The sequence below is a fragment of the Tyto alba genome, unplaced genomic scaffold, assembly GCF_018691265.1.
Source record: "Tyto alba isolate M040663 unplaced genomic scaffold, T.alba_DEE_v4.0 Super-Scaffold_14, whole genome shotgun sequence".
Lineage (NCBI taxonomy): Eukaryota > Metazoa > Chordata > Aves > Strigiformes > Tytonidae > Tyto > Tyto alba.
In genome coordinates, this window is record NW_024881276.1 from 32,316,842 (window position 1) to 32,388,930 (window position 72,089).

The 72,089-nt window shown below is 41.3% G+C and overlaps 2 protein-coding genes across 2 annotated transcripts; one reads left to right on the forward strand and one right to left on the reverse strand.

Annotated features, from left to right (window-relative positions):
• Positions 1–4,221: 4,221 nt before the first annotated feature.
• Positions 4,222–5,215, reverse strand: LOC122152919. Its single transcript, XM_042788276.1, has 3 exons — positions 5,073–5,215; positions 4,540–4,994; positions 4,222–4,406 (listed from the first exon to the last, which is right to left on the reverse strand). Exons 1-3 carry the CDS (start codon positions 5,213–5,215, stop codon positions 4,231–4,233), a joined length of 774 nt encoding a protein of 257 aa, XP_042644210.1. The 3' UTR covers positions 4,222–4,230.
• On the forward strand, positions 5,078–51,812 carry ADAMTS5 (ADAM metallopeptidase with thrombospondin type 1 motif 5). Its single transcript, XM_033011378.2, has 8 exons — positions 5,078–6,194; positions 17,681–17,813; positions 31,803–31,970; positions 37,988–38,271; positions 39,521–39,704; positions 40,171–40,346; positions 41,178–41,353; positions 44,879–51,812. Exons 1-8 carry the CDS (start codon positions 5,214–5,216, stop codon positions 45,453–45,455), a joined length of 2,679 nt encoding a protein of 892 aa, XP_032867269.2. The 5' UTR covers positions 5,078–5,213; the 3' UTR covers positions 45,456–51,812.
• The last annotated feature ends 20,277 nt before the right edge of the window (positions 51,813–72,089 follow it).

Below are 72,089 nucleotides of genomic sequence, written 5' to 3' on the forward strand. Positions count from 1 at the left end.
CCACAGCAAGCTTCCCGCTACTGCCTTTGCCACATGCAATATGAGAAGGATGAAGGAGTTAGGTCAGTCTCCAGAAGCGCTCAGTTCCCAACACATCTGGTAAGACTGGCAGGAAGGATACACCAATAATGGCGATGTTGGCTTATTTATCAACCACAAACTCATTTCAGTATCAACAAGCAAGTTAGAGTCAGTCAAAACAACTGCCAGGAGGTCTCCATCTGAAAGGGTTTTCATAGCATTCAAGCCATGTAAAGACACATAGTCTAAATAAGGGGCAATGTTGATGAGGCTGCTGTACGAGGGTGGGGGTCAAAGCCTGTATAACTTATTCCAAATGCCGGTATACCTAGTCCTTTCCAGAACGCTAACCAAAAATATTAATCTTTAAGACATCTTTGCAGAATTACTTACAATGAGAAATAAATGTCTTCAGTGGTTTTAATGCATCATCATAGGAAAGCTTTAAAATGAATAGACTTGACATTATAATCATGTTTGTATTGTTAAAACTGCTGACAAGACCAATAAACCAAGGTGGACTAGAAAGGCAGCAAAGTATCACTGATAGATTTCTGGGGGATAAAGATTCGAACAGCCTCCTGCTGTGGACAAGCTTGATTTTGCTGATATGCATATTAAAAATGTCCCATAAAGTTAACAGAGGCTTTCAATTCTCAGGAAGGACAAAGCTGTCCCGTGTTAAAACACAGGTTGCTACTGGTAGATTCTTGAATAGGAACTCACCCAAACCTGGGTCTAGTCCCCAGCTATAGCCCTGTGTTGATCACAAGTCTATCAAATGCTGATTGGTTGATATTACTTTAGAATGTGTTGAGCAGGCAGTTTTCTTGGCTTTGAATGGCTCTTCTTACAATTTTACAGAAAACACTAGTACCTCCCATAGTAATTGCTGTCTCCCCCGTGCAATTACATAGAAATATCAGACACTCCTAACACCAGAACAATCAAAGCTGAACAGAATTTTATTTCCAAGGAGGAAGAATTAAGCTAATGGTGACAGACAGACGGTGTTGGTAGGATGTCTCTGCTAGGCCTTGACAGGGGGCTGTAGGCAGGCACAGGACTAATTTGTTGACACCTTGGATTCATGGATTTCTACTCCTAGTAATGTGACTGGGAACTGAGGAAGAGGTGATGTAAAACGGGGCCCTTCTGTAAGACGGTTTGAAGGACACATGGATAAAATGATTGGCGACTTTGTCAGTATGTCCATGTCTCTCAAGTTATTCCTTCATATGAGTGTTTATGATGCTTAGAACAATATTTCTTATGTGGCTAAAGTACTATATAATCAGGAATCCCCAGCTACCAAGGCTGTTGCATGAAGGATCCTAAAGGGTTTCGTGGACAAACCCAGGGGGTGAAACACAGCCTTAATGAAAGCAGCTTGCAGCTCCCAGAGACTCGGGAGAACTGTGTCTTTTTACATCAGGATTGAATTTGGTCCAAAGTGTAGAAAACTTGTGTTGTGCCTCAGAGCTAACTGGGGATTTGTGGCTCTCTATCTCTCAGTTGGGAAAGGTCAGCTTTGAGATTTCCAGGTCAGAACTGCTTGACAAGGATTTAGTGTAAACTACATCTTGGGACATGCTAACAGGCTTTCTTGTTTAAAGGCAATGCTGTAACTGTAAAGAGAGGTTAAGAGGGCAAAACTGGGAGGAAAAAGAAGATGATTCGTTTAAGTGATTTATCCTTACACTTCAAGACTCCCAAGATTTAGAAGAGGGTTCCTCTTGCTGCATGAGGCATGACTGACCTATCTTTCCATTATTGCACTGCTGAGTTATTACAGTTTTGAAATGTAAATAGGAAAGACTTCATAATCTATGGGGTAATCCGCACAGGCTAATTTGTACCTTCCTGGAAAGTCTAAATCCTTGCTCGGTTAAACAGGGCATTGTGGAAGCTTGGCCAACTTTTTCTGTCATTTGGGAAATCAAAGGCAACACGAGAGATGAGCAGTAAGACGCACCATTTAATTACTGCTAACCCTTCTAAGCATTCCTGTTTTTCCTAGGCTATATGGCTGGACAATTGGAATTATGCTGTAGCATGGGAGAGCATTACACTGGCCTCTTGTGCACCATATGCCTTTTCATTGATGAACTAACACTTTTTTAATGAGGGTTTCTAAGGTTGTTATCCAAACTACAATCCTTATCTCAGATCTCATCTTTAGCACCTCTCCCAGAGGTATCTGGGAGTTTGGACCCAGACCTATATGTGAATCCAGGGCTTGACCAGATCCCAGTGAAGTCAATAAAAATATTGTTGGTGATGAACAGATATCTACAAGGCTCAAATGAAAAGTAAAAGCCATCCAAGAAAATGTGGGAGACAAATTACAGGTTTTTATTTTTAATCAAAATATGCCTTCTTCTTCTCTCTTAAATACTCTCCTCCCTTTAATTTTTTTTTTTTTTTACTATCTTAACTTTATAACTAAAGTAACTGAGAAAATGCTTAAATTTTAAAATGTTGAATAGTCCTGGACCAATGTCCCATTAAAATGTCATGTGACCTTCTTGATATATAACTTTTCATTTTGGAGCTTACTTAATCCAGTTGAGAATTTTTGGTGATGATAAAATACTGAAATCTAGAGACAGAAATACCAGGAGCTTGAGAAGTGAACTTTTGCTCGCAGGTGTCAACATTTCTGGAAAAATGGAAAAAGAAGAACACCTGAAAAACTTTGGTGCGCTAAATATTTCATAAGCATCACCTCGGGGTCATGTTAATATAATCATTTATGCAGGAATATCAATTTTTGAAACGTTTGTTGCGTTAGTTAACCTGTTCTTTACAGAAGCATCAGGCTCTCGAAGCGGGCTCGGGGAGGTACCGAGGCGGGTGCTGGTCTGCCATCCCCTGCACGTCCCACCACCACGGTCCTGCTTCTGCCAAGTGCCAGGGGTGCGCACGCCGTTCCCTTGCGGGCAGCGTGGCCGGGCCCAGGTGCTGCTCGCGGGCTGGGACGAGGCTGGAGAAGAGCTGCATCCCCTCCGGAGCCCTGGAGCTAGGGAGCACCTGTTCCCGGCACCCGTCTGGGGACACGGAGAGGCAGCGGGAGATGTAATAAGCACTCTCATCTCCCACGCGTCCGTGTTCGACTCAGGGCAAGACGAGGCTCCTGGTGATGCTGGGTCACGCACCTCGGCAGGAGGGCAGCCAGCCGGGGTCCCGCTCCTCTCACCTTCCCGGAGCCCAGGCTGCCTTCCAGCCCTTGGTCTCGGCAGCGAGCGAGCCCTCTGCCAACCTCCTCTCGCTCTCCGGGCAGCGTGAAAGGTGGGAAGGGCAGATGAAAAAGCAAATGCAGACATCTGCCCTTTGCGGTGTCCCTGCCCGAGCACCGAGCGGGGGAAGAAAGGCAAGGGGATAGGGCGAGTGGATGTGTGTGTCAGTCGTCGGGGGGATGATCTAAGTATCTGGAGTCATGCAAAAAGGTCAAAGCAAGCATTAACTCTTCCCCGCCCTCCCTCCTCCTCGGGGGCTCGGGGGAAATCGCAGTCCGCCCAAACTAGATGACAGCTTGCCGGGACTTAATGACAGGCTGGGTGCAGACGAGCCGCGGCCGCCCAGACAAAGGGAGGAAGTTTGGTGCTGCCGCCGACCCGAGAGAGGGGCAGGGGCCGGGGCCGAGCCGGGACACGGGGGGCAGCGGTGGGGCGCGTCCCACCCCCCCACCCCCCCACCCCCCCCGCCGGCCCGGCGCAGCCGCTCCGCTCCCCCCGGCCGGTTCCCTCCCCCCCGGGAGAGCGCCGGGAGCAAACCTGCCTCCGCGCCGGCACACAAACCTGCCCCCCTCCGCGCCGGCACACAAACCTGCCCCCCTCCGCGCCGGCACACAAACCTGCCCCCCTCCGCGCCGGCACACGGCGAACCGAGCGGCAGCGGCCGGCGGGGGAGCGGGGGAAGCGGGCAGGACGGGAGGTAAGCGCCGCTCCACCGGCCCCGGCCCGCGGTCACATCGCAAACCCCCGGGTGACTCTGTGGCTTTAAGCGGTTCGAGGGAAATCTTGCGTTTTTCACACACAAACTTTTTTTTTTTTTTTTTTTTTTTTTTTTTCTCCCGGTCTCGCTCCCCTCCCCGGTTTCCTCCCGCTCTTCCCCTCTCCTGCCTCCCTCTCCCCCTCTCCCTTTCTCCTCCCCCCGCGGCTCCCCCTCTCCCTTTCCCCCTCCCCTCAAGTTTCTCCCTCTGTCTGATTAAATGAGAAGGAAGTGTGGGAGTGGTGGTTTTGAAGCTCTCCCTTTAAGAGGCAGCCTGCAGTGACGAATTGTTGAAATTGCCATTGCAGGATGGCATTCCGCTATAAATTCATTGTTCCACCTCCTCTCATCTTCACATTTCTCTCCCTTCTCCTCTTGTTCACATCGACAGACTGGGGATAACAACAACAACAACAGAAAAGATACAGGGAGGGGGCTTTTACAAAAATCCGGGACGTTTTCCGCTTCTTTGGCATTTTTTTTCTTGCGGTTTTTTTTTTTTTTTTTTCTTTTTAACCATCTCACCGGAGACGATCGAGGCGGTTTTTGGTGCCTGAATTTCTTCTTTCCCCTTTTCCTCCTTCTCTTCAAAACAAAAGGGGGCAAAAGAAGGAAAGGGAGCCCACCGGAGCCCGAGAAAGTGGTGCGGAGTCGCAGCAGACCTGCCCCTTGCCCCTGCCGCTGCTGCTGGTGATGATCCGGTGACTACAGCAGAGAAGTAGAAGAGGAGTGGGAAGTGCTCAAACTTCTCTACTTGCCGGGTCCGAGCCTCCTCTCCTCCTTTTTCTCCCTCCCCCCCACCTTCGCCTCCCCAGCAGCAGTGATTTGGGATTTTTTTTTTTTTTGCCTCTCTCTCCTTCCATGTGCTCCCGGCTCTCCCCTGCAGAGAAACACAAAGTTCACACGCGAGCGGCTTTTGTTGACATTTTTTTCTCTCCCACTCACACTTGACTCGAGTTTGGGAGGGAAAACTTTCTTTTCTTTTTTTTTTTTTTTTTTTTTTTTTTTTTTTCCTATTTTACCCCTTCCTTCCCCCTCCTCCCCTTCCCTTTAACCACGTCGCTGCACTCCGCCGACCGGCTCTTTCCACCCCCCCCACTCCCCAACTCTCGTTGTTATTATTGTTATTATTATTATTACTACTACTACTCCTGTTAATTACCACCACGGCTGCGGCCGCCCCTGAAGGCGAGGCCAGCATGCTGCTCCGGCTGCTCTCCCTGCTGCTGGCCGCCGCGCTGCACCTCGCCCTGGCCCAGCCGCCGGCACCTGCCGCCGCCCGAGCGCCGCCGCCCCCCGCTGCCGCCGCCCCGGCCCCGGCCCCGGCCCCGCCGCCGCCCCGGCCCCGGCCCCGGCCCCGGCCCGGCCCCCCCCCCGGGCCGCCCCGCGGGGCCAGCGGCGTCGTGCGGCGCCTCGACCCGACCTACGCGGGGGACGGCAAGGCGGGCTACGTCCTCTACGCCGGGGGCCAGCGCTTCCTCCTCGACCTGGAGCGGGACGCGGCGGTGGGGCCGCGGGCGCCGCGGGCCGGCGGGCCGCCGCGCTGCTACTACCGCGGCACGGTGGACGGCAGCCCGCGCTCCCTGGCCGTCTTCAACCTCTGCGGCGGCCTCGACGGCTTCTTCGCCGTGGGCCGCTCCCGCTACACCGTCCGGCCGGCGCGGCGCGGCGGGGAGGCGGCCGGCCCGCGGATCTACGGGGAGGGCCCGGCCCGCGCCCCGCACCTCTTCCGCAGGGACCGCTTCAGCTTCGAGACGGTGCCGGCCCGCACCAGCTGCGAGACCCGCGACCCGGCGGCGGCGGCGGCGGCGGCGGCGGCGGGGGGGAACGGCCGGCGGCGGCGGCGGCGGCGGCGTCGCTCCGTCTCCCGGGCCCGGCAGGTGGAGCTGCTGCTGGTGGCCGACGCCTCCATGGTCCGCAAGTACGGGAAGGGGCTGCAGCACTACCTGCTCACCTTGGCCTCCATCGCCTCCCGGCTCTACGCCCACGCCAGCCTGGAGAACCACGTCCGGCTGGCCGTGGTGAAGGTGGTGGCCCTGGGAGAGAAGGAGAAGGGGCTGGAGGTCAACAGGAACGCCGCCACCACCCTCAAGAACTTCTGCAAGTGGCAGCACCAGCACAACCGCCTCGACGACGACCACGACGAGCACTATGATGCCGCCATCCTCTTCACCCGCGAGGTAGGCATCACCCCGGCCGGCAGCGACCTGGTCTCCCTTTCGAGCGATGTGTCTGTGGGGTGGTGGGGCTGCAGCGAGGCCCGGCGGCCTTCCCGCCGCGTTTGCCTCCCCGCTTCGCCCGGTGGGAGCTGCCTCCCCGCTCACGCCTTTGGCTTCGCCTTTGGGTTGCAGCACATCTCGGGGACCGGCACCCACGCGCGCGGCAGTCGGGGATGGCAGGGGGGTTGAAAACCCAACAACTGGTGTGCGCCCCCCTCCCCTGCGAGGTCACCCCCACTGCGGGTACACAAGTCGTTCCTGCCAGTGCGGTGCTGGGACTCCTGCCGCGGTGCAGAGGTGGTCGTTTGCCTGGTCAGGGGACTCAGCTGAGGCCACCCAACTTATCCCTGCTTAAGAGGTGACATTGTTCCGTCTTCCACTGCTAGATGTTTCACACACAGCCCCTCTCTCTCCGTGGAGGTGGTCCAAGCAAAAAGGGCTGATAGCGTTCCTTAGCCCCTAGACAAACCTGCTAGTGGAAATGGTGAACACCTTAAAAGTACACGCAACTTCCTTGTTGAGTGCGTTGAGATGCTATTTCCAGCAAGAATAGCTCCACCGCACTGGAAGCTGTCAGCGCTTGTGGTTCAAGGGTAGGACGTAAATGCAAACCGCAGGTAAACAGAGCTGCAGAAGTTGAGTGAGTTGGGCTGGTGGTAAGGGGGATGCAGTCTCTTTCTCGTTCCCAAAGTGAAAAATAGGTGTCCTCATCAACTGTGGGTTGGATCCGGCCGGTATTACCCATGCAGAGCTGTGCCTTGCTCCCTGCCTGGTTGTTAATTAATTGCATTGCCAGAGGTCGTTAAGGGACATTGCTCTAGTAGACATGTGGCCGAGTTTATGCAATGAAGTTCTTCTGTAAGAATATCCCTTTGGCGGTTTGGGTTTGGTGTTTTCTTTTTCTCCCTTCCCCAAGTATGAAAAAAATAACTGCATGACTTTCCGTTCGTTTGAGTTCTCCTGCTTTTCTACATCATAGGAGCCTGCCAAAAAGGATGCTTTGGATGGTTTGTGGAAGGACTTGCTCCAGAAGGGGGAAAAAAAGTGCCTGGCTTGCTTTTCTAGCTGTAAATAGTTGAAACATTAGGTTCTGTGTCAGTCAGGCATCACTTGTACAGCAGGAGCCTTTTTTTAGCATTTTAAAGCCCATCAGTCTGATTTGCAAGCTTTCATTTTTTTTATCATTATAACCTGAATGAAAGCAGGCTACCTCGGCTGGGTCAGAATGCTCTTTCCTTTTGCTATAAACATCCTTTCTAATGGTTTATTAATTAAGCCTTGGCCAGAATCCGTCACTTTTCACTGAAGAGTGTTTTTCTCTGCCAGTATTCCCATTTATTTCCCTGGGATTTATTACAGTTCAGAAACTCTTAGGGTGGCAGACTGTGAATCTTAACATCAATTATTAAGTTAATTTGGATTGTGAGAGGATGTGAATTTAAAGTGCACTTACTTTACAGATGCTTATCTGTAATTCTTTTCATGGATGCCCTCCTGCCAGAATAAGAGCATGCTGCTAATCAGTAATCTGTTTTCAAAGACTCCTGAGCAATGCATCTTCCATGTGTAGAGTTACTTCTTTTGGACGTAAGTAGTACCTAAAGTAAACAAAATGTCACAGTTCCTGTGGTCTCCATCCACTCTTAAGATGCAAATATTGCTCGCACTGTTACTTAGGGTTGTAAATGCTTTGCAAGAAAAAAAGAACAGGCTTCTGTTTTCTTGGTATTACATTTTGACACTTTTAACTATGGGATTAGCTCCTCGGTGCAGTTCAGTATAACTTAATCTGCCTTAATGATTTGCTGCATGCACACGCACATTGTTTGGCATTACATTCCAGTATTTGACTCAATGAGAGCAAGACTGTAGTTTCTTGCTACATGTGTTCATGATGTTCTCTTTAGGGAGGATGTGTGAGTCCACACGTTTTTTTATATGCTTACACTTGAAATGTCAACATGAATCTATTTGCTCCTCTTGGAATGTAAACACAAAAAGGGTTAAAGGATGAAAAAGCAGTAGAGATGTTTCCCAGCGAAAACAGCCCCACTTTGAACTAAAGAGAGATTTTTTCCAGTTTAGCTTTTCAATGAGAGTGGCAGCAATTGGCAGGAGGATCCAAGTTTTACAACTGTGTTTTGAATGTATGAAGTACGTTGCTTAGCTACTAGACGCCGAGCCATGGCTGCATGTTTTGATGGGCTCTGAATACCGTCATGCTAATTTTTGAACATCCAGATGTCTTCTTCTAAATGGCTTGTTTTTAGGCATGGGGCAAATGTGTGAGGTACATTTTCCATCTTTGTTTACTAACTGAGGCCACCTTGAACTTTGTGCCTCTGCGTCAACAGAATAATATTTGCAAATCGTTTGTCAGCTGAACGCATGTCCTCAGCTGTATGTAACTGTTTATGTGTAGTTAGAATCTAAATTCTGCATGCCTGTTGCCATACAAGTCTCTAATATAATAATAACAATCTTCGTTCTGGAGTGACATTTACTTGGATGTTATTTTTAACACTGAGAGAGGCTCTCTGAAAAGATAGTAGCTTTACTTGAGTTCCTTATAAAGGAAGAATCCCTTCAGAACTCAGCACTGTTGCTTCCTCCTCTTCTGTTGTCATTACTTGTTTAAAGATAAATTAGTAACCATTGATAGACTAAGAGTGTGCTGGCAGCTCTACCTTATTATAAAATTAGTACTGGCAGTTCAAATTATGATCATCATCATCATTCCTACTAGGAAGTACTTCCCATTCACAAATAGTTTTAGAAGATATATTGACTCTGCATTAAAACATCCATTCACTTTCAGTCATAATCTGTATTTAAGTTGATAAGGTCTTTAAAGCAATCATGCTGCAGAGCACAGCAAATAGTGAATAAATAGGAACATGAACTCAGTTTTGGGCGATACAGGCAACATGTTAGAGCTATTTAAAGGCTCTATATTGCTTATCGGTGAGGGCAAGGGCCACGTAACTATCCGCTAGCTTCAGTGAGTCCTACATTTACTCTGTAACTGCAAAGAAAACTACAGTAACGTGTCTGGTCATTATTATCACCTGTGTAGGAGAGTGTGAAAACCTTCAGTGGCCACAGAAATTATCTGTCACTAAATACTGCAGAAACTGAGTTGGGTCCCACAGTGATTATTTAAATTCCCAAAATCTAATAAGGAGAAGTATATCTTCCCAGTGGTCTCAGTCTCTCATTTTGACCCACAAAGATTGGTATCAAGCCTGACAGAGGTCTGACTTGTCAGTACCAAGAGGTGATAATTTCCTAATAAATCCTGTGAGAGTTCTCATTAAGGCGGCTTGGCTTCAGCAACCTTACAGAATACATGTGTCCCCTGCTGTTCAACTACTTTGTGGTGGAGCCCTCAACAGCAGCTGCAGATTTTTGGGCCGCATGCATCGTCAGGGCATCCACCATGAAATATGGTGATGCAAGGATTCAATCATCTGGCGGCCAGGTGAGTCCTCCCACCCTGTGCGGGCGGTAGAGAAGCGGCTGTGTGCTGGGAAGGAGGAAGAGTTTGTGAAGCCCTCTTGCCCTGGAGATTGGCTCACTTTGTTCTCCGTGGCAGTGGAGTCAACAGCAAATTTAGAATTTAGTCCGTTTCAGGCTTTTGTATTGTGAAAGAATTCTTTGAAGCTGGAAACAGGTTATCTTCGGGTTTTTATGGGTGCAAAAAAATACTTGCCAGATTATTTGCCACAGTAGAAAAACATGCTAGACGTGACTTGCAACCTTCACTTGAACTCAGGCTGTTCTTTTCCAAAGTCTAGCCAGCTCTGCAATTATCCTCTCATATTCATCCAATCTATTTCATTAGTGACCTTTAGTTAAATTTCAAGTGAACTATTGAATGCATTTGGACAAAATCCAGTTGTCTTCCTTTCCCCCCAATTCTGAATCATGTGAAAATTAAAATAGATATTTCTCACAGTAGATACAGGCAACAAGAGAAAAGAAAAAATACTTTCCTAAGTGCTTGTTAGCATCATCCGTGATAGTACCATCATGCCTGGCTCTAACAAAAAGTTCATATTAGAGCCAAAGGCCGCTGTCCTGTCTTTTTCCTCACAGTAATTATATGGGCCTTGTGTGTGTGATTTAGTTTAACTGTCAGTCTGACAGTGCTGTTGAAATTTAACAGCAAGCTTTGGATTATCTCAACTCTGTGGATGATAATTTCATTGCATGGGGCACATGCTTTCTTTGGCTCTAGTTCCTTCTTTTTTTCTTTTCTATATTATCATTTTTGCACAATTATTATCCCATATTAATAGAACAAGGCATTGTACCAATGGTCAATAGAATATATTTCACTAATGTTTATTATTATTACTCTGAAGAAATGATAATGTGATGTGTATGCCAGTTTTGTAGTGTTTTTACTAATTTTGTTGGAAATCTAATACATTTATATAGCGCCCCTCGGGAAAATAAAGTGGGACATAATTTGTGCAGGAGAAGTAGCACAATTCACGCTGATCTATGGAGATAAAATGGAGTTTCCACACAGAGGAACTATGGGTTAAGGAAGTTAAATCACACGTTCTTCCTTGTTCATTGGTCACCAGTTTCATGACAGAAACTTTGCCCTTCCCATCCCCATGCAGAGTCCAAAAGCTTTATGTGCATGTTGTCGATGCTTTTTTATAATCTGTGGTTTGCATAATGCTGCATTTTCTTTATATGCTTTAGGAAAGGAAGAAGTTTTGTTTGTATGCACACTGAGAGCATAGAAGCTTAATCCAGTTTAAGTTCTATGTCTAATAGTTTGTTGCAGAGTGTCCTGGTGTGAGGTGTGCCTTGGGTCCCTGGACTGTGTAAGGGGAGAGTAAAACCATGCCTAAATATCCAGGCTCATGAGGCGGTAGTTTCTGAAGCCAGCAAATGTAGCATGTATGTGCTAAAGTTAGCTCAACAGGACATCACCCATACATTGTGTTTTCTTGAATTTCACCTTACCTAGAATTCAGAAAGACAGCTCTGCACATTTGAGTTTCCAATGCTGAAAACTCAGCCCTGAATTCAACCTAAAAGGAAGATTACCTCAATTTTTAAGTTAAACTACTGGAGGAAAATATGTGACTTACATTTTGATCAGCATGATAGGTATCACCACTCTTGTTTTCCCAGAAAGGTAACCAAACTTTGGTCTTTTCTCTCAAAACATGGCCATAGGAGGACAAAGCAGTAACCCAGTGAGTCTGATGGGAGTCCTTCCTCACTTCAGAGCGATGGCCAGGCCCTCTCCCTGGTGCCCTAACCTGGACATCCCTGTGAGCGAGACCCACCACTGTCTCAGGAAGGGGACTTTTCACATCAGTCTTCCTCCAGGCCATTTTGGCTTCTAAAGTCTCTCTTTTTAAGTGTCATAGTGTCAGTTGAGGGGTAAAATAGACAACTCCCTAATTACTTTGTTCACCAGCTAGCCCTTATTTTCAATACCTTTTGTTGTCTTTTGTCTTAAGTCTTGTGCTGCTTCTGACTTCCAGACACCAGGCGCTCCTTGGGTGAGACCTGTAATACTCACTGTTTGGGTGAACCTTACTTTCCTTCACACGGGCCGTTCTGCATTGCTGTGACATTAATAAACCTCCATCCACTTTGCAGAGCGGGGCGCGGGAGGGTGGATGTGTGGGTCCCAAATACTGCCTGACCCCACCCTCCCTTCACAGGGTTGCGGTGAGAACGCTGCTGCTGGAAGTCGGAAAGTCATATTTAATTCCTTCCTCTGCTGGAGGGATTTTAGGTCTGTATCGCCCACCTCCCAGGAGAGGTCCTTAACTGGTAGGTTGTAAGCTGTTCCAGGTGTTAAGGAAACTTTCCACCCCTCTGACCAAAGCTATGTCACTGTTTAGCAAGTAATTTAAGATTCATATGGTGAGAAGGAGAGAAATCGTGACCTGAAGCCGCTGACTGGAGCGCACTGCTTCAAGCAAGGCAGCCTGGGTTCCCAAAGCACGGAGAGAAGACTGTTTCTGTAATTTACTGAAGGACTGTTCAGTATAAAATACAGAAGCAAGCTGAGGAATAGAGACCAAAAATTGAGTCCCTTCACCAGGCATCATAAGCACTAGCTGCAGCCTGGGCTGGGGAGGCCTCTGGCATATGGTCTGCAACAGGAGGAGGCACAACTCCCTGCACGCACGGACACGTGCAGGCCTTCGTTGTAGACCACAGTCTGGTGTAGGCCATAGGGCGCTCTCTTAATAAACATGCTTCTAAGTATCCTCATCCCTGAAGGGAATTTGAAGCTGGATCACCCTCTTATTGGGCAAAGGCTTTAACTGATGAGCTGTTGTAAAGAAACTAGAAAAGCAAGCAAACAAACGCACAGAGAGGTAAAAGCTGTTAGCTGTGCTTTGAAAGGCGGCGATGTGCAGCTGTGCCTGATAGAAAGCCTAATCCTGGTGCTTTCATGTGCATCTGATCTGAGAACATCTGTAGGCTTAGCTTCTCTCAGGGGCCAAGATGGAGGAACATTAAGCATCTCAACCCAGAACAAGCTTTAGTATAAGCTAAGTGCTAAGCTGCTCAGGACTGTAAAACTGTGGCACTTTGGGGACAGTAAGGTCACAAACTGCAAGGCCTGTGGAGGTTAGATAACTCAAAGACCAAGAGGACATGTGAGCCAGTTTTGTTCTTCTGCCCTTACACTCCACCAAACTGTCTGCGTTGGTGCTTAAATCCTGTTTTGGATCTGGTCCACAGTCTGTGTCCTAATATCGGGTTTCACTAAACAGTTTATTATTCTTTTTAAGCCTACTGTACAAATCAAAGAATTTCAGGTAATATAAACTAGCTGCTCCAGCAGGGTGCTATGACAGTTATCTTCATTCACAACAATGCCACGTATACATGGCAAACAGCCAGCTACTCCTGATGTACTTATGAATGCCAAGAAAACTTGGCCTTTAATAAGCTGTCTAATTAACTACTAGTCTTATGATGTACAGCTCAGTTTTCCTAAGTCATTCCTTTGCCAAAGCTTAAGGCTTAACATCTATTGCCTCCTGTGTAGCAAATGCATTTCCTAGTCATTCTTCTATTTTGAAACTACCGTAATGCAGATCAAAGGCCAGACACCACATTCCCTCTTTAGAAATATCAAGAAACACTTACTCTTTGGAGTTTTTGCTGCTATATGGAGGCAATTACATGAGTATACAGATGTGAGTAAGCGATTAACTTTTTAAATAGAAGCCACACACCAGAGAGAAATAATCATTGGAAACTGATTTTAACTATCACATGAGTCCCCAATTTCTTATTACATTAGCTGGAGTATAAAAAGCTGAGAAGACCCACACAGATTTTTCAGATTGCATCATTGCATCGGGGTCTGTTTTTAACCCCAAAAAATTATTTTCAAGGGAAATAAAAACTTTTCATGCACTTCCAGAAACTTTACTTCATAAAAGTCTGAGACTGCTTTCCAAGACTGCCTAGGAAAACTAAAAATGTGGCTGTTGATGCTGGTAACAAATAATCCATGTCCAGCACAGCTCCAGGAGGTTTAAGTAAAAAGAAATTTTGTCATAGAGATTTAAATCAGCAGAAGTGTGAACAGGTGCGATTTTCAATAACGTCACTTGAAATCATGCTATTGGGAAGGACCGTGGCTAGGGAATGGTTAGTCGACCCGATAGCAAACTTTTCAAAATATTTGTCTCAGAGATGCCACTTGATAGGCTTCAATTATGTACGTAATGTATACTATGTGATGCTATGAGTAGAAATACATTAAAGTTCAAATCATGCAGAGGCAAGAGAAATAAAGAATAAATGAGACTATGAGTTGAGAACATAATGGAGCTGAGTCCTCAGTAATCTGCCAAAGTGATTATTGACAATGTCAGCATTAACTTAAAAAAAGCATCCTCATGCAGTCACTGAGAACTGAAGTCTGCAACAAAAACCAGAGGACTCAGCACACGCTCTCTTTTCAAGGTGTAGCCAACGTATGCCTTGCTCTAGCAGCAGAGGGGCAACCCATAGACATCCATCCCCAATAACAGCTTCCTACAAAGAACCTAATGCCATAAGATACTTCCCTCCTTGTTTCCAAGATCCTTTACGAGCCTCCACCGCTGCCCGGCTGCTGGGCTCCCCGAACAGCCTTGCTCAGGCTGCTGGGGAGGCAGCGCGGCTGCGGGGAGGGGGCTGGCCAGGGGGAATGGGGCTTTACTCTCTGCCTGGCCACTGCTTTCTGATCACAGTGCGGTCACTCTCCTCTCTTCTCCTTGACACAGGGATTGTTGGTCCCACACCATCTGAGGACAGCTGTTTTCCAGCTGTCTGTGGGGTGTTGGAGGAGCTAGGTAATTTTACAGATGAGCAATTTTCAGAATCACTTATTTTCTGCTGTGGGATTTCCTAGGAGCAATCTTTAACTAATACAGCCCTTCAAGAAATTAATTTTACCTGACGCAAAGTTAAAGTGTTTCATAAAGCATAAAGCCTGCTTTGTTTTCTCTAGACAACTGTTTTGCAAAGGAGCACTGCCTTGAGAGTTACTGGTGGGATGCTGAGATGTGTGGATAAGTGTCATACCCTGGGAAATTGTGCAAATGGAGGAACAGTGGTTTGATTTGACTGGATTTCTGAGGAAAACCCAGGCATGTAGTGTGGTGTGATGTCAGTAGCACATAACATATGAAAAGTAACCAAACATTGCGATGTCCATTAGTGCTTGCATGTGTACATAGCTATTTTTTTTGATGTTTAATGAAGATGGCATAACGCAATCCTGTGCATAGCTTTTGAAATTTTGAGGGTGGGATTACTAACCAGACAAGAGTCAGCAGGGCTGTTTACAGTTAACATCCCTGTCGTAATTTTCCATACTCCACACATCCTATCAGAAGTAACTCTAAGGAAGTTTATGAGATTGTCTGTTTCGAAAGATTGTATTCTTTTAATTATACTTGTGTCATCAAATCTGGAGAAGCAGTGAGAGGTCTGGTTGCATCTGCAGTTGTAGCTTCACAGCCATATCACCGGCATAGCTTCTTCATTTATGTGAATGGAAATAAATCATGCACTGGCATAAAATCTCTGTGTGCTGATAGAATTGCGCCCACACTGGGAGCAGTACTGATGTAAGTATCTGTGTAATAGTGACACCTAAATACAAGAAGAGACCAAATGACACAGAATCTTCATGCAGAGACAAGGCCTGAATTAATGCATTTTATACTATTATTGGCATTGTCAACCCGAGAGTGGTTTAGACCTCCTCCAGTAATCTGCTTTCTGTCTGATTTATGTGCTTTCTGGTACTTGTGTCAGAATTTCAGTTCAACTGGTTGTGTGGATTCAGTTCAGATTGCACTAGTATAAAGGTATCTTACTTCCTATACATCTTACATTCATTTATTTAGACCAATTATATCACCAGTAAAAGGTATTTTTTTGGTACTAGGCACATGCATTTTTTCTGAGTTTTGTTACTCCTGCTGCTGTGGGTAAACCACTTACAGTTACATTTACGTAGTGTTTGCTCTATGTAAAATGTACCCTTAGACTGAAAGGGCTAGATTCAGAAGTGAAACATAAAGGACTAAACGGATATGAACCCAAACAAAAGTAACAGGAGTTTAAGAATTGTACCTTCCTTGTTGAATATACCCCAGATGTTTGATGCTATAATAACATGACCTCACTTAGGGCCTCTTCCAACATTGGTCCAGAGATACTGAAAATGATATGAAGTTTATTTGCCTAAATAAAACTGGAAAAAAATTGCATTTCTTTTAAAGTACTTGAAAAAGGACATGCTTATTCCATACCTTTGCATAACCCATGCAGAGCCAGAAGCAAAGTCTGGGGAGCTAATTGGATGTCAAGGGTGGGAACCAGTGGGGTTAGAGAGAAATTTGTCTGTATATTATCTGCATTGCTACAGAATGGAAGTTTTTCTTAAACCATGGATTATACCTGTGAAAATTTGGGAATTGAAATACTTTTGAACTTTATTCCTTCTCTTCTTGTGAGGCTGTTTTGTTACTTGGTACTGTCATTTAAATCTTGACATTAAGTAGCACCAAGAGTGCACTTACCGAAAAGAGTTCCCAGACACCTGGAAGCCAGAACTTATCCCATAATTCTTGTTCCATATATGTAGTAATGCTGTGTAATTTTAGCTTGAAAAATTCTTTATTTCATCTTGGGGAAAAAAAATGTGAAGAGATGCTCTGTCACAGTATCTGAGAACTTAGTGTGTTTTTCTTTGACTTTAGTGGAATTTGTATCCTGTGCATTTTCGATTTTGCCTAAATTTGAAACTATCATAATCAGTGAACATTGTTGACCTGAAGCCTCATACAGGATATCTGTTACTCAGATGGATTAATTATGAAAGACTTCGTAAAAGAAAGTCATTCTAAAAGGAGATCTGAAAGGAAGAAGGGAGTCTTAAAAATTAAGGGTAAAAAGGTACTCTTTGATCATTTTGATAATAACATTTGATAATACTGTCATGCCTTGAAAATGGTAATTTCATTCCACCACAATGAAATGTTGATGTGTTCCAAATAGCATGGTACCTACTTTTCCTTCTCAAACAAAAAAGCATGTATATATATATTCAGACTAGTATTCTTCCCTCTGCTTCAGCAGAAACACTGAACAGTTACTGCTTATGATTAAAACACTGTATCTAACCAAAGCTGCCTTTAGCATTAGCATTAGCATCCTGGAACAGAAAGGAAAAACCTAATGCTACCTGCATGGTTTTTGAAGACACCCCATATCTACAGGTAGGAAACATGATCAAGTTGTAGTGATAGTAAGACTAGGAATCAGGGGATTTTACACTCTGTTGTATCACTGACTTTTTAAGCAACCTCTGAGAATTGCTCAAATACTTGTTATATTGGGTAATACATTATTAATCATTGTACTACTTGACAGATGTGACATGAGGTTTAGTATATAACAATCTAATTAAGTGCAAGTATGGGACTTGCATTTGGAGAAGAAAGGTGAACTCTGGTTCAGGGACTGATCAGGAGTCTGAAGCTTTCTCTCTGCACCTTGGTTCACCTTCTGTAAATAAAGAGAATATTCTATTTTTATTGTCAGTGTAGAAATGCTTCTACAGCATGTATTTTGAGTACCTAACTCAATACAAGTTTGAGCCTCTGTATGCATTGCAGAAATACAAATATAACTAACAATAATTAATTACAGAATTTATCCAAATCCTATTAAAGTCAATGAAAATACTCCCACTGACTTTACTAGGGGTGGGATTGGGTCACTGTGCTTTTAAACTGCACTGACATCTTTAGATGGGAGCTTATATTGATGTTTTTATCCAGGTTCTGCAGTTTGCAGAGGGCTGGTGACTTTAACCTGTTGTTACCTATGGGTGTAAAAATTTATTTTAATGATTTTTATTTTTTTTCCTTCCTGGACAGGATTTATGTGGGCATCATTCATGTGATACTCTGGGAATGGCAGACGTTGGGACCATATGCTCTCCCGAGCGCAGCTGTGCAGTGATTGAAGATGACGGCCTCCATGCAGCTTTTACAGTGGCTCACGAAATTGGTATGCAGTGCCTTTTCTGTTCACTTGCCAAATCAAACACTTGTAACAGCTGCATTAGTAACCAAAATACTTTGCAATTAATTCCAGATTTCCCCTGGTCCAGATACTCACTTGGGGATTAGGGCTGTATATATATGCACTTCAGGGTTAACTAATAAGGGATCAGAAGGCAAGTGAAGGTGCACAGTAGGTGTTTCCTTTCTGACAGTGTCATTTTTAAGCAGTAGTTGAAGTGAAAATTCAAAGACTGCTGCTACTGTCCAAAGATGTCAATATGTGTCACTCCTGAGAAAATGTTTGGCTCACCTATTGTAATTTGCATGCATTTAGTGCATACACAGTGGAAAATAACTCACCTTTTTGAACTACTTCTGAAACTTTTTCTTGGGACAATGTATTGCTTGCAGAGGAAGGCTTTTGCAGAAAAAAATGATTTCTAATCCTTTTCTAAGTGTATGGAAATTCCACATTTATGGTAAAATATAGTACTAATGTGAATCCTGAAATAAATGCAATAGTATTTAGGTGATAACGTTTTGGTCCAAAAAACTGTTCAACTTTGCTTCAGTTTCTACCTTAGTGGACAGCAATATAATGTAGGAGCCTTACATGTACTCTTCAGAAGGTTTAAGATAGAACTAGTGACAGAAGAAGGTGCGTATTCTGGGATATTACATATGTCATGATGTATTCCTTCAGAGAGACTTCTGCGGTTTTGATTTTTTTAAATTTACTAGTGTTTTGTGAGCTGTGTTCACTGGAAATACAGTCAGTATGAGGGCTATTCACTTTGGTGAGTGAACAGCAATCCAAAAGTGGAGAACATTCTTTTTTTTTTTTTTTTTTTAAAAAAAAAAAAAAGTAAAACATTCTTGGAAGGAAAAAATAAGGAAAGGAGAACTTTCAGAGAGAGCCAATTGCTGAATTGCCTTGTACCTCATGCCAAACCAAAGTAAAGTTTGCTTTGGGAGTATCATTGCAGTAGTTCAATTTTCAAGTAGCTAGCAGGTAGAGCCCAAGAGTTGTGTGCCTTATATATACATATGGCTCAGCAACTGGAGGTCACCAAGTATGAAAAAGCAGCTGGCATGTCAGTGACCTGACCCTTCAATGATCAGTGAACCTGACCCTACTCCTCTCGTGGTGCTACAAAGAAATGAAACCAGTAGCACGTGGTAAGGGATCATGTGTTGCCTGAAAACATAAAATGTTGTGGCAGAATGAGTTCCCAAAACAGAAATTTTATTTTAATAAACAAGAATGTAATTATAAAAGAAAAAGCCCTCTGAAATCACTGATTCAGAACAATGGGACCTAAGTACAGCAATACATCAAATACAGCTTCACATTAGATAAGTTTAGTGGCATCAAACATGGATGCTGTCAAGCTAATGACCCATCATGAACCTGGTCTAGAACTGGGACAAGTAGATAGATTGGCAAACTTAGCCTGTCACTCAAAGACCAGCCTGCTAGAGGGAGCTTGTATCTTTTTGCATCCAGAAGTGATGCCTAGTGCTGCAGGTTAGTGGGCATTGGCAAGGTTGGATGAGGGACCTTCTTGTGATGCCACTGTTGATATATCTGGTGCATGAAGAGGTCAGTAATGTGTCTCAACTACCATTTTATCAGCAGTAAATACATGTTTAGGTAGATTAAAAATGAAAGAGCATAAATCAATAAAGATGAGTGTAAATATACATATTATTACCTTGAACTCCACACAAGGAAAATGTAAACAAAAGTGAATTATTTTTAGTGATCTAGAGGAACATTTTTGAAAATGAGCCATTTTCATACCTAGACGTTTACAAGAATCTGTAAAAGCTATAATTTTCAATGTAAAAAAGGCATGAAATAAAACGAATAAATAAGCACCCTAATGGACAAAAAAACTCTAGTTTGAGGTTGTTTAAAATAACATCCTTTTTTTTTTTTCTCCTCACCATAAGATTTTAAGAAAGGAGGGGTGTCAAGTCACAGAATGATCTTTGTGTGTGTGGCCTGAAGTGGGAGAAGTTGAGAAGAAAACACAGCTAAAACTGCTTGAGTACTTAGATTAAATTAAAGGTCAAAAAAGGATGAAAAATAAAAGTGTGGTATGGATACCCTTTAGTTAAGCACTTTGGAGAAAACCTCGCTTTATTTTATTTGGAGACCAGATTTCTTCCTACAATTCAGAAGTCTTAAAGTTCCCCCTGTCTTGTGGGTAGGGTGTAGCTTTAATTTTACAGCGGCTTAGATATTCGGTGGAATTCACTTGGCAACACAGGAGGTACCCCGCAAGACAGGGGTGATGCTAAGGGCTCTAAGCCTTTATGTCAGTAGGAAGAGCAAGGTGAGCCGCTAAGTGAGTCAGAGTCACTGTCTGCAGGTTTTTAAATAACACTGCTGTGTATGCATGGATAGCAGATGCAGCATTATTAACACGGACTTGATCTGGAGAATGGCTGTGTGTCCTCACTTTGACTTCCAAGGGGATCTGAATACTCTTGTTTCCTCTCTGAAGAATCCAATTCTTTCTCTGAAAGGCAACCAAAGTAAATGGAACTGCAGCTCAACCAAACAGGACGATGCACAGGCCAGGGGCTCAGGTTGAATACGTGCATAGGAAGCCAAAAAGCAGCCTGCTGGAGAATAAAGCATGCCACTTCTATTGCCTGTGTTTCTACTATTTTATGTGTTAGATGTTTTATTCCTTTCAGATAAAACAGATGGATTTTTGACCAGTGGTTTTTGAGGGGGAGAGTATGAATGAGCAGCAATAACAGGCAAAATCTCCAAAGAATTGTGAATAAGAGCACAGAAAGAAATAGATGCAAGCAAATTCTCAGTACAACTGATTAGCTGACAATAAGAGGCGGATATTCTTTTATAAAGATTGATGAGGTAGGACCTGAATCTTGTCCTACTTGGATGTAGAAAAATCAGTAATAATTTGTCTCCAATGTCAAATGCAGAAAATGAGGATAATGCAACAAAAAACGGGGGGAAACCTTGTAACTTTGAATGGGATGCTCCAGTTTCTCCTCAGATTAAAGGGAAGCAGTGCTAATAGCATAAATGTTATTTTTAAATCATAGACTGTCAAGACATCCGACCACTAATGGTAAATCCATATATGGTTATTTTCTGGCAGGGGACATGCTGCTATCAGTTTGGACAGCAGTAGCTTTGCTGTCACAAAAACAGTCTTCTGGATTCTTGCCTGAAATCATCAGTTCAGCTCCATGTTGTGGCATATGGTTCTCTTTTTTGACTTTAGGCAACTCCTTCAGCTATGCCTCCATAGCTCTGCAGGGCTATCTGAGGTAGTTTAGGCACAGTGTGTAGACAGTGTCCAAGTCTTTGTTATTATCGGCCTATTGTCTGTAAAAAAATGATGTTTCCTTATTTCATGCACTTCCGTGCTTCACATAGGCATCTGGAGAAAAGCATTAAAGAATCTATGATTGCTCATAATCTCAACATTTATTTAATGTTTTTCATAGGTCAGTACTAGCATATTGCTTTTCCATATATAGCTTATTAAAATAACCATCAGGAAACAAAAATAACTAGATTCTCACTCTAATACTATGGACTTTTGGGTTGGAGATTTGTTACTTCTACAGCTCTGAATTATAAGCCAACCTGTTCATCCTGTGAAGATAAACATAATCCAATATCACCAACAGACAGAGTCAATCAATTTGAAGTTACATTTAACACCTCTTGTGATGGGATGTATCCAATATATGACAATTCCTTGTTTAGTAACCTGGTGTTGCATTTTGTGATACAGTCACAGTCAGAAGTTTCTGCTGACTTTGGCTCCTCCTATGCTGGAGTCCCACACACTTTGGTACAGACATCCCACCACCCTAAAGGGTTTGTCATCTACAAAAACAAAATGAGGAGAGTTCAAGAGAAATAAGTGGAGCTACTGCTTGTTTTATCAATAGGTAATTTCCCAAAATTGCAAAGAAAGTCTCAAGGTCAGCCAAGGATTAAACTTGTCTCTTGAGTTTCAATCTAGTCCTTAAATACAAATGCATCCTTCTTGCAGTCTTTAAGCAAGCGAAGCTCTGGTTTAGTGCAGTGAGAGTTACATAGGTCTAATTATCTAAATTATATGTATCTTTATTCTTTTCATCAAACTTGAAGAATTTTTTTTTTTTTTGAGGAGATGCAGAGAAAGCAACGACTTTTTGCTCAGTAGTAATGTTCATTTGACCTTTTGCAAATTCCTATTTCTCTGTTATGCAACCATGCTGGCATGGTATTACTCCTTCTATCCTCCTGAGTAATATGGTTTACTGATGTTCTTTCCAAGTATTTTATTTTTAGAATATAGCTTTAAAATTGCTACATGGAACTAATTAAACCTCTGTTCATTAGTTTTCTTTTATCTTTTACATGTGACTTTCGAGAAGGGAAGGCCAAAGAGGAGCATAAAAGCCGTCTTCAAATATACTAAAAAAATCATTGTGCAAATTTACGTAATAAATCATTCTCCATGTCCACCTGGGACAGCACAAGGGGTAATGGCCTTAAATTGCAGCAAGGGAGATTTACTTTAAGCGTTAGCCAAAATCATCTAACCAGAAGGACAGTTAAGGGCAAGAATGTATTGCTTGGGGAGGCTGTGAAATCCCGTTACTGGAGATTCGCAGAAGCTGGCTGGATAAAACAGCTGTGGCTTGAGGAATGCTGATCCTGCCCACGGGATATACAAGATGGCTTTTCAAGGTCTCCTGTCAGCCTCATTTTCTATGGTTATGTGAAGTTATCACAACTTCCTCCACAGCTCTACGGTGTATCACCTAAAATCAAGAAACTATACAGAAACTAAAACTAGCAAATAACACGTTTAATACCAAATCTTTTTCAGCATGCCATCATTCAGTGGCATCTGCCACCACTGAGGACAAAAATATCGCAAGCGCTGTCAGCAAAGGGTGGTTCTGTAATAAAATGCATGATTTTATGTGAAGATGCTATTTTAGAAGTGAGGTATCACTCCTCAGGTCCCTGCTCAGGTGGTTCACTGAAATACATCAAAATATGATTTCACTGAATTCTGAATGGATTGAAATTGTGTATTCAGAGCCAGAGCCTGTATTTGAGTTGTAGGCCTCCACAGAAAGAGGGCCATGTCTACCATGTCTAACCTATGTAACCTTTATAACAAACTGTATGACTCTGACCCTTCTTCAGAAAAAAACTGAAACTAAGAACAACGTGTATGACATTTACATCGTAGTCAGGCTTTTGATGTCCATAGAAGAGTCACAAAATACTCTTATTCCATATTTTACCACATGTGTTCAAAAGTAACTAAATACAGTCATCTTTTCTTTTCCACTGCTGAACATGTAGCCCTTTGATTTCAAGGCTGTCAAGATAAAGCAGATAAAGGCGAGCTTCAGACTTGACAGGTACAAATCTTTTGTAGCCTTTCATTTCAAGGGGGATACATTGCCAAGGGCACAAAATCTCATAGGCACATGAAAAAATGATGAATGTTGTCTGACTTACGTATAATGTTTCCTTCATGACAGATTAAGTTTAGGCAAATATCCAGGTAATCATAATTAGGCAGATTTGCTTTCTTAAAACAAAAAAAGATAGAGTACACTCATCCAAGTCTTCTCTGATGACATACCTTAGGAAAATTGCTTGATTCCTTCTCTTTGAACCTTTGTGAAAGTTCTATCTAAACTTCTGCTTGCAAAAGCTCTTGAATTAAGCCCCTCATGAACATAGCCCATTTATTTAAGAGAAAAGATGGGCAGTCAAAGCTAAGCCTTCAGAAGAAGTGAAAAGTGGAGCAGAAAATTTAACTGATGCGACAAAAAACAACCATCAGCTCTACAAAAGGTTGCTAGTTAAAATTTTGGGTAAAAATTCTTGGCTTGCCCAACAATATTTTTAACTTACAATGTTGTATGTAATATATAATGTTTCAGAACAATCATTATCAAAAATTATTTTAGGGACATGGTTTAGTGGTGGACTTCACAGCGTTAGGTTTACAATTGGACTCAATGATCTTAAGGGTCTTTTCCAACCTAAATGATTCTATAATTCTAAAAAAAGTCCACTTCAGCTGTGTGTGCCTGAACCCCCCCAAGTCTTCCAGACTGCAGGAGAAAGTAGGGATTACTTTCCTACTTGGCAGGTAAATACTACTGATATGACCATGTAGGTTGTGTGTGGAAAGTAGTTCCAATACAGAGAGGAAGGCGGAATTGCCCAACAGACAGGCAGCAGGCAGTGCAATTTTTACATTCTTGCACTATCTGGTCTCCTAGAGTTCATTCATTTACCATGAGCTTCCATGAACTATATTCTTTGAGAGGTACTCTGGGTTGGACAGATGTGAAATGGGTATCACCATCTCCCACTTTTTCATTACAATTAATATTAATCTTCTACATGCCCCATTAATTAGCATAGCAGATGTAGCATGGACCTCCAAAACTACATCTTTTTAATGATTATTTGAGTCTATGTGGACATAGTGGTTTCTGATTGCGTAGTCTGAATTGCCTGGACAGAATCTTGCCTGCAAATTGTCTGTCTGACGGGGGTGATGTATCTGTGATCTCCCACAGAAGTCTGTTATAACAAGCCATTTCAGCAGAAGTTTGTTTTGTGTAAAGTCTGCAGGACTGGTGTATGAATGTCTGACTGTGGCTTTTTTTATGTCTGCTCCTGAAAAGAAGCTGCACTTCAGACTATTGTTTCATTCAGTCTGAAGAACTCTTTTAAGCCAGAAATATTAAAAACTGCCTCCAGGCTGGAGAGTTAGAAGAGAGAGTGATTTTTTTTTTTCTTTTTTTCTTTCATAAGTGATGGATAGCAGTAAAAGAAAAGAAAATTGGAAGGAAAGTTCAAGTATGAAGAAAGAGGAATAACCAGTTTTATATTCAATGCATTTTTTTTGTAAGCTTGTGTAATTCAAAACACTTCTGGTTTCTAAAAAAACTTTATTAATCATTATTGCTTAGGTCCATCATTTTTTATGCAAAATTCCCGTAACTTCAAGAGGATTTCTGAGTGATAGCAGTATGCAGTTCTTAACGAGGAGTCAAGTACTTGCACAAGTTAGAAAAACAGTACATGCAAAAAGAAATGTTTTTATTTTAAAAGAGTTCTTGCGTGCAATCTTTGTTTAGCAAAGGAGAGAACAAGAGGCTCGTGCAGAAGGTACAGGCTGGTGATTAGACCAAGGAATGTTGAGCCATGAGCTTCCTGAGTCCTGATCCCATGAGAGCCAGTGACTCACTGGGTAACCTTGGGCAAATCACTTGACCTTCTTTTGTACCCCAGTGATCCCCACTGAAGATTAGGTGACAGGCATGACCTCACTGAAAAACAAATGCTTCATTGGAGCTGAGCTTTTCTAAGAAAACAAATTACAATGCCTGCAGCATTTTTTAGCATGCTGTGTCACTTTGCATGTGTCCTTTGGCCAAATTCAGTGCAAGAGCTGTACTTTGACATGCTGTTCAGTTCAAGCACTAGAGATCTGTGTATGTCTAGAAACGAGATTGTTGGGTTTTTTTTCCAGGAGAGCCACCACGATTTGTGTTCTAGCAAAAGCTAGGTTTTACTTGCTGTACATTGGGGATGCTTTTTTATTTTCTTTATTCATATGCTTGAGATACCAGTGGAAAATAAATGAGATTATAGTATTTTTTTCCATGCTGTTCACACAGAGAACCTCTGAAGATGCTCTGGCAACATATTTTAAGAAAATTCATAAATATACAAACTTCTGTTTTGCTTCCCAGCACTCCTGGGAAGAAAATAGCTGCGGTGCAGTGTGCTTCACCACACATCTAACATAGCTCTGATGCACTCCTGATTTTCCTGCAGAGCTTTTTGCATCCTGATATTCAGAGAGGATGTAAGTTTTAGCTGACTTGTCATAACTGCTTTGGAGTATTCCCATCTTATATCAGGAATATACACCCCATTTCTACAAGGTTTAGGAATTCTTTTTGAACCCACTGAGGCTGTTATTTCCTGTAGGGCTGTAAGGGGTGTTGGCCTGCAGTAGTTGTTGGGGTAGGGAAGCTTGTGCAGTGCAAGGTCCACTGTCAGGAATGCAGACAGTGCAGGTGATCTGGGATCCAGGGGCTGATGACTGCTATTGACTCCTTCATTTCTTGCTTTAGGGTCTAAACAAACTGATCTGTACCAAGAGCCCCTTGCAGTTGATGTCCCAAAATAAACTAGGGTCCAAAGTCCGCAGGTTGCTTTCATACTGCTTTCAACAGTTTACTGATGTACTCACACTTTGTATCACCTCAGGGAAAGAGGAAGGCTGTGAGGAAAGGATGTCAGTCCATTTAGGTGGTTGGTCTTTTTGCTGTTTGGGAAGGAACAATTTACAAGAAGGCTAGCTCCTCTTCACTTGCATGAGGGTAAACCCTGCTTCCTCGCCATCTGTTTCTTTTACCATTTTGTGCATTCCTACAGCATAACTTAACTAAACACCATCCTGCTGGTAAAATTATATTATGTCATTTTCGCTCAGTGGGAACTGTCAACACCAGTAAGATGCTTCATTAAGTAGAAAACATCAGATGATCTACTAACTCATTCTCAATCAGTCATCATTTTACACAGCTGCTGGGAGCCTTGGGGTTTTTTTTCTTTTTTTCAATAGCTTGGTTTGAAGTTCGTAGTAGTACAGAATGGTGTGGTGCTGAAATTGGCATTGTTTTTAAAAGTTTCATGTTCCTTAAGTCTTTGCTTATGCCCAAAGTTTTTTCTGGAATTATGCTTACAATACAGGATCACTTAAAGGATGACCTGTAACCTTTTCACATTGGTTCTTTTGAAAGGAAGCACCCCACCAGAAACCACCCTAATGTCCTGAGCAATATGCGATAATACCAGCATGTTCATGCATGAGAAGGTCATGGCGGGGAGACTTATGAAGTAGAAAGGGAAGTGTTCTTTCTTTAAATCTTGGATGCAAAAGGACAAAGGGTACAGGTGAAGAAGTGCTTTGTTGTTCTCACTTCTGTGCTAAAAAGAGCAGACCTTAGCTAGGCAGTAATTAGAGATTACCGATTGCTGTGATATTTTGAATTTTGATTATTTTCAATGAAATACAAATCCAATTTTAAGAGTCATTGGAACTTTGTCATATGCTTCTATCTGTTTTAAATCTGGTCGGAATGCCTTAAAAGACAGGACAATGAGCGATTTAGGTTGTGATAAGAGTTAGGACTTTTAATTCCATAAAATTCTTTGAAAATTGCATTCACAGTGTTTGTAAGCATGCATACAAAGTTAACTGACAAATCGGTATAACAGGCATATCAACATGGAGAGCTAGAATCCATATATTTAATGCTATAAACAGCTATTATATTCAGTAATGTCACTGGTGGCTACTTCAGAAGCTCAAATACTGACAATCAGAATTAAATATTTTGGAGGTTATTTGATACTTACTACTTCTTTCCTTGTCATATTTTTTTTTAATTATTTTTGAAAAATTTAAAAATAACAAGAGAGATTCACAAATACTTTGGAAAGCTTCTCAAAAGCTGAAGTCTGCCAAATGACTTAGCTCTTGTCATGCATTAGAACAGTGGCCTGATTTAATATGACAAAGTAGACACTCTTAATTAGGTATATTCTCAGTTCAACCCATTTATCACTGTAAAGTATTGAATTTATGCTGCACTGTAATTAAAGGTGAAGCCAGTAGCTTGACACTTTCCAGAAGATGACCTTGTTTCAGTTTCCCGTGCTTTTGCCAAAGCATTTGGGATGAAATGTTCTGTGTTGAATATTCACCTGAGAAGCATTTAATTTTATTTATTTACTAGGAACTTCACAGAGACTGTCCATCCATTTCTGAGAGGGAGACTGATTTGCAATTATTTTATGGAAAAATTTTCAGTTTCTCTGCTCAAAGTGAAGAGCTTGAAATTTGGCTGCAAGCTTTCTCATATCTGAAGGATTTTTTTTTTTCCTATATATGAAGGAGGAAAAAGAAAGGAAGAAGAACTTCAGTCCACAGTTCAGCAGTTACGTTCTCTGCAGAGTCATCGCATCGCTCAGAGTAAAGAGGGAAGGAAACACACCATCTTTAGGCAGAGAAGCCAGGAGCAAGCTAAAGTATAATATACTCCCTGGCCTGCTGCAGGGGCATTCACATTGCTTGGCTGTAGGGTTTCTGCAGTTTGATGTGGTGTGACCACAAAGCTCTGACAGTAGGTTGTCTAAGCTGAGGTTGCTTCCAAATTGCACTGCAGGAGGAGCCAGGGCTGAAAAACTCACGTGGGAAAGACAAAGAGGTTTTTCCAAAACCAGGACTGATGAAGTTGGTGCAAGGAGGAACTAACACAAAAAGATGTGTTAAAAGAACATCATAGGTATCAGAGAAATTCAGAGATGTCCAAGTTGCACGTTCAGAAGCGTCAGCGTTAATGGGGCCTGTGCATATCTGCACTCTATTAAATAGTCTTTTATTATGTGCTTATGTGGGATGTCTGTCACATAAGATGAACAAAGTTACAAAAGGTGCAATACAGTTACAAAAGGTGCAAGAAAGGGATTCACATAGAGATCAAAGTTGTATCTTAAACATATGGAGTGTTGCAGAGTGGTATCAGAGGGTGCTAAGGTTAAGAAACTTGAATTCTGCCCCACAAGACTGAATCCTTCGTATCACAGTTTTGCGTAGTTCTGGATGGTGCTATAAAATATTGAGCACTCTGAAAAATTAAGTTCTCAAATTGCTGGTTTGCATCCAACTATTATTCATATCCTACACTGAGCATGCATTGTGTGCCATGTGATGTTATTCAGCCGAACTTTTTAGGACAATTCTCCAGCTTTTGTTATTCACCCAGAGCTGTTTAGTACCAAGTCCAATGACTTAGAAATGTAACTCCTTTCCAATGACAGAACCTCATTACCCACTGACAGGAGCTCGTTACCTTATTTCACAAGCATGCTGCAATGAAGTGATTTCTACAACTATGAGCAGCCCTGGGACATTAAATAGAAAAGCATTCTTCTTGCAACCTTTAAGCATACAAGTTGTCTCAGAGAAGATTGCTATAGTGAAGCTTAGGTCTAACCAGCATGGTGTTTTCTTGCTTGCTGGGCTAATTTTTTGCAAATATTTCTTTTTAATTGATTGATAGTATATGCGTATTCAAGTGCACAGATTCAAGTAACATAAAAGAAACTAGCTGAAACTCCTGCACAGCTCTGCAAAGCAGAATGTGTGTGGTCCTGATTTAAATGGGGACCTGCACGATATATTAAGGGGTCTGTCAGCCAAAGCTAGAGGATAGGCCTAAAGCCCTCTCTAGTAAATGTTTGCTTAAGTTAGCAAAACACTGGTGAAACATGCTACAAGGAGTTATTTAATGTCAGCAGAAAATGGTTCTAGTTAATTACTACTAGGCATGTGTTGAGGTTCATTAACCTGTCAGCTCTGCTCATAGTTCTCAGACATGAGGTGTGACCTGGTGCCCTTCAGTGCATTAGCATGAGTACAAGTTCAGTGATAACACTTGTACAGAATGGCAGCCAAAAATAACATCATCTCTGCATTTCCTGAAGACGTTCATTGTTGGTGTCCAGGACTTTGGCAAAGTCAGAAGTAGTCCTCATTGGCACAGTAGCTGCTGACTCCTTAAACGTTTAGCCTGTGACACTTCCACAGAATCTGTCCTATATGTTAGAGTGATGCACTGATTGTTTGGTTATGCTGTCAGAGAATTGCGTCTGTTGGAAAGAATAATTTTACTAGTGAATTATTTTGCTCAGCACCAGCATTTAGCTTAAATAAAACAAAGATGTCATCTTTTCAGAGCAAATATTTATATAGTGCTATATTAGATTGAAACTTGACATGTACCTGCTGATAGTCAGCTGTGTCTCAGTACAGAGTGAAAATAGCATTATCTGGCCCATATATAAGTATTTCCAAAGGAAAGTAGGTTTACTTATCAGAAAAAAATAAGCCCAAATCTTGCATATAAAACACACCAGTAATTACACATCCTTTCAGTATGGAAGTTTGATTCATTACGTTTTTGCACCAATGTACTTGTGATACAGCATTGCAATAGTAATTAGCAACAGTAGTAACAGGGGAAAAAGTATTAACTCTCATCAGTGTTAACTCGGGTTCCTTGAATAAATTCTTACTAGCATTTATAATACTACAGGGCCTTTTATTCGAATAGCAGCTGTATTTGAATGATGTTGGTAAATCTGTGCACATCAGGGGAAGAGAGAAAAAAGAGACATGGCCTCTTCATTCCCCTTCCCACCTCCCCTGCCGTGGTGATTCTGTAGCCGCAGAAGACAGACTGGCTGTTCTCAGTCATGTCTCTTACAACTAGAAGTGATAGATAAAGGTCATCTTGCCACTTTCCCTGTAGCTCCATCCTTGGGTCAGGAACACAGCATCTGAGTAAAGCTGCCAGATGATACCTTGGCTTCTCTCACAGGACAGAAACCCTGATTTCTGAGCTCCTACAGCCTTAACACAGACTTCTGGTCAGATAGCTACTTTCCTAACCTCAGATACAGCCCAGCAGTGAGTGCTGCCTCTATCTCTTTCCTCTTGGCTTCTCCCCCAGAGCAGATGAAAACAACATAACAGCAAATTTATATAAGGCAAACAGGTAACATTTGCTGATTTTTTCTTTTCCGGCCTGTATTTTAGGTATTATTATTGTTATTACCATTGTCATGACTATTACTATGGATATCAGAATATGATATCCTGCCATCAGTGTCCCTACTCGTGTCACCTTACAGGTAGTCTACAGCAGTTATACCAAAATGTGAAGCCAATGGTATGTAGTAGGCTTTTAGTTATTGCAGAGTAATACAATGTGTCTCTTCAGCTGCTATTTGAGAGTTTATTCCTCTGCAGTGGCTTTGATGGGTGGTCTTTGTCCTTATTATTAAAGCACTCTTGGTCTAGCCCTGGGTGTCTGATTAATCATGTCCTGGCCTATGTTGAAGACTATGACTGTTAAGTCTCGGCTTGAGCTCCCTGCAGCTTTGGTTCCCATTCAGTCTTCTACCTCTTGGATAGTATGTTGGCTGTGAAATAATCCAGTGTGGGCATGGAAATCAAAGTTAAACCTGATGTGTACAGAAGGAACAAAGTGTATTGCCTGCAATCTGTTATTGTTACCCAGAGACTAGAGAAGATGGGGATCACTGATCTACAGAAAAGGTTGCTGTTGCACTTACAAGAACCCATCTAGCACTGGACATTAAGGATTTTTGCAGGGTCCATCATGCGCTACTTGGTGTGCACATTAGTTTGTGTCCTGGAGTATAAATATCCAATAGCATATACTTAAAAAAAAAGAAAAAAAAAACAGCAAAACTAAAACCCTAACCAAAACAATACTCAAAAGTGCCCTCTCACAAAACAAGACTCTACATGGAAGAGACTATCTGAGGACATTATTCAGTTTGTCTGTTGTATTGTGGAGGGTACTCACACTTTAGCGAGGAGTGCACTTTAAGAATTTATGTACAGTTTGTTCCGTTGCTCCATAGATACTACCATTTTTGTCCATTTAGAAAGGTATTGTAGCACCTTTCTAGACAGTTGCAGAACATCTTTGCAGAGTGAAGTATTAGTCTTTCTTGCTGAAGATTATTTGAAAAAACAGTAAAAACTAACTTGTTTATGTGTATAAATAAGTACAGTTCACTTTAGTCTTCATCAGGGTTCAGTTAGTACAGTTTGATGACATGTCATCATCAAACAGCTGGTGGCATTAGTTCCTTCCTATATGTAATGGTGTAAACTGTCACAGCTTTTTTGTCTTCAAGCAGAGATACCATGTTTCAGGTGGCCTGCTTTGGTCTGCTTTTCAAAACTTGAGAATGAATTGCACAGTTCATTTTACCTTGACTATGAGCTCCAGCTGGTAAACTCTGTTATGGATAGTCATATAATTTTATTTATTTGTTTAATTGCTGTAGGACACTTGCTTGGACTTTCCCATGATGACTCCAAATTTTGTGAGGAGAACTTTGGCTCCATGGAAGATAAGCGCCTGATGTCCTCCATTCTGACTAGCATCGATGCTTCAAAACCCTGGTCCAAATGCACTTCAGCAACTATAACAGAATTTTTTGATGATGGTCATGGTATGTATATCACACCTTGTGTCAGCTACGCGTTAGTTTTTACTGTGATCTATTTTTATTTAATAAGAACAGTTTATATCAGCTTGTTCATTCCTTGCTCATCTTCAGGACTATCTTGGAAGTGCTTGCAAAACAAGGCAAAGTTCTGAAAGGCTCGCAGGGTCTCACCCTTCCTTTGCATGGTTCAAATGCAAGATAAAAGAAAGAGTTGATAGTGTGTGTGTTGGCAGTAATTTGGTTTGGAACATGAAGACATTTTTTAAAAGCATGAAATTAGGCTTGTCTTCCCAAATGCCACAGGTATGAGCTCAGAGAGTACTTTAAACAGAGGACACAAAGAAATGGGTTTTTTTTCTCACAGAAATTAAAATGGGTGATAAGGTCTACTTAGCGTTAGACTACAGATAAGAGCAGAGGGTACGTATTCTCATTACCATTAATGGCATTTATTATCTTTATAATGCCATTGTATTTATTATCTTTATGTAGAGGGGCTGTAAGCAAGAATTAAGACTCCTCTGTGCTGTATATGGTAAAAGATTACTTCTGCCCCAGGAGCTTACCTTCCAAGTCCTGTAACTAATATTTGTTAAATATGTCATTTACCCTTTGGGGAATATGTGCAAAACTTTCATTTTCCAAAAGTAGTAATAAAAAAATCATAGTCTTCACTCTCTAATGAATTTTAAAGTCTTCATTGTGCTCCCAAAGCAACTGCAGTTCTTAAACAAACCATTCAAATTCCAAAATGCTGAGATAAAAATGACATAATTGAGTGAATGGATCAAGTTGTTATGGTAACCAAAATGCTTATGGATAAAAAGTATGGTATGTCTGCTGAATGTAAAGATTTTTTTGCTTTTCAATATTTTGTCAGCTAATTTCAGTGCTCTCTGAAATATTTTCTCCTGTTTTCCTCTATTGGAGAATGACTTCATTTTTTGTCTCAATTTTATTAGATCCATTAATCTGTACTGTCTTGTTTAATGGTCCATATTGGTTAGGCATTGAGTTAATATTACCAAGTTAGTTTCCACATACGAAGAGAACTTTTCTTTTTGAGTTTAGTTACTGAGGTACAGTACAGTTCACTGGGGTCAAAAAAAAGGGACTTCCCTCACCATCCATGAATGACCTCTTAGAGAGCACAAGGAACTCCAAACTACATTGGCTCTTCTGTTCCCCTCCTGTTGCAGGGGAGTAGAAAGGCTGTTTTCATTTCTTCCCCTTTTTTGTGACCTGACAACTTCTCTTTACTATGCATCCAGCTACGTACTTTCTCCGACAATAAAGCAAGCAAAGAGAGCTTTTCTCCCACCCACCTCACCTTTGGCTTGTTTGTACCTGGGGGCATGCTTGAAATTTGGACCCTTACCCATGAGCTGGACCCAGGCTCAATGTGGAAGTTAAGGGGGAGCTGTAGCAATCAGTCCTACACGTCTAAGAATATAACTTCACCAGGTTTTTTCAGTAAAAGCAGGTAGGAACTGCACATCCTTCAGAGCTGCATTATGTTCGTTATGAGTGCTGACTGCCTGCCTATACAAGAAGTTTGTCAGTTCTCAGCTACTGACACTTTTCACAAAGTCATGTATTCTTTGCTGCATGTAAAGGGCTTAGGATCTGGCAGTCTGTTAATGGATGGGTTGGGGTACATTGCCCTTTCTGATACTCATGAGTAGTTATCACTCAGGCATGTAGTCTCAAAGAGCTACCAAAAATTTGAACCTCTCCTCATAGAGGTCCATAGTCCCCTGGGAATTAATTTTATTGGTGTGATTTCAAATATACAATGTTTAGGGAGTCTCTTTTCTTGATGGATCAGGCCTTCAGAGACCTTTTCTAAGTAGCAGTCTTCCTTTTCTGTTGAAGTTTATAATTTTTATGAAATTTTAAATCAAAGATTTGTCTTTACAGAACACAAACACTATCTCTGGAGTAAAAATGGTAGTTGTAGTTTCTTCAAATTACTGTGCTGAAAGAGCATGCGTTATTTTAGGGAACTTCTGGTTTTATTTTCTTCTTCCAGGCAGTGAATGAATCCATAGCTCCATAATTCCCGTTTGCTGAGCGTACCAGAAACCACAGAATCCTAGTAGAGCATGACACTGCCTTTCATACTGCTTTGTGCTGATAATAAATCAGTGCAAACGTGCCATATTTCTGTGTTTCCTTCAGAATAAACACGTGTTTTCTTTTTGGGTTGCTCATTTATTTCCTTAGCTGGGGCAGGTGTACTGTTGCGGTGTTTTCCCTCCCTTTTTGTTTTCAAGAAGGAGCTCCCCTGCAATCTTCCCATAGAAGGAAGAAAACTCTATCTCTCAAGTGCTGCTAGGCAGAGGAAAGAAAACCTTAACCATTCAGGTGTAATTCTGAGCCATGCTGCAGGCATAATGTAGATAACGCACAAAATAGTAGTTGCATCAAAAGAATACAGATACTCACATATCAGGCTTTCTTTTAGGATGTTTGTGACTAGATTTTGCGTAGTCACGGGAAGCTTATGTGGGAAGCACTGGTCAAGGGGAGACTCTTCCATTCTCTCTGATAGGCAGCATAGGCAGTTTGCACTGGGCTTTTGGTCTGAGTGGGCATGAGGTTATGAACTATGTATGCTTTGTGACAAACAGGGCATGGTAGCATTGGTGTGAGGAAATAAATAAAGTCGTTCATCTGCTGCTCCTTATGGGTAACCATAATGAAATGTGAATGAAGTCCAGAAGTTTGGATCTGTGAACAGTATTTACTACAAAAGTACAGTCAATGTCTTACCAAAGACTTAAGTTTCCTGTATAGATTTAGTTATTCACCTCATACTGCTGTAACAGAAGAAATCACACTCTTGACTCCTATTCCTTAACATCACTTTGTCAGGTACTGATGTTCATATTTTCTAAATTTGGAAAGTGATGTTGGGGCATGAACTTAAAAGATGTAGGTATTTACTATGTAGGTAGCTACTCCTAAACTGGGCACTTAAATTCCCATTGTAGTGCAGAGGGGTCTAATCGATGGCATCAGTGGTTTGACTGATCTCATCACTTGCATTAATGGTGCTGAATTACACCATAAACTCGTTTGCCTGAGTAGTGAAACATCTGACAGCTGACTGAATTGCAGACACCAGCATTACATACAGTTAAAGTCAGCTAAATAAATCCCAATATAAATGTCTCATCCAAGGTCAACCAGGAGGTCTGGGGAGGATCAAGGTGCTGATTCCCTGTCTCCTGAGGCCCACTCTGAGGACTAAAAACATCACTGTCATGATAGCACCATTTGTTTTACACTCATGATATGACCCCAGACAGCAGTTTGACATTTAGGAATAAAAGGATCAGTTAGTGTCCAGAAGACAGTGACATTTATTTCCATCTGCTCTTAGCCAACCCTCTCCTAAGGTACTAATTGCCTTTATTGTCATGCCAACCACTGGGCTGTGGTATGATTGCTTGCCACTTATTGTGTTTAGTCAGAGTGCTTGGTGCTCTGTGCAACCTGAAGCAAGGACTATTTCTATTTTAATTAATTTATATTCTGGTTATCTGCTTCCTGCACAGATCTTATTCTGCCTTTATTTTTCCAAGATGTATTACATATAACATTGAGGAGAGATAATGAGATGGCTTAATTAACACTGTCATCAGCCAACAATGTTGCTCTATTCCAGGGCACACAGATGTTCTTTAGTACTCAGGACAAAGAGTGGGAATAGCAGTTTATACATGCTCTTTATGTTGCAATGTAATGTACTGAATTGAAGCCCTGTCTGTGCTCTCAACCAGGGGACCCAGGGCAAACCATTCTCCAACTTCATAACCTCATCTTTTCTGGCCATTACAAGGAGTTTGGACCAGCTGGTGGTAAAAACACCTGCACTTCATTGCAGCCTGTCTAAACGTAGACACTGCTACTATCTATAAATGTAAAGACTTTTTTTTTTTTTTTTCCCCCTGTGAGGAATCCTTAGGGGCCTTTGCTGTCTTCTGTTTTGAATTTATCATGTGAGATCAGCTGAAACACCAGACTGTGGAAATTATACATGTTTCCTCAGAGCAGTATCACTTAAGAAGTTTGCATCTTATTCCCTTGTGTTCTGGATGGGAAAAAATTTGCTGTGTACGTTTGTGAAACCTGTTTGTTATTCACATGTGAAAGGCGTTCAAATCGATGTTTACTAAAATGATTGACAGATCAAGTATATGCAAGGATGTGACTTTTTTTCTTTTTTCTCTAAATTTATATTTCCAGTCATGTCAGCCATGGTAGATCTCAGTGATGAGCAGCAGTGTCTGTCATTGCAAAATTAATTGTTATTACAATGTTTTAAAATACTGAATAATGGTTCCACTTGGGAGTTTGATAAACTGCAGTATATATACAATAGCAGTGTATACTACTGAATGTTGATATGCTAGTGCCTTTCCATCACTGCCCTAACACTGTACTAGCTTCCTCCCTTATCACAAGGTGTATGAAGTAGGACTACCACTGTTACTTTCTTTTACAAAGTGTATTTTTGACAGCAACTGTTGTCAATTACATCCTTTTCAGAAACTCGAGAAAAAAATCCATGCTTTCTCACTCCTCACCATGTCTCTAATACTTTACACTAAAACAGGCTTTGAACACCAGGGTACTTTTAGTTATCTTTATCTCATGGCACTCAACTCATCAGTTAGCATCAACGTATCTTGTCTGCATTAAAAAATTCAGCATAATCCTGATTAAAGATAAGGCTAGGTTAAATCAGGGACAGAAAAGGACAAATGAAACAGTTTTAACAAGACAGTTTTTCAGTAGTAAGTGATGATGCAGAAAGATTTTTTGGCTGATTTGCTAATTGACCTTAGTCTTTAGAGGAAAAAAAGAACCATTGCAGTGTGTTTTCTGGAGGGAAAACCAAAGCCATTGAGAGATGGGGTATTTGGTTTGTTTAAATTCACTGCCATAGCTTGAAATTCTATTCCATTTTGTCTAAATAGGGAGGTTTTTATAGATAGCTTTTTTTCACCTGTGATCCAGTTGAAGAGTACTGGTGTAGGCTCCAAAGTGAGGTAAATTGTGGTAAGTTATTTTGGCTAAGGATAAGGGAAGCTTGCCCAGACCACATATCCCTTTCATGAAGTGTAAAAGAGGTTACACTGAATAAATAGTTCTGCATGTCAACAAGTGAGGTTTTCAGTAGTAAAAAAAAATCTATCAGTAGATCCTCTAGAACTTAAATGTGAATTCTCATTTTTAGAGTGTGCCAGGCAAATCTTGACCTCTGCAATATATCTCAAGACACATGTACAATTCTTTATGTTAATGCTTTTTTTTTTCCCTTTTCTTTCTGTTATTTATGTATGTTTTTATAAAACGGATAGCCCTCTTCAAACTGGTTCCAGAAGCAGCCAAGTATCATTCCTTACAATGAAAGCCCCATCTAAATTTACCACCAACATTAGTTTTGATATGCAGCTTGTATTTTTCCTTTGATCTGTTGGGGGTTTTTTCTGTTTTATTTTTTTTCCCTTTTTTTTTAAAAAAAAAAAAAAAAAAAAAAAGCCTCACTGGCTACAAGTCTTGTTTTTGTGATTTTTCTGGCATCCCTTTAGGAGCTTTACCATTTCTGACATTCCGTCTCAAACTTCAGATGACAACTTTGCTTACTTTGCCATGAGACTTGATCATTCCTTAAATCACAGACTGATAAATAAAGTGGAACATGTTCAGAGTCAATTCAAATAAAGGAAACCAGGATGAAAGGCCAAAGGGACCTGAGTAAAACCCATTTACAACCTCAGGCTGGAAATAGGCAGCTCGACACCTGGTGTGCTGCTGGGTGAGAGCACAGTTGCAATAGTATGACCTTGTCCAAAACCTGATGGCACCTCAGAGAGCCTTTCCATTCAAGTCAGTGTCCTCTGAATGAGGTTCACTGTCATTATCAGTCTGCCTAACTTGAATGACAGATTTGCAGCACTGCAAAGAAAACTAGGAATGAGTAACAATAGGCTGGTTTGCTCTTTTAGGTAACTGTCTGCTGGACCAACCGAGAAAGCAGATCCTGGGCCCCGAGGAGCTTCCAGGACAAACCTACGATGCCATTCGTCAGTGCAAACTGGCGTTTGGACCCGAATACACTGTGTGTCCTGGTATGGACGTGTGCTCTCGCCTCTGGTGTGCAGTTGTGCGCCAAGGTCAGATGGTTTGTCTGACTAAGAAGCTGCCTGCTGTGGAGGGAACACCATGTGGAAAAGGGAGGATCTGCCTCCAGGGAAAATGTGTTGACAAAACCAAGAAGAAATACTACTCAGTAAGTTACCAGCTGTGACCCTTGGGAATTTTAGAAGGCATGATCCTCAAAGGCGCTGATTTTTGTGGGAGTGAAAGGGACTTTATGGAAGTCAAATTGAAAGCTGCATTATTTTTTAGCATGTAATTGGAGTGTTATTGGTAAGGGATATAGGAAAAAAGCTGCTGAGTTTCAGGAAGCATGTTTTCTGCTTGAAGCCTAGAAAGCCTGCATTCCTAGAAAACTGGGAGCATCCCTTCAGAATATAGAGGATTTGCCCATTCAGTAGGTCATGTCTCAGGACATATGGAAAGATTGTGGCATCCTATTCTTAGCTTCCTCTCTTCTTGGCAATGGATTGCAACGTAAATTAAATCTGTAAATTTAATTTACAGCCCTCATCTGAAAGGCCTCAGGGCACTAACTCTAGTGAAGAGAGAGGTGGATGAAGTTCATCCAGAAAATAATTTCTGGAGCAGAAAAGTCTGTATGTCCAGTGACGGAGTCCCCTCTGTCAACTTTGTACATCTGAAGAGTCCCCAGGCTCATGAGAACTGTAAGCTGCATAGTTCAGATATTTCTAAATTTACTGGGTAGACAGCACTACCCCTTCTGTTATACGCACAGAATAGGTATGGACTTGTAGAGGATTTTGAAGATATTTTCAAATTATGAGAGTCATTCAAATCAAGCCACAGCCCTCATGACACCCTTTTTATTGGAGTTACATAGTTCTACATGCTGTTGCAATACTCTTTCTAGGTATCAAATGTAGCAGAGTTGCAAGCTTTATCTGACAACTCCATCTCTTGCCAGTAATTCAGAGCAATACCTGCATATCACAATAACTGCATTTAATAAATCATAGGTTAGCCTTATGAACATATTTTGGGAGCTGAATGCCCTGGAGCCAGTTCAAGGATCCTTATTGGTAGGAGCAGCAGAAAATAAGAGAGCAGCACATGAGACTGTGGGCACTATTTCTGGAGCATGGGTGTCTTCCATGAAACAGACTGAATGCATCAGTGCAGACCAAGGTCTAGTATTGCCTTTGCATGCACAGTGCCAAATAAGATGTCATCAATGTGCAGATAAAAGACAGAAATTAACTCTGCTGGGAGAAAGAAGGCTTCTGAGACCTGTTATCCCTGATTGAAAGGACCAAGGAATTGCCTTCAACTGAGGAAAACATTAGCCATGTCTTTGAGATGTAGCACCTTTATTCACACTTGGATGATGTCCTTACCTCCCACTGTTCCGTATATTTCAGGCTTCAAGCCATGGCAACTGGGGGTCCTGGGGACCATGGGGACAGTGCTCCCGTACCTGTGGTGGAGGAGTTCAGTTTGCTTATCGTCACTGCAATAACCCAGCTCCGAGAAACAACGGCCGGTACTGCACCGGCAAGCGGGCCATCTACCGCTCCTGCAACGTCGCACCCTGCCCAGCAAACGGTAGGTGCCTTCGTGCCAAAGTGCCTTCGTGCTCCAGCCTCATAGATAGTGGAGTGGTAGTGGATAGATTGTTCATAGATAGGAAATATTGAACATCTGCTGTGAAAGGAAACAGCAAAAGTCCATTGTAGGTTCTCCAAAATGTATTTACCAAGGCAAGACGTTCATCATTAATACAATACCGTAATTCTTCCCCCATCCCCACCCTGATGCCATGCAGAAAGGACACTCGAAGAAAAAGAAATTTCAGTCCTGAAGAACAAACCGTAATGCAAATTTCAGTCTTTTAATGCTTATTATGTCACGTGAAGATTTCCAAGCTAAAACAGTTTAGGAATTTGAAGGCCAGTTCTAAGTAAAGTGGTGAAGCGATATGACTTAAAAATGAAATTAGAATAACAGATGTCCATAATGATATTTTCAGTGTGGTCTGAAATATTCACTAATCATGTGAATAATTCTACAGCTAAATCTTTTCGACAAGAGCAGTGTGAAGCAAGGAATGGCTATCAGTCTGATGCAAAGGGTGTCAAGACATTTGTTGAATGGGTCCCCAAGTATGCTGGAGTACTTCCCGGGGACGTTTGCAAGCTCACCTGCCGAGCCAAAGGAACTGGCTATTATGTGGTATTTTCTCAGAAGGTAATGGCTTCTCCAATCATGATTTCATGCTCCAGTTTAGAAGTGTCCTGTATCTTAGAAATCTTTCCCTACACCAAGGGAGAAGTTAATCATAAGATTCAAAGATTTAACTGTGTGATTAGATTTAGTGGTTTGATCTGCTGGTTATACGTTAGGACCAAAATTGTCCTCTAAAATGAGATAAGTTTTTCCACATCTCAGTATGTGGATTCATGAAAAATATGTGCCTCTTGGTGTGCTCTGCACTAGTTCGTTTTCAGTAGTGGATAAAGGGGTTTCTGCCTGGAGGGTCATCTGTCATTATGGGGTTTTCTGAAGGAGAAAGAGAACTATGATTAAAAGAATAAGTTTTACCCTGAGTTATGCTAAGGGAGTCCAGAGTAACTCTTACGGAGCCAATTAATATAGAATAATTAGCCAATTAGTATAGATGTGACTCATGGTCAGTTTATTATATCAGATGCATTTTGAACTGAAATGTCTCCCACTCCTATACTTGCCGTTTTCTGCCTCTAAATGTTGTGAAGGTAACATTGCTCAAATGCAAGGTTATCTACAAGTACTGTTATTGTTAATAAGCTGTGGGATCATCATTAAAGCCAAGGTCATCTTAGTGTCTTACGGTGGAGTTATCTGTCATTACTTTCAGCCCTTTTCTAAATTTCATCTGCTTCTGTGCTGGGAATGTTAGAGAAACTCAGTCTGGTCTGTCAGGGTAGGCACTGTGTTCTGAGTAGGTGACATAAATAAGTAATGGAGTTTTGCCAGTCAGATTCACAAAAGCAAATATTTTCTGTGGTAGTTTTGACTAACAGTCATTTGATTGCCTAGGTAACTGATGGTACTGAATGTCGACCGTACAGTAATTCAGTCTGCGTCCGGGGAAAATGCATCCGAACTGGTTGTGATGGCATCATCGGATCAAAGCTCCAGTATGACAAATGTGGGGTGTGTGGAGGAGACAATTCCAGCTGCACAAAAGTCATGGGAACCTTTACCAAAAAAAGGTATTGATCTTGAGTATTAGTAAATGTATCTTGTTGTGCAAATAGTAACTCTGCTATGTGCTTGCTTTCTTTATGTCTCTAAACAATATCCTTTCATAACGAAGACTGAGCAAAAAAGTACACTGCCTGTTCTTTATTGCACTCTCCAGATGTTTACAACTGGCCTCTTAACATTACCCTGAAACTGGTGAATAATCAGCTGGCAAAACACTGTTCTCAGTTAATTTCTGACACAAAGTGCCGGTGATAAGAGGTGAGCACCCCATTAATAGCAAGTCTGCCTAGAATAAGGCACAGCATCTTGTACTACTTGCTAATCTTGCTGTGTCAGATGGCTTGTGGTTTCTAGAGGAGAGAAGAAAGAGAGGAGTGAATCAGAAAGTTGTTGGGGTCAGAATAATCTGGGTACCTCTGAAACTGCATTTCCCAGATAATGCTGTGCTAGCAAATTATATGCTGAGAATGTGTTTCCTCTCATGTAACTTTGAATGACTGTGAGGACGTCCCACCTGATTTAGTGGCACAGATTCCATGTGTAGTTAGTGGGAAGAAGCAGACCGATTTGGAGCACAGATGTAAAAGTCTTCCTTAATAGCTGAGAGGGTTTATACCCTAAAAATACCCTCTCACACTGCCGAGTATATGTGGAGCTTAGATGACTAGATGAGGTGCCAGAAGTAAACACAGGTTTAAGCATGGCCTTTGCTATATCCCTTCATGTCCATTGGCATATCAATCTCCAGGTGGACATTTTTAAGTCCAAATATTTATAGCAGCTATCCATAAAACATTTTTCTGTCAGAGTTCAGCTTTTAACTATAATAAAACTTCATACAAGTAAAATAAAAGGAACCACCCCCACGGTTTTTCCTGACCACGTTGAGGGCAGCAGTAAGCTCTGTACTGAGATACCAGTGTCAAGTAAGTCTGCTTTATGTCTGAACTCTTGTTTCTCTCCCTCTTCAAGTCTTAAGATTCATAGAAAAATTAAGATTTCTAATTACAATTTATATAGATTCCAAGGTCTCAAAGGACTGCTGTAGTTATCTACTCTTAGAAACTTTCAGTTGACAATTTTTACTCAGTATCTGTGACTGCATCAGTGTACCATCCTTTAAAATGTACATAAACTTGATTTTGTTTTATATCTTCCAAATTCTTACATAGCATACTGAAAGCTACCAGGAGTTGAAATCTGACTCCCAAAATGACCTTTTATTTCTATACATTTCGACATACTGATTAATAGCGGTCAAAAATGGCTTTGAGAGTGAATTTACTCTAAAACTAAACATAACTAATCTTCTTCCTGGTAAACCAATGATTGCTCACCTTAGGATACCAAAGCACCCCTGACAAAAGGAATGACTTTCCACCCAAATTAGTAACTGTATAAACCAAATCTTTTCCAATTTGTAAATATCGAAAGGGCTAGGATGTCTAAATGAAGAAGACAGTGTGAGATACACTTCATGCGATTCAGTAATGATCCTTGTGCTGGAATCCAGGCTCCACCAAAAATGTTAAAGGGACTCCATGAGGCCAGATTTGTAGCATAGATATACTTGGAAATTGAGATATTCTGTTATAATTATTCCTATGAAATTACCATCTTACTCCTCAAATCATGCCTTTAACTGAAATGAGACTGGTCAGACAGTAAAATATTATTTCAACCTCAATGCATTCAAAAAGTTGCTCCATTTAGAAAATAATAGTCAACTTGTAAGTAACAAGTACGTTCTAACTTTATTTTGGTCAAATTTTGGAGTGACAAGGATTTAGTTTTTACTGAAAATACTGTTTGAGACAATTCCCTCATGTGAGTAATTGACTTTAAAATAAACCCCTCATTAGAATAGTGAAATCTTAATTGTCTATAAACTGGTTTTACGTATGAAAGGGCAGTGGCTGTAGTAAAGTTATCTTTTCTCCACTGAGAAATAGCAGCTTCTGCATTGCTATCCATTATAAATCAAACTGTAGCAATCTGTACATTAAATGTAGAGGGAAACTATTAAATGTACAAGGGGAAACTAGTATTTCCTATTGCACACAATTGCCATAACAACATTTGTTTCTACTTCTTTCTTTTAAAACAGTCAAAACATAATCTTCTGGAAAACTTGCTTCCTAAGAACTTTATTTAAAAGGCTGTACAGCCAAATTGTCAGAAGTTGGAAAAGAGGAGAATTAAGGCTGCGCGTGCTCCTTTGAGCACATGGAGTGTTCCAGTTCTTTGTGCAGATGACTTGAACTCTTCAGCATTGCTTTTAGTTTTTGTACAAATGATTTTCTAGCTTTAATAACAAGTTTTAACAGAGTTATTTTGGCAACTGTTATGTAAAAATATTTGTGCACTGCTGCAGAGCAGAGTCCCCCCACTAGCCTGTTTTTTGCACCATATTCCTTCGGGTTTATGGTGGTGCTAAATCAATAGAGTTCATTGTCCCTTAACTGCTGGACATAGCAAGGGAATAGCACAAGCGTTTGATCAGTAGCCTGTGTAGTCTCTACTTGTGAAGCCAAAAGTCCTCAAAATTATCAGTCTTGTTCTTTAAACAATCCCAAAGGAGATCCCTTCACTTTTCTGTATATTTAATGTATTTTCTCATTCCTTTTTTTTTTTTTTTTCTAGAGGTTTCAGCACTAAACTTATCAGATGTGACATACTTGCAGAATGGCTTTGTCACAGGTTTAGAAATGAAAATACATGTCCCTAAAGTCTACCTGGTAGCTTATATACATAGTCTTTAGATTTTTTCTATATATCAGTAAAGTTAAAATAAATAACATACTTGAGATAGTGACAAGTTCCAGCACACTTGCACGTTTTGAATGCTTGTCACTTTTGGCAGAAGAGCTACATACCTTTTTCTAAATCTGATTTAAGATACTTCATAAGTAGCAACAAGGAGAACTCTGTGATGGTACAAATTAAACATTTGGGTGCACCTCATATTAGACACTTGACAATTAATCTTCAGTTTTATGACTTTCAAAGTAAACAAATTTTTTCTCAGTGATGAAGATTATTTTTAAATGTTCCCAAGGTACCTCTACCCAGATGTTACTCTGCTCATGCTTTCCTTAATCATCATTATAGCAAAGACAGTAAGAAACAGCTGTAACCAATGCATATCTCATTATCTTTCCCTTGGCAGGCAAAGCGTGCATCGTATTTCATATCTCCCACCCTTTGCTGAAATATATAAGTTATCTGTTATATTTCATTCCTCTCGTATGTGACTCACATAAAATCATTACTAAAGCTAAAGATTAAGCAATCTTAAATAAGTCCAGTAAAAATTTCTTCAAGAACATTCAGAACAATACAATAGACAAACAGTGGAACCTGGTTAAATTAATCTTAGATGAGCCTCAAGCCAGATGGATTCAGGGCCTGAACTAAAACAAAGCAAGATGTATCATGACAGTGACTTCATTAGGCGTTGCAGTAAGACTTGGGGATTACTTCATGCTAGCTACTGAATAATCTTTTTTTTTTTTTTTTCCTTCATTCAGCAAGGGCTACACAGATGTAGTGAAAATCCCGGAAGGGGCAACCCACATCAAAGTTCGGCAGTTCAAGACTAAGGACCAGAGCAGGTTCACTGCCTACCTGGCCTTGAAAAAGAAAAACGGTGAGTACCTTGTCAATGGAAAATATATGATCTCCACTTCAGAAACCATCATCGACATCAATGGAACTGTCATGAACTACAGCGGCTGGAGTCACAAAGATGATTTCTTGCACGCAATGGGACACTCTGCCACAAAAGAGGTTCTTATTGTGCAGATACTTGCAACGGATCCGACTCAACCAGTGGACGTCCGCTATAGTTTCTTTGTGCCAAAGAAGCAAGGGCAAATGACTAACTCTGTCACCAGCAGTGGCAGCAGCGGCAGCAGCAAAATAACTCCACAGCTCATGCAACCCCGCTGGGTTACGGGGCCCTGGCTTTCTTGTTCTCGAACGTGCGACACAGGATGGCACACCAGGACTGTCCAGTGCAAAGACGGGAATGGAAAATTAGCTAAGGGATGTCTTCTGTCTCAGAGACCATCAGCATTTAAACAATGCTTGTTGAAAAAGTGTTAACCTGGGGTTGTGATCTTCTTTAAAAGAGGTTCGATTAAGCCATTGTTGACATACTGGTATTAGGTTTGCCCAGACAGAGAGAAGCAAAGGCTTCAATGTACTCACATACCGTCTCAAATTATGGGCAGAATCTGCCTATTTGGACCAAATAAAGATGTGCACTGCTTTAAATAATAGTAGGGTGATCCTAATATGTCAAAAAACTAAACATTAAAGTTGTTATAAGCCCTCTGTGTCTGCAAAAGTATAAAATAAAATAGTGCAAAAGGAGAAAAACTAGTGAATGGAGGATCCTGGGATATTTGAAGGTTACAGACTCATCTCCCCTTTTTCACCTACCTCTAGCACAGTATGTCCTTAGAAAACGTTACATGTACCCATGATACCACAGTAGCTTATTTTATACTGTTTTGTAAATATCTTTAATTTGGTATGTCACTTTATATCACTTGGTCTATTAAAAAATCAAACTACGTAAGCAAAGTGATTGACCAAAGTATATCTGCAGCCCCTGTGGACTTGGTCCATTCTTCAGAAAGGGCCACAGATGTTTTACTGGAAAATTAAGAGCTTGCTGCTGGTTTTAAATAGTAATACCTTTTGGTTTTGACAAAAGGAAACACATTTTTATGCTAGGAATTTCCTGACAGCAGATCATTATTCTGTGACAAGTACCAAGATTCTCAGAAGAAGCATTGCAGCAGCTTGCAGACCAGGGATCCCCACATGTACATTGCTCAAATACCAGCATCACCAGCAGCTCCTCACCATGTGTATGTCAGACACACACAGAAGGAGGATTTGGCTGCTAGGAGGATTCTGTGTACACTTTGCTTGTAAACCTTCCACTGATTCCAGCTGTGTCACAGCTTGGGGTCCTTGTTGATGATGAACAATAGCTGCTAGCTTCTTCTTTCCAGAAAACAAAGGCATACTGTATTTTGTAGAAACTAGGTAGAGAACCAAAAATTACAGGTAAGATAATCAAGTGTCTTCTAACTCAGATACTCTGAGGCTGTTTTCAGCTGCTTTCTCTGTTATTTTCTCTATGGCTTCCACCTTGAATCTAACAATGTGTAATGTACTCACATCTTTTGAAGAGGCTATAAAGGTCAAAAAACACAGCAAGCAGTTAGTATTTTATCACCGTTTTGTCCATCATGTCTAACTCTGGTATTCGTCTTACCAGCAAAAGTTTGTAACTGTTTGTCTTTTTTGATTGTTTTGTGTGTGTTTTGGGGTTTTTTTTTTAAAGCTGTAGAAGGCATTCATGTTTTGTATATCTACCACATTTGGGAGGAAAAGGGGTCACTAGGAAGTCAAACCACATCAGGATGTGGAGGACTTGCCCAATACCAGTAAGACTGTTTCCACAGTACAGGCAGTAATAGCTGGTAATAGTTTTCATTGGCAGCAACTTCTGAGTCCTGCTGTTTTGTGAACAAGGATGGGCATTTCACCTTATGCAGGTAACAGGTGGAGGCCTGATAGCAACCCTGTTAAAATTGCTTCCTTTTATATCAGCAGGCTTTGAAGTAAGCCCTAGGATAACAGATACTGAAATAAATGGTTATAATACACTGATGAAAATAGAATCCCATCTGTCTTTTATTCTTCTGTTCATCCACAGAGGAGAGTAGGAGACTGCAGGAGGATTTTCAGACAAGCCTTACAGCTGTAAATCAGTGGTACCTGAGCACTGAAATACCCCAGGCTCTTCTGAAAATCCCAGTCATGAAATCAGTAGAGAAAACTTGTTGGCGTCTGTAGCAAGAAGGGTAGGTCTTACTCCAGGCTGACATAAACATGTTTTTTCAACTGTGGCATGTTTGTATGAACTCTTAGAAAGCATGTGATGATTTCAAAACAGCATAGAATTGCTACATCTACAAGTATGAAACCTGGAGAAGTGTCTATTTTTGTACCCTGTTCTGAATAAACAGTAATAGGGGCAGGGCCGCCTTCTCTGCCAAAATGAATTACCAGTGAGTGTTGGTTGTCATCGGCAGCTTTCAAAAGTGGTGTGGCCTTCTTACTAGGAATAGTCGTACGCAAAACTGTGGATAGTGAGGAAAATTCCCTACTTAATCTGTGATCCCACCGTAAGAACTGAGATCAAGGCTCTGAATATTTGCAGAATTCTGGAAAGTTAAGATTTATGCCTTCTCTACCTATTAACATAAGATCACTTTGAAGTGTCTTATTTTCTTTTTAAGTAATCTAATTTTTATACTTATATATCTATTACACATGTTCTAGAACCTCTCAAAAAAGTTCATGATAAATAGAAACCATCGTGAGGGGAAAAATAAGGAGACATAATGTGTCTCAGTGTAGACTTAGCATTTGTCTCTGCAGACAGCTGCTGTATTAAGTGGCATTTGTTTTTCCTGTGTTTTATCATAATAGAGACAGAATGTGCAAGTATTTGTGTTTGCATCATAGTAATAATTTATTATATACTCAGCAGGGTGAGTAAAGCTTTTGGATGCTATTCAGGCTCCAGAAGAGTAATACCATACGCGGGTATAAATTTAAAGCTTTCTTAGGTCAAGAGTGTCTTCGTCATATAAAGAGTTTATTTATAAAAAATAAATATGAGAACAAACCACTATAGTGATTTTTCCCTTTTCACTAGTATAGTAATGAAGCAAATTAAGATACAAAAAAAATAGTTGCCTTTAAATGGTGAGAGGGCAAAGGTGGCAGACCAAGGAAGCAATGTGGGAAGTATAAGATAAACTAGGTCAGCCTGCTCTAGTAAACACTTGCTTTTCAGCTGTTCTTTGTAATCAGACTCCAGTTCCAAACCTTGCTTTTGTCAGTCATGGCTATTTCATGTAGCTGATGAATGAAGAGTTGGTGCAAGGTATGTGACTGTGTCATTTCAACGTCTCAGCTAAATTCCTTGTCTCTCACACTGTTATGCCATGGTTTACATTACTACCAAGTGTTGCCAAACAGGATTCATGAAATGCATCTAGGGGATAGAAACATGGAGTATTGCTCTTTATATAGAAATCAGCAATCCTCAGTGTTAAATTTACTGCTGACTTTTTGGGACACAGCTCCAGTGCTCTTAGGTGGAGCTGGACACCTCAGCATCAGTGTTTTGTAGAGCATCTGCTTCTCAAATAAGACATTCTCACTAGAAAAGTCTGTCATATTTGGCTTGACTAAAAGAAATTAAGTTTAGCTGCCCTCCTGTGGAAACAGTTTTATCACAAGGGGGAGAGGGTATAATGTTGTGGATTAATCACAATTGTAAAAAAAAAAAAAAAAAAAAAAAAAAAAAGCAACACAGCACTGAAAAAAATAAAATAATTTATTGTTTTTGCAACTGGTATGCGAACGGATGTAATGAATTTATTTATTCTTATTTAACAAAAATACCAATTGTGCAAATTCTATATTTAAAATGTTTTGCTATCGTCTCTGTCTCTCTCTTTCTCACTCTTTTAATTTATGCTTCAAATTTATGTTGAAAGTACACCTTGTGAGTTTACATAATGTATGGCACTGGTTATTTTTCATATGTTTTTATTGAGAAAGCTTTCTGCATGAACCAGGAGTATATGTGTATACATGTGTGCACACTGTATAGATGTATATTCTTTTTCTGCTACCATCTTTTTCTTAGAGAAGTAGATTTTTAATTTTGTGACACCTCATGCTCAAAGCTCCTTGTTACACTTCACTTCGAAAATCTCTCAACTAGCAAGTCATGAAGGTCTCCGGACCAAAAAAAAAACCCCATGCCCACTCCCAAGGAAGTCAGACAACTGGCTCGGTTCGTCACACGGGCGCGTGCAGTTCGTGCTGCACGCCTCGGTGATTTACCGCCGAAGCTGGGAGGAGCCCTCCCCTTTGCTTCAGCGGGAGCAAGTTCAGGCTTCTAGTACGTGGGAGTCATCTGTATGTGAATGAAGTTTCTCTGAGTTGTCAGGGTGGCAAGCAACTCTCTCATGCAGCTTCTTACATTTAAGTGGAAACACTACAGAGAAACTCTTCTGTGCCTCTTTAAAAATATAGCTGAAACAATGTATGATTTGGTTTATGAAGACTGAACCATTAAAAAAGCTACTTTTTCAGCCTTTCCACCGTTTATATACATATATAAATTTGTATATTTGGCTATAAAAAGTCAAAAGCCCAATCTGGAAGGCTTTGCAATGTTTTACTTGTTTACCATGTTCTAGCTCTTTGTACCACATCAGGCAAAGTTAGGCACAGAAAAGCCATCAAAGCACGTGTTCCCAGAATTTCTTTGAAAATAACAGTATGTTTCCTTCCACTTTTCATCCAGTCCAACTACTGCTGAACTCAAGGGAACTTGTATTGGCCCCAGTGTAAGGAAGAAAAATGTGATATAGACAAACTTACAGCTTTTTTACAGCTTATTTAACAACACACATGACTTCTGTAGCCACTTCACCATGAGGGCAGTACTACAGACTGCAAATAATATGTTTCAAACCGTTGAAAGTTATCCTGCTTATCAGTGCCCACATTCACATAGGTTAAATCCCAGCTCAGGCTCTGCCCAGTGTCCGCTGCCATCCAGGCGCGCTCCAAGACCCAGCGCCAGCCACAAGGCTTCAGGTGAATTTGCGATGGCCAGCGGGTGATGCTTCCTCCCTAAAGGCCCGCTCCAAAATGCCGGGGCACGACTATAAGCCTTGACTCTGATAACCTTTAGGGCAGGCCTTAAACAGGATTTGCAAGGATGGAACATTAATAGTTGTGGGTTTTCAGCAATATCTTTAGGTGAGTGTTTCTCCTCGTGCCAGTGAACGCCATGGTGTTCTTTGTCACTGAGGATGATGGAGCCTGTGGCAAGAGCCAAAATTAGGTCCTCTGAGCGTGGGCTATAATTTTCAGAGAAAAAGTTGCTGGTTTGGAGGGGTTTGATCCTTTTTTTAAATTAAGTGATTAGTTTTTATAGAGTTTCCAGAGTGCATCATTGCATTCGTGCTTGTCATTGGTAACATTTTCAAGAGGTTTTTTTATGGTGGGTACACTGCTAGTTCAACATTCTTGTTTAGAATAGCACTGCAAATGCAGGTATTTCTGGTTTGTCATGTGTACCAGTAATGACTCTTAATGTAAGAGAAATTGTCAGGTCTTCAGCTGGCACCACAGAATGTAGCTTTGGGGTTTAGAAGATTTTATTACCAGTGCAAGTTTTCAGTGATAGCATACAAAATTTGAAACAACCCAGACATACATCTTCCAGGTGAATGGTGTAAGAACTTCTCTCCACATACACCGTACCAAACATCTTGATACTGTCCCACTGCTCTGCACACTGCAGAGGTGCAGGTCAAAAACAAAACTCACCATGTCATTTGCCCTGGAAGTTGTCTGTAGAGGCTCGTGGTCACTCTAAGGTCACTGAAATCATTTCCATGCACATCAGCCTTGCATAGTCCATGTTGAAACACATGCATAGGCACATGTAGAACTTAACTGTGGCTAAATGCAGGTGCATATTTTTTTGTGTTTGCATGTGTATACTTGTGTATATATAAACACATGTGTATGTATATACACAAACGAGTATTTGGGTCTCCATTACTCCCACTCACAGGGCAAAATAGTTACACCAGTGTTAGTTATACCTGTGTAAATTCAGAGTAACTTCATTACATCATTGGCTTCGCAGGAGCTGCTTCAGTCTTATACCACTGTAAGTGACAGCATAATATGTCTTTTAATTTACAGGAACTGGTTTACACAATTTATCGTATGAACTGTGAAATGTTCAGATAGTTTATCATATGCAACATACTCATTGACAGTCAGTCAAATGCATTGTTAAAATCCCGTCAGATACAGGAAATATTATACTGAATTCAAGTAAGTTGGAGACAGCGTAATACTCCTGTATAACAATAAGTCCATTGAATTTCTATTGCCAGGTCATCTGCCTAACATCAGATAAGATAAAATGAGAGAGGTATTGTAGGGAAGACTAACAGGAAAGCACAATGTTTGGTTTTGCTTAGTTTATTTCATGTGTCTCTTTATACATGCTCTTGGTGTCAGCATATTCTGGAAAGTGTCACTTTGTGCATTACAGATAACTTGGCTGAAATACCAGTACCCTTTGAAAAAACAAGATGTATCACAAAAACTTTTTTTTCATCCTAGTATGTGTCTAATCAAAGAGAGTTAACATTTTTAGAGCACTACTATGTCAGCCAGTTTACATCATAACGTTATGCAAAATATAAATTAATTTGAACTGAATTGTACAAGGTCTACACTGTACTATGACACATTGAAGGCCAATATTTTGTTTTGTAAACTATTACATATGTATAATTTACCAGTTGTAATCTTAAAACATTTGATTCTGTGATTTCAGTAAAAGTAATAAACTGTATCATAGGTCCAAAATACTTGTTCTATATGGTATATTTGTGGGCTACTGTCTGCCATTTGTGCCCTACTAGAGACAGATGAGCGAAAAGAGATCGAGCTGATCCCTACATTAAGGCATCAATATTCCTTCTATATGTGAACACTGCACTTTGGTTGTGGTGGGGTGAAGTTCTGTCAGCTTGTTTTTGTGAGTCATGAAACACAACAGGAAAGTGCAGAAAGCGGCATTTGGTGCCTCTCCAGAGCCTTCGGCAAAGTTCCTGTTTGCTGCAGTTCAGAAAGATGGTAGGTACATACTCGTGATCTCCTGAGCCTCCCCAAAGCCCCCGTGAACTCCGTGGGTTCTGTCCAGAGGCAATCTCCTGCAGAATTAGTGGCTTAAGATATTCAGAATGAGATTCATAGTTAGCCATATAAGCCAATCTAAGAGTAGTAAAGACCTGCCAGAACGGGTAACGGCAGTGTACGCTGTGCGCCGAAGTGGTGGTAGCACGAACGTGTCAAAGGAAAGGTGAGAGCAGTACCCAGGGGATTTGGCTGGCGAGACAGAGCTGTATACACTCTCCAGCTGACATGTGGCTCTTAGGATGAGTTATTAGCAAAATTTACTTTTCTAATACAACCATATTATTATGCATTATAATTCAATTTTCATGCTGATTTCTCACTTACTCTTTCTCATTCCTCAACACTAAGTTGTAGTTCCTGTTCCCAAAAAAGATGCTTTCTTTCCAAACATGAAAGCAAACTCACCCTGTCTAAATCTTACCCTGCGTGCATGTCTAATTTATTGATTTCTGGCATGTCTATGAATTTGGGATTTTGCCTTTTTTTTTAATGTGGAAGTTCTGCTTTAATTTGTTTTACAATTTGTAAATTAAATTGATTCGTATTTACAGAAACAATTCATATATGCCTAGGAATATCTTCTTCCTAGGTTTTTCAAACAACAGCAGTGAAGCTTTATAGAGCTGCCAGTACTTATGGAGAGGCCCAAGGTCTTCGGAAAAATTTGCTTAATAATCTGTTACACTACATATAAATCTGCTTGAAACACATTACAAGAGAGCGGTTCTGCTAGTGCTTGGTGCAGTATATGTCTATATATATGCACAATATTACATATTTGTAATATTACTATTATATAGTATATATATATATATAAATGTTTCAGAAAATCTTGGTGATGCATTTACAGTAGATGGCTGTAAGACTGGTTGCCGCCGATCAGAAAAATCAGTAGTCAACATCAGTGAAGGGTGCAGTGAAAAACTAGTACTAGAAAGCAGTTTTACCATTCACCCTGCCTAAAGGGTTTAGGGAGATGAGTCGTCTGCTACACTGTTCAGTAAAAATTGACCAACAGGTTTTCAACCCTCTCTGCATCTTTCCTCAGCCAGGATGCTGGGGCAGAGCAAAACCTCCACCAGCTCCTTGTCCCCTCTTGCCCACCTGCAGGTAGGAAGAGCAGACGTGCAAACTGTGCCACAACTTCATCCTCTACTTTCAGATATTGTTTTGTCTCTTAGAGAACTCCACAAGTGTCACCACCCAGAACTTCCTCTGTAATCTTGTCTGCATAGCAAGCTACAATGTCACCAAGTGATTATGGCAGGTCCTATCTTCCCAAAACACCATTTTTATTTCCCGTTTTAAAGTTTGCAGTAGCTCAGAGAAAGCCATTACTGGGAACGGAAATCCATTCATATACAAATCAAATAGAGCAGAGACAGCAGTATAGACTTTCTCAAATGTCCAGTGCTGTCATAATCCCATTACTGTGCAGGGACTGTTCTGTATCAGGAAGATGAACTCATTCTTTCTTAATGTATTTTCCATCTCTTCATAATGTGACATTTCACCTCTTCAGAAACTATACGTAATTATGTATGAGGAGGGAGGCTTCTATTCCCAAGAGGCTGAACTTGTAGACCCAAATCTCATTTTTAGGTGGGAATGAAAGATGGATTTGATCCAATTTCAGTTCTCTGGCCAGATTGATCCTTTATTTAAAAAAAAAAAAAAAAAAAAGTTTTGGAAATCTCAAAGTATATCCAATAATTAAACTAGAAAACGTTCAAGTCTTTCCACATTGCTTACACTGTTACCTCACTCCCCTTATGCTGTGCTCTGCGAAGTTTAAAGTAATAAATTCATCATGCTTAGACCACTTGGCATTCTAAGCTGACCTAAGGATAGGATTGAGGAGTAAATGCGTGGGAAAAATAACAAAAGCCAAGGAAAAATTATTATTTTCCATTCTTGGAGGACCAGGGCAGCAATCTCTTTGCCTTCCCTTAATTATTCTGGGAAAAGTGTGTCTAAGTGAAAGCGCATGGACATTTTTTAAGCAGCTGCTCAAAAATCTTTGTTGTAGCAATCATGTGCAACCTAAGAATGAGCTTATTAAAACGGCCATTGTGGCCAGTGCCACCATAGTCCCACTGCTCCAAGTGTTGCTAAACAAATACTGTAAGACAGGATATTCAGATGAAAATCTGGAGAATGTATGTGCGTTTAGGTATGGGAGAGAGGGGTGCCTCAGAAGGCATAAGGGGTAAGAAGTGTTGCATTCTGTAATCTTTATTAGCTTTAATATGTTTTGCAGCAGGGAGCTCATAAGTACATGTTTTTGCCTACCTGTAATTTGGTTCATTGGCATGTCTTGATTTCACTTTTTCAATCTATTCCTCTGTCTCAGTAAGACTTTACCTAAAGGCCCTGAATCTGCCAAACCCTCCTGCACATCCCCAACCGCGTGAGCCTGAGTTCTGCTAAACAGTCTCTCGTTAGCAGAAATGCTTCCCCGGTGAGTGGGGACTGCTGCCAGATGGGCGGCAGAGGAGCTGCATCCCCCACCCTCGCAGCAGGGTGGGGGCCTGAGCCCGGCACCGCTGCGTGGGAGCCCCACTGGTGTCCGCTCTCCCACCGCCCCCAGGCGGGAAACCAACTGAACTTTCAGATGCTGGGCACGGGCAAGGACGTGCCTGTCCCTAGCTCATCTGAGTGCTTCGTGCAGGTGCGCATCAGAAACGGGTTCTTTTTATAGCACTGGCCCTGCCAGTTGCCATTTTTCCCCCTTACACCTTTGTGGTCTTGTTCTGAGAGAATGCGGTCAAAATGGATTTTACGTTCTTTTGTTCTGGGCGCACTGAGGCCCTCCATTTAAGCTTTAAATTGCTGATGGGATCTGGGCATTCTCATGCTCATTGATAATTTTGCTTATCTGCTGTAATGATCAAAGGCCATACGCCGCGGTGATGTTTGCAGACCCAAATTCTGCTCTAGCCATGCTGGTAACCACAGAAGGGCCGTATGCACGTGTTAGTGCACATAAAGTGCACATCCTTGCAAAAAAAATGTGCAAATTGCACTCAGTTGGCAATCCAGCAGAGAGGCCCTTTGGAAACCGACCCCATGCAGCCATAAAGCCATGAAGGTACCACAGGGAAACATCTGCTTGGTAAGCAGGAAGGCACCGGGGCAGTGCACATCGCTACGGTCCCGTAGTGCCTGAGAGCATCAGGTAACTCACATCTTGAAATAGTTGAAAGCTGGCAGCAGGCCACCTAGGCAATTGCTTAGATGGCAGCTGCCCAACAGGTTGGCAAACAAGCCTAGTTACCTAGTAAAGGTGGTCTGTAACTAAAGGGTAACGAAAATTATACTGGAAACTTTCAGAGCACTTTAAAGTGGTCAATTTAAGACAGGGCCCTGCCCACTGGAAGTGGTCCTTTGCTGAACGCCTCGCTGTACTAGGACTGGCTTTGTCCAGAAAAAACAGTATTAGATACATTCTGTGTGGGCTGGGAGGAATGTTTTCACACTGATATTTATGTGGCATGCTAAGATCTGACAGCCATCCAGAGGGCTTTTGGCCAATATTTCATTTTAAATATATGCTGCACACAACCGAATAAAAGCACGTGAAATGGCATTGCTTCTGAGGAGTAAACTGAACAGCAGAGTGTCCACGAATAGTGGAGACAGACTCCGTATGGTAAACCAGCATCTACGGAGATATAGGTTCTTTTGACAGGAATTTGAGCTATGAAAGGATTTAAGGGGAAATTACCAACCAGTCTGGCATTCAAATGCCAAAATACACAGTCAGACTCTTGGCTGTACAGGCACGCTGTAATGCTCTTCAGCTTCGCTTCAAAGGGAGAAGGGGGGTTGCAGGGCTTCTCTGTGTAAACCTCAGCCTGTTCATGTATGCAGGAAATTACCATCAAAACTCTAGTCCTTCATCGGGTTAAAACAAAATGATGAACTGAAGTATTATATATGAAGAACTTCTCCTTCAGAGGAGAGGAGAAAGAACCAAAGGATGTTTTGTTTCCCTGTCCATCAGAATAATTATTATTTTGGGATGAGTTCATTGTGCATTTTTGGCTTTCTTTATTTCCCCAAAATAGTTTCTTAAGGCATGGCAGAGACAGATAGAACCTAGCACAAGTTGTAAGGTTACTGTGGAACAACTTTGCCTCCAAAAGGTCTCTGCCTGCCTCAGCCTGCTGAAGGCCTTTCCAGTACGGCTCCAGTCTCGGGCTCCTGTTCCCCAGAGCCTGCACCTTCTATGCCAGGAGCCATTTCCTTTGGCTGCATTCATTATGTTTATTTAAATCATCACCTGGTTTGTTTTCCAAACTTGTTACATTTCTAGAAACATGTAAAGGAGGATGTTAAAGACCTAGTAGATTATGGGGAAAAAAAAAAAAAAAAAAAAATGGCAAAAAAATTAGGAGACATAGTTACTCCTCATTTACAACTACAAAAGAAAAGAGGGGAAAAAGCTCCAAGAAGAAACAGTATTTATGAACAGTATCTCTTCTATCTTGAATCTGGATGTAAGCCATAACCAAGCAGCATCCAAAAAATTTTGAAAACTCAGGGAGTTAATTTAGATCTCATAGAAATCCATATATTAGTGTAAACATTAAACTATAAAGCAGGACAGCTAAAATAAGAGAATAGAGTAGCTATGGAGGAAAAAATGCCTTACTTTTCATTTAGATACAACAAGAGACAAGAAGTAACTAAGAAAGGAGATCAGACAGTTTAGGATAATTTCATACAAGATTAAACTTATCAGATAAATGTAAGGAACAAAAATTTTTTATTTGATAAGGATAAATATGAATTTCCATTAGAAGTAGTAGCTGAAGACTTCATAGCCCAATTATTTATGAGAATGTGGATATTGTTACTAAAAAACCTGGAGATTGAAGCCCAAGTGAGTTATCATTTTAAGCCTTTTTAAAGCTTGAAATGAAGTTTAGTTGATTTATTTAATTAGATATGCCAGGAGGTTCCTACCCTTGCATGGAAGCAGTTGTAGCTGTAATATACATAACACTACATCACAAAGGGGTGAGAGTGAATCAGTCATTCCTAATGTACTTCCTAATGTAACACTCGCTTTTAAAGGAAAGGGTTAGACTAGAAAGTTTCTTCAAGATACATGCTCAGGCCAGTAAGATGTACCACAAGAAACTCACCTCAGAGACAAGGGATTTAGACTTAAGCCTGATTAACAAATACCCTGAGGGCTCTTGGTGTCGTTACACAAGAGAAAGCCACCAGCTGAAGGAACAGGAACGTGAGAGCACTTCTCCTCTCCATGGGACCAGAGCAGGGGTCCCAGCTGAAGATGCACCATGACCACAAGTTGCAAAGGCTTGTTGAGGGACAGTCTCATAGATGCTGACCCCAGAAATTTGTGAGAATGAAGAGATGAAGCCTGCCTGGGAGCCAGTGTTTAAGCAGGGGTATGAGTCCAGTTCACCTGACAAGTTCAATAAAGATCCCACAAGTAAATAAATAGCTTGCTCATTTGGGACATGTCTCAAGGCGCTGCAGAAAAGTAGCTAGAGGACCACAAAAACTACATTGGTATCCATATGGCAAGAGACAGAGGTTATTTTAGCAGTGTGAAATGTTTTCTGATTCCAACAGAACACAAAAATGTGCCAAAGCAATTTGCCAGTGACAATAATGTGTAGTGTAATGTCGAGGATGAAAAACCTTCATCTGGGTTTGACCCAGTATAAACCATCCTGAAGTCTGCTCCAGCAATATTCGGTGTTAACTAACTATATCTGGGCTTTTTATCTGAGTAGTATCTGTCACTTGAATATAGATAAATATTAAATTATGTCTACACCTAAGGCAGAGTCCTTAGTGTTGACTTAAAATGTAACTCATGTTTCTAAATCATTTCAGTGAATTTGTATATCCCATGCTTAAAGTTTTTGAAAACCATATATTATTATTTTTTTAGTCTGCTATTTAACACCGTAGTCTGATTCTAGCCAAGCCCTGAAATCCCACGCAAGGCAGATTATGTTCGGTTCTCTGGCTGTCTACATATTTTCCTCCCCTATGTACCTTACAAGCCAATGCCTGAATATAGCCCTAAAAGCATATCCTTAGCATACACCCAAGAGACCACAATCAGTATCCTGTCACCCATCATATTGAACTGGTTGATTTTGCCAGGATTGTTAATAAAAGCATAATTTAAAAAATATCTCTTTACTTAAAACCTTTTTTTTCTTTTTTTAATGGTATAGTAGTTATGGAAACTGCTTCCTGCCACCTCTGCTGCCAAAAGCCACAATCCATCCATGAAAAAGAGCTCCTCCATCCAAACACATTTTTCAGTGGACAGCAGCATTCCCTGGCTGGAGCACATTCTTCCCTTCCCTTCTGGCAAACTGGAAGCCAAACAAAATCTGTAACAAATGTGAGCTGAGAGTGAGGAATTAAGTGAACTTCTTACAAATGACTTTGTATTTTTACACGTACATGCAAGAAAAAAAGAAAAAAAAAAAATCTCAGGGAGGGGCTCGGGGGGAGGGAGAAAAAGCCAGCCAGCCCCCAGGGCTGTTGAATGAAGGAAAATGTTTTCCTTTCTTAGAATGCACGTTTGGGATTAAAATTCTCTTAAAAGTCTTGGCATAATAGTAATTAAAAAAATTGGTGAGTTATTTCCTCTTCTCTCTCAGTTTTATTCTACCATAGAGGTCAGTTGCAGGATTTCTTAAGTCTGGTGTATTTCCTGCATGATGATCAAAGTTTTCTTTACGAATTTGAAAATAAAATGTTCCTATTCTTTGCTAGTACCAAAACTCTGCTTCTGTGAGCAGGCCTTTCTGGTCTTGACAGAAAACCTTCCTGTTTAATAACATGGTAAAGCTTTTAGAAAAGCTTTACAATTATTTTTATGGACTGTATTTATAAATATTATTTTCCCTCCCTAGGCGTAATTCCAATGCATGGTTATGGGGAGCTTGGTTGTCTTTCCCTTGCCCTGTTGTCTGTGACCTTTTACCCACTCAGAAAATAATTAGTACATTTTCCAGCAGATAGTTGCATGATTTTGTGCTTATTATGAGAAAACATTGTAACCAACCACTTGAGCAGTTTAATGTGCTGTTCTTTCAAGCCCCTGTATAGCAAATGAATATAAATGTACAAGAATGTGAAAGAATGGAGTGAATCAAGAATTATGATAACAATGAGATGAACAACCACTCATAAAGCAGGAATTGTCTTATAGGCTAAATTTGGAAGTTTTATTAAAATGCAGCACAACCATCATGATACAAGTCACTTTGAGATTTTTGGTTGCATGTGAGAAGAAGATAAGGTTTGAGTTCCAGTACTAATTAGGCATTGCACACATTGTGATCATCAATAATTTCCACCACAGTAGCTTCAGCCTACAAGATATTTTGCAAACAAATTGCAGAAACACGATGTAAACAGTGTAAGCACCCAAAGGCACATACAGTACACAAGCTTGAAATTATGAAAAATAGAGGGGAAGGAAAAGTAGCAGCAGAGACACAGGTCCAATCCAAAATTGTGAGGCCGATATTACTACAGTTTTGCTTCCAAGCTTAACAACAGGACCACGTCACCTAGTATTCTGTATTAATGCAGTTTGCACTGATTAAAACCCTTTTTCTCCCCCTGAAATACCTACCTTACTGAGATTTTTGCCTTCAAAATTATTTTCACTGCCTCCACCTAAGTGACGTACTATATAGCTCTTAGGTGTTTTAGCTTCTTTTATGCAATAAACATAGAAAGTTATTGCAATAGGACCTCAGAGTATTCAAAAATCCCTTCCCACTGGTTAGCTTAATGGCAGAAGTCATCCAGTGGCCCCCTCACACATGTTCTTAGTGTGTGAGTGAGTTGTGTGGCTAATGGTGGGGTCACGCAAACCCCCTCTGCAGAGTAGTTCTAAAAAAGAAGAAGGCTATCAACACAGATGTTTGCTCCCTGCTCTTGTCTCCTGTTCCCAAACTTGAGCCAGCATGCATTTCAGCAGCAGGAAAATGAAAAGAAATTAAAAGAAAAGGTAAAGCACATACGTACGATGCCGCAAAATACAGTTAAGTCTGTATCTCTAAGTATTCACTGATTAATTCATTGCTGCGATTTTCTCCCAAACAAGTTACGCTGGGTTGATCCAGGGCTAATCTAGCTAAAAGGAAGTGTCACCATTTGAAGAATAAACCTAATCAAATATCCCCAAGTTTCCCTTACCTGAAGTTGAGCTGCAAGATTTCAGAACTTGCCTATGCTTACACAGGTCAAATGAAGTGGTGACAAACAAAGAGGCACCAGAAGATATCCTTACCTCTGTTTCCCAGCTGAAGCAACTGGAAGACATAAAAGTCATAATTATCCTGTTTTAAGTCACACAGTGAGCAGAAGCACAGCCAAGAACGTACTGTGGGCTTCTAGGCTCCAAAATAGTGATGTAAAACAACTGTTTCTCTTTTACCAGGATTTTTTACAGCTGCTTTCAGCATCAGGTTGATGTTCTCAGGGTTTTTTTCATTCAAGTCCCCTCTTGCAGCTGCATCCACAGAAGCAGTTCCCAACTGCAGACAGGAGCACTGATCCTGCCTACAGCAACTCCTGAAGCACCTTTAATTAGTCAACCCAGGCACCTTTGCTAATTGACAGAGAAAAGTATGCACCTGAGAGGTACAAGAGGTGTGGCTTTTGCCACTGACTGTAGGATAAGATGAACAGTGCCCTACAGGCTCTTGTTTCTCTTTGTTGGTCTAGATTATTAGATGTGGAAAAGGCTTCCTCCTTTGACCAGTCAAATACATCCCTAGCCTCAGTCTGCTCTAGAGACCACTTTATGGTACCACGGTTGACTTCTACGCAAGTTGGTCCATGAAGATGAATGCTGCTGTCATAAATTATTCCAGCGGCATGTTGTCTGCCAAGTGTATTACACTGTTCCTCTTACTATTTTCTTCAAGTCTAAATACATAAAACTGTAGCAACTATTTCACAGTCTTTCAAAAATTAAAAAGAATATATTTTGACAGTGGGGAGGGGTTTCCTCTCATGGACTTCCAAATCTGCATCTGAAACAGTCTTTATAGGTGTCATTTAGATTCAAGAGAGAGAAAATGGGCACTTTCACCCTACAGCAGACATCCATAATAGGTTAGATGAATTGCACATCACAAATCTGTATTTCTTTCCAGTGACAAAGGGACATAGAGTTCAGATGTAGACAGCTACAGAGCAGATGTCTGAAGCTGAGTGAGATGAATCTCATTCCAGGTCTCAAAAGGGCTGAAAGTGCTTGGGAGCAGTATCCTGTTTCCAAAGAGTTTTCAAGCAAAAACTCAGTTCCAAATGGCTATAATTCTTTCCAAAAATGAACTGGATGAAGGCAGGTTTGTTCTGCAGCATTTTTTTTCACTGAGCTACCATTGTAAGAATTAGTAATGTTCCAGTTCAGTCTCTCTCCCTCCCTACTATCCCTCCCGCTTACATCCTCCAGCTCTTACTTCATTGTAAAGTTGTCTTTAAGCTTGTGTAAGAAACTATACATCCTCTATGGTATAGAGAATAACTGCAGCGAATTCAAACCCCTCAGAATGTGAAAGTTACACGTTGCAATGATTGTCAGAAAAATGCTTTGCTCCCCTCCCCCCCATCCAAAATATATTCCCATGGAGTGATCTAATTTTTACGCTAACATGAAGTTATTTAAAATCAAATCAGGGGGAATCAAAACAAATCAGATCAGGGGGCTGGAGTGCCTCCCATATAAGTTGAGGCTGAGAGGCTTGGGCTTGTTCAGCCTGGAGAAGAGAAGGCACCAGGAAGACCTTATAGTGGCCTTCCAGTACTAAAAGGGGGCTACAGGAAAGAGGAGGAGGGACACTTTATCAGGGGGTGTAGAGATAGCATGAGGGGTAATGGTTTTGAACTGAAAGAGGGTAGAGTTAGATTAGCTATTAGGAAGAAATTCTTTACTGTGAGGGTGGTGAGGCACTGGCACAGGTTGCCCAGACAAGCTGTGGCTGCCCCCTCCCTGGAAGGGTTCCAGGCCAGGCTGGACGGGGCTTTGAGCAACCTGGTCTGGTGGAAGGTGTCCCTGCCCGTGGCAGGAGGGTTGGAACTACATGATCTTTAAGGTCCCTTCCAACCCAAACCATTCTGTGATTCTGATTCTATGAAATGATGGAAGGTCTGGGAGAGATGCAAAAGTATTTGCTTCATTTAACCTTAATATCAATCTTAAACTTGTATTTTATTACAGAGCTTTTAAAGTCAGTTATTGAATTATATATTAGTACTGGTTATTACAACTCAGTATCCCTGTTACACATCTAATATTGGTAATCCTTTAGCTTCAACAAGCTGTGACAATGAGATCCAAATGTAACCATGAAACATATGGTGGCTTTGAATGCTATGCATGGTGCAGAATTTCTCACCAAGTAGATCTCATTGCTCTGCTACAAGCACAAAGAGAACCCGGCTCCTTGCCCATTCATTGTGTGTATACTTCCACTATCCCTTCTTTTTTGGCTTCTTTACCTCATGGTGAATAAATGTAATCAAGCCAGTTGCTGCTTCCATGTCTGCGCACAGTTTTTCCACAGTTGCCACTAAATTCTCTTGAGTGTGCTTCAGCTCATTCCCTGAAAAAAAACATGACACCCAAGTTTCTTTTTTTATATTCTAACCAAATAGTGGTTATAATCTAACCATATTATAACCAAATTATTATATAAGCCAAATGCCTTACCTGAGCTGCCAAAAAAAAGAAAAAAAAAAAAAATTTCCCAAATGTTAAACCTTGACTCCGTTTTCTGAGCTGATGCAGTTGATTTAAATGCCTTTAATTTCATGAGTGCATAGAGCTATGGTAAGCTCAGCATTCTGTATGTATCCATACTGGCTGTGGCAGTAAGAAAGGCAGACGTGAGCAAAATACCAGATTCGTCACAGGGAGAAGCTTTGGAGAAAGTGGTGAAAGAAATTTCTGTATGCAGGCAGACTCTATTCCCACCACATCTCCCCTGGTTCCTGACAAGTTTCTTTCTATCCTTCTACTTTTGCTGTAGGTTTACAAGCAACCTCATTCAAATGAGAAGTTTCATAACACAAGAGAATAAAACATTTGTGGAAGGCATCAGGTATCTCAAATCCTTTTGGTACCCAAATGATTTCTGCTGTACGCAAAGGTGGTATTCTTTCATTTGTATCATTTATTATTAACATGGTGTTTGATTAAAATAATTAAGCTGAAGTCATAGAAAAAAATTGCTCCTACAGGATGTGAGGATTCCTCCTCCAGTGCTTTTAGTGAACATTCATCTTTATGGTTTATTATAAACTGAGTTTTCAAAGGTTATAAATATGAAAGGGATTTTTTTCCTCTTTCAACTATTCCATCATAAAATGGAAGGTGACTAGTATAAATGTGTTTTGTTCTTCCCATCGCAGACAACAAAGCTAATTTAAAAATCAAAATAATCAGCCCTACCTGTTAAACAAAGTACTGACAACCAGCTGGAGCTTCACCTTGCTAACACTTGTCATTCCATGTAGCTCTGTGGGCATTAGTGGAATGAATCCACATTGCACTTTTGGCCCAATAACCACAGATTTGCAAAGGTCAGTGTACAGCAATGGCATCAGTAGCTTCTAAAGAAACAAATATTTTAAGTGCAGTGTCTAACTTCTGAGTAATTTTAGCACATTTGCACTGCTCACCAAATGTCACATTGTCATGTTTACAAAAATATGAATGCTTTTATGTGGGTCTAGAAGAGTAATATTTACAGTATAAACTTTATCTGCTTATATAAAAGTGTTTGTCCTCAATTTTGCTGTTGGTCTAACATAGAATTATCTGAGATGACTTCTACTTTTGCACACAAAATTACAGAATTAAGCGAGTGAACTATTTCTTTGAGTATTATTAGCAAATGTCATGTGTTTCTATGTGTGTGTGACTAAAAGTTGTTTAGTGCCATCTTTTGGGTAGCCCTAATACTACAGAATGGCTTAATCAAATCATTTACACATTTGCCATCATTCATGTGGCTAGGAAGCCATGTGTCACTAGTTCCCTAAACTCGTTTCTAGAGAGTTGGGGGGTTTATCTTAGATTACAGCTTTCCAGAAGATTTTGCTTTCTAATGTGTATGATATGTCTGGAGAACAAAGGGGCAGAGATGCAGTGGGCTGAGCAGGTTTCAGGCTGAGCTGGTCAGGGGATGCAGGGGCAGGGACACTATTTGCCACCATGGGACCAAGCTGGGCAGAATCAGTGAAATGGAGGCAAGGAGGTACAACTGGTGACAGCAGGTGTAATTACGCCGTAGGAGGCAGGCTGATGCCTGACAACTGGGTGAGAAGATAGATATTTAGGCCTCTTGCTTGGCACAAGGCTGTTGTGGAGCTGCTGGGGGTGGAAAGTGCCTGTAGCAATCTCATACCTGTTTTGAGAATTAAAGGGAAAATGGGCCAGAGGAGCCTCGCCTGCAGTTGCTCTTTGAAACAGGACAGGCACTGCAGTTTCTACACGCTCCTTCAGGGCATTCCTATGGTGCAGCAGCATATGTGCACCCTCATAAAATCAATCAAATCTCATCCTCTGCTTACACTGTTCAGTTCACGATAACTTCAGATTACCTTGATAGGCAGCAGACACCTAAGTAACAGCTCAAGTCTCCTGCATGATTTTCTATTTTCTTTACAATTTTTCAGGGGAAATTGGTTAAAAAGTTATGTGCCTTTAATTATGAGATTTCAGTCTTCTTCCAGCCTTAAAACTCTTCCAGCCATCCCCACAGCCACAGTTAAGTGAAGACTGTACACGGCTGAGTGGCAGTAGTCAGATGACAAGGAAACTCAATGTGAGGATGAATTGCTGGGAGTGTTTCCATGATGCATAAAGAAATCCCTAAGCCCTTTCTTAGCACACAAATCCCCAAATCCCCAGCAGCAAAATATTTTCCTATTTAGAAACACTGTTTTTATTCAACTTTGGCCAGTGTTCATGCTATTTTATAAGATAATTATCTATGTATCCCAGTCACGCCCTATATCACCAAATTTCTTCCTTCTGACTCCTAACATAAGACCAAGAGTAAACTCATTAAATTAATGGTTTATATCCCATCTTTATTCCTTGCTAGCTCTAAAAACAGTTCATATGTCAATAACAAGAAAACCCCAAGCATCCAAAAATCCAACTTAACACCTACACTGATGCCTTAGAATTAAAAGCGTACATGAAATATTATGTCCATGGTACCTGGTACATGGTAACTAATAACCAAATCCAGCCATAAAACCCTGCCTTTTCCACAGATGGTCTAAAATAGGATTAGATGACAATGTCCCTTTGAAAAGGCCAGTGGTCAACTGGTTCCATCATAGGCAGGAAGAAATTCAGTGTAGTGAAGTAGGTAATGCTTTCAGCAGGGTTTCCTTTTCCCTTAACGAGATGAGAGGCCTTTCTACCTCTTATCCCATTCTAGACAAACGAGCTACTTCCCACAGCAAAGACTAATTTCACATGCGATAGGGAGAGTACAGGGCTCAGAGGTCACTGGGCTTTGGATATCCCCTTTCCAGCAACGCAGGCCCACAAAGAACAGGTCAAGGTTCGTACTAATGCTCCTTGACTCATGGTCCCAGAGACAGCACAGACAGAGCCAAAGGAATTACTCATGTGTGGAACAGCATTTATTGTAGATATTTACAGCATTTGGCCTTGGAGTCTAGAGCACCAGCTGATCCTTTTTTGCTAGCTGTTAGGGTTGAAATGACATATGCACACACTGCAAAATTTTGGACAAGGCAGCCTCCCCAACAAAATGCTGATATCTGCAATTAAACTTATCTCTGTGTGGAAATTTTCCCCAGGCACCGCTTCCTAGTCCAAGTGCTTGTTGGAGGCTTTTTGAAGGTGTCAGAAGGTTTGCATTCCCCTACTCTTCGATAATCAAACACCGCTCGCAAGCTTGTTTGAATGTTGAAATAAACCCAAGCAGGGCGTTTATGCATGTATGGTTTGTAGCATTTTAGGGACATAAGTCTGGAAGTTACTTCCTTCATCGGTGTATTCCCTCCTCTGCTGTGGTAGGAAATAGACATGCATAATTCAGTTCAGAAATTCACCAAGTTAAATTTTACAGCATTATGCCTCCATCCCTCCTGCTGAAAAGCAGGTCCATCTGTGTGTACCTACAGCAGGCCTTATCATGAAACTGCACCCATGAGAGGCCACATAGGCTATGGATGCATCAGTTTCAAACATCAATAATCTGGTCTCTTCATTGGCACTAATAATTAAGTGCCTGGCTTGTGGACATCCACCACTTACATTGCTCACAGCTAGAGTTTTTGCTAATTCCCACATCGTAACTGTACAATCAAAGAGTCTAATGGGAGTTAAAATATGCACAACATATTTCCATAGATCTTTGCAGAGTTGCAGTAGTCAAGAAGAATTGCACTGTGCTAAGAAAGTGGCAGGTTTGTGCCAGGACGCTGCTGTAGACAGAAGCTAAGAGGAGACTTCCAGCCACACAGATCAAAGCCCTCAAACGCAAAAGAGATGCTCAAATGACATGAAGTCAATGGGCCTCTCTTCAAGTGCAGCTGTCTGCCAGTATGTGAAAAATACTGTGGGATTGGGGCCACAGAGATTAACATAAAGCAACAAATGCTGGCAATTTTAGCAGCGGATGTCCTCACCTTAATTGACTTTTGCTTTTCTGCCCTCCCTGAACCAAAGAGCAGGAGCTAATGTTGTCACTTCTTACAGTTTCTGAGCTTTTAGTGTCTTATGTCATAGCTTGAGTGTTTATAGTTTTTCAGCTTGTTTCCGATACTATGTTATTTTGAAAAGGTAAAAAGAGAACATTTTTCTTGGAGAGCTTTGAAATCCAAATTAATAAAGCTGGCAGGGCCCTCTCGGTTAAACTTGGTTTCACTTTTTTGTCTTATTAGCAATTTCTCTACACAACCTTTTTTAGCTCATGTATTTACCATATAAAGCAATGACAGTTCAGGCAGCATCACTAGAATTATATAAATGTATGGTTTTATAAAGTGGATTTTTTTTACCTCTCTGTTTGCTAAAATGCCTGATGGTGTTTTGGTTTTAAAAGGTGTGTTACATGTGACAGCTGTGTATATTTGCGCTGTAGCTAGGATTTTTATACTACACCCTGTTCATAAATGTTATTGAGCAACAAACTGTTGAGATTTTTAAATAATCAAGAAAGAAAACGCTGGTGAGAGAAACAGTACAGAATAACACTGATTTTCTTCTTTTCATGTGATTAAGAATTGTGCTGTTCTACTTTGTAAGAATAAGTCCAGGCTCGGAGGGAGCCCTCCTATGGGACCTTGGAGGTCTCAGGGAAGGGGTTTCCCTAGCTGCTTTCATTTATGCCTCTAAAGTCACATAATATGTAACCAGACCATGCGTCCCCTTGGGATGTCGGCCTCAGAAGCCCAGAAAGTCTCCTCCGGTTCACATCCCTCATTAACTGCCACGAGATTATCCCAGGCTGCCCCTGGACCAGCCCAGCGCTGCTCCGTTCTTGCCAACGCACCACCGAAGAGCAGCCCGTCGGTGGCCACATGGCTCTGGCCAGCGGCGTTACCGAGCCCAGAACAGCCTGGATCGGCCACGGCCGCAGCTGGAGGACACCCTGGCGCCTCTTCACCCACTTGCATTTCGCAAGGGGCACGCAGATGTCCCTCTGCTCAGGCTTCAGTGTGCAGCTGAGGCAGGCAGAGGCAACTGCAACCCAAAGAATTTGGGGTTGCCTCAGCTGTACTCCCCACAGATCCTAGGGAGCCGGTGGCCAAACTAGGCATCAGACCCAGGCTTCTTTCATAACAGGAGCAGGCACTGCCAGCGGGCAAGGGTATATGAGGCCTGCCTTCCAGTTATGCCCAGTTTATGATCAGAAATGATGGCCGAGTTTGTGCAAGCAATGAAATTAATTATTCTGCTTAAAAAAAAAACTCCACGTGAAACTATGATGCATTTTTCTGTCTGCAATACTTTAATCACATATTTAAATATATTTTAAATTAAAACTTATAATCCTCTAAATAAACAGAAGGTGGAACTCAACAATAAGAGAGTCAAATTACTGAGATTAGTTGATATAATAATATCAGGAAAAGCTTCCCCCATGCCTACTTTACCCCTTCCATCTCTTCTTAGGCCCACATATTCCTAGAAGACTTGAGACATTTCAAAACCTGTGACTTTTTTCCTTGATCAACCTTAATCATATACCCAAACCTCTACTTTTTCCTTAAGTATAGCCTTTAACTTTAAAGCATGCATTTGGCAATCTGAACTATTTAGTCAAATACGGTGTGACTTCCCCATAACACTCATAGAATTGAGACTGAATGAAGAGATTTCATGAACATACCATGCTGCCTAATTTTAGTTCTTTATCACCCAAAACAATAACATATCTTCTGCCGCACCATGCAAAAAAGATTTGGTGGCATAGTGAAGGCAGCATATCAACAGGGGTCCCAAGCATCTCTTGCAAACATGTTCACATGCTGAGCTTTATACCCACTGGAAATCAAAGAACCTGTCTACATGACGACAGTGAAGGCTTTGCATAAGAGATTGCATATTGAAGCCAAGAGGAAAAATTTAGCGATGCTAAATGGAAGTTTAAAAAGAAAGTTTTGTTGACTGGCTTTTTGGTGCTTGGTCTTTAGCAGGAATAATGTTTTTCCAGAAGACCTACTGGTAACAAGTGAACATACAAATCCAGGTATTAGCTTACTAGTGTCTGTTTATTTCTTGCTGCACTCTCTTACAATGTCTATGGTATAAACTGACATAGAGGATGGATGGAAGGGTGTTTTGTTTTAAAAACTTCATTTCTTGTATAAGCCGTTGCACATGCTTCCTCCTGATAGCATTTGTAAACATAGTATTTTAGCCAACATTTTATTAAGTTTCAATCCTGCGAACACTCGAGGGGTTAGCGAGATGCTAGAAGTTAAGCCTAACTATAAATATTTCCAGGACTGGGGCCTCTGTGTCTGCTCCAGTTCTCTTTGTTAACATTACATGATTGAGCTACGTGTTACATTGCTGCAACAAGGGTTGCTCACGTGGGCAAAGTGTATTAATAGTCTTAATATGGAGTTGTGCAAGAGCAAGGTTATATGCCAGAGGAGTGGCTCACATGAGCTACTCCAGATCAGCCGGGGAGATAGCGAGCGCAACTCTGCAGTGAACTATGACAGCGATTTAAAACCTTCCAGAAACAGGGAGGAGCCGCGAAGGGAGGCCCCCGCTGCCCCCGCGCTCACACTCCTCCTGCTGATGGCAGCCGGTCTGCTCCAGCCCTTGGTGGCGGAAAGCCGCAGGTACGCATGCACGGAGGGAAGCGGAGGGCGGCAAGAGGCCCCCCTCACCTTATCTGCCCTCCTCGGAGAGGAGCAGAGGGAGAGTCAGCATGGGACAGCCAAAAACGGGATCTCGTTGATCCAAGACTAGTAAAAATGGTTTGATCTATTTTGTCAAGCGTTTAATTCCTGAGCAGAGAACCTGGTATTGGATGTATGGCTTGGGAAAAATTTACACTGTGAATAGGCAGACAAGAAAAGCTGAGGACACTAGTTCTTGTGACAGCGGCAAACATGACACCATTGCAGTGATCCTTCTGCCTGCTCCTGCTGCCCCCTCCCTGGCACCCTGGGCTAGGAGGGGACTTCCAGAGGGAAAATGCAAAGGGAAGGGCAGCAGGGGACAGCGACAATGAAGTCAGGCAAAAAGACAACGAGTTAGAAAGTGAAAACTACAGGATATCGTTCTGCATCACCGTCCTGCAGTGCTTTTAATCTGAGTACCTGTACGGGGTGGGGGTGCCCCGGGGCTGTGGGGGGAGGCCGGGGCCGCTCCGGGCCGGACACAGCCGGTTCCAGCCGGCTCCAACCCACCCACCGCAGGGCACGGGTGGGCCCCGCGGCCGCGGGGAGGGCAGAACGGTGCCCGGCTGGGAGGGGAGAAGGGTGAGGAACGGCCCTGGGAGCTCCAGGGGGAGAGGGGGAGGAGGTGTCCCGGGCAGCCCAGCGGGGATTCTCTGCAGCCTGTGGGAAGGACCCACGCTGGAGCAGGTTTGCTCTGAAGAGTGCAGCCCATGGAGAGGTCCCACGCTGGATCAGGGATAGTATCTGAGGAGGGAGAAGCAACAGCGAGAAGCTCACGTGGATCTACCACAACTCCCCATTCCCTATCCCCCTGTGCTGTTTAGGGGAGAGGCAGCGGAGTTGGGAATTAAGGAGTAACACTGAGCCTAGGAAAAAAATGGCAGAGGGTGGGGGTTTGGTTTTGTCTTGCTTTCTCACCATCCAACTCTATTTGGATTGACAATACATTAAATTAATTTTTCCCAAGCCAAGTCTGTTTCGCCCATGACATTAAATGATAACTGATCTGCCTGTCTTTATCTCAACCCACAAGCTTTTCTATCTTATTTTCTTCCCCCTGTCCTGCTGAAGAGGAGGAGGAATGAGGGAGCAGCTGGGTGGGCATCAGGCAGCCAGCCAAGGTTAACCCACCTCAATAGCCTATAGTTCTTTGCCTAAGATTAGCATTACAACATTGTATTTTACCCATGTCATTGATAAAATGAGCATCCCAATAAGTTAGATGAAGTCTTGCATCCAGCTCAGCTGAGCATTGACATATAGATATATCCAGAACTGAGGGAGACCTTTTAGGTATCTGTTCTATCCCAAGACATCTAAATAAGTCTTACTGACTTATATGCCCTTGTACCTGAGAGCGAACAAGGATTTATGTTTTACTTTTTCCCTGCCATTAAAGAAGTGTAAAGAAGCATCTGAAATTCCAGCCTAATGCTAGAAAACAAGGGGGTACGAAAACAGAAGAAAATAAGAGGTACACCTCCCCTGTTGTGATCGAAATATGAATAAAACCATCAAAAATTACAAGCAGATTAGCAACATCATGAGCACTGTCCTGATGTAGCTGAAACAAGTTATGTCAGAGCTAGAGGCTCTGCAAATGCCTATGAATTGCATTGATTTACCAAAGGTATTTTATCTTAGTGTTAATAAACTGCTGAATCTCTTTGTACCTCAGTTTTCTACCTTTTAAATAAAGATAATACTTGCTAGGGGCTTTTGAGGTGATACTCCTCAATGACTGTGAACTGTCCATTTGAGAGCCATGTAAGCACAATGAGGGAGTCAAAAATACAATGTTTAGAAGGAAGTAATTAATCTGGGCTCCTGAAAGCCAACAAGCTTTTTAAAAATAAAGTTACTGGATTCAGTAACTAATTCTTACACGTTTATGGCTTTTGTTAGACGTAAGCTTAGGTGATTTGCTCCTCATCTCAGAAGGAGTCTGTAGCACAGCTAGGTCTCCCAATTTTGGTATAGAGCAAATACTAAAGAAAGACACATAGAACTGTACATAAAATCATGACTTTGCATTATAACCTCTTGTAGCATTTTGAAAATATTTCCTGAGGTCACAGGATAAATTGATGACTGCCTAGATTAAAGCATCTATATAAAGATCCTGATGCAAATCCCAAAATTTGCTGTTAAGTGAAGCTGCCTTTTAAGGTTCTCTCTCCTGAGGTATGTATTGCTGAGATTTTTACTTGCTTACATGTTATTTCCATCAGCTCTGAATGAAAGAAATGCAGGCAAGAGTATTACACGCTTGGCTGGCTAGCACCTTCTCCACTTGTGATACAGGTCCAGCTTGGCAGCAAGATAGAAGGTAACAGACGATCTCCATTACAATTACTTGCAGGTAATGAAGAGATTAGTGAAAACACTGGGACTAGCAACTCTTTTGGCCTTAAAAAAGTTGCACTGACATATCAAAACCCCTCTCTTTACAGGAGGAAA

Excerpts from the sequence above, each read along its gene's own strand:
- ADAMTS5 (XM_033011378.2), top strand. The coding sequence starts at position 5,214 with ATGCTGCTCCGGCTGCTCTCCCTGCTGCTGGCCGCCGCGCTGCACCTC. Across the intron at positions 17,814-31,802 it reads TACAGTGGCTCACGAAATTG|GACACTTGCTTGGACTTTCC; the intron begins GTATGCAGTGCC and ends TAATTGCTGTAG. Across the intron at positions 41,354-44,878 it reads GGAACCTTTACCAAAAAAAG|CAAGGGCTACACAGATGTAG; the intron begins GTATTGATCTTG and ends TCCTTCATTCAG.
- LOC122152919 (XM_042788276.1), bottom strand. The coding sequence starts at position 5,215 with ATGCTGGCCTCGCCTTCAGGGGCGGCCGCAGCCGTGGTGGTAATTAAC. Across the intron at positions 4,995-5,072 it reads GGTCGGCGGAGTGCAGCGAC|AAAAGAAAGTTTTCCCTCCC; the intron begins GTGGTTAAAGGG and ends AAAAAAAAAAAG. Across the intron at positions 4,407-4,539 it reads AACCGCCTCGATCGTCTCCG|TCTGTCGATGTGAACAAGAG; the intron begins GTGAGATGGTTA and ends TGTTATCCCCAG.